Here is a 60,948-nt window from a genome sequence, read left to right on the forward strand (position 1 = left end):
GTCCCGGCTCAAGGTGGACATCGGCGACATCGTGCTGCAGGGCGGCGATTCTGGCCTCCTCCAGGCCTCCAGGCAGCGCTGCTGCTTCGAGGACATCAACGAGTGCATCCACGCCTCGGCGGAGAAGAGGAAACGCGTGCTGGTCCACTGTCGCGACGGCTTCTCGCTGGCGCCCACCTGCATCATCCAGTACCTGATGGTCAAGCAGAACATGAGGCTGCTGGCCGCCTACGAGCTGCTGAGGGCCAAGTACCCGGTGAACATCCGGGAGTGTCACCAGAACCTCCTGGTGGGCCTGGAGAGGGCGCTGCGGCCGGGGGGCGCCGTGGACCCCGAGTGCTTCAAACAGGCCATCTCGCGCAAAGTGGCCTGGACCTGAGGCTAGGGGCTCTGCGACACAACCAGTCAGTCCGACTAGTTGATTTAACCCATTAAGACTGGGAAGGGAACGCATCGAAGTCATTTTAAGATTTCTTTGGCTATTCAAAAATAGCGGAAAAAATAAATAATCGTGGAGACTTTGTGCAAATCTTTGAATATACGTTTTAAAACAATAATTTTTAACTCCGATCTGTGCTTCTTGGGGGTCCCTGGAACAACATATTTTGAGATGGGGGTCCGTGGCCAAATACTTAATTTTGGGTGGTCCTTGACATGGAAAAGTTTGATAACCACTCAACCACTCAACCAATGTTTGCTTTGAAAATATAGTTTGCACAAATGTTCACGATTTTTCAAAAAAAGTGCCGCGCTAAGAGCTTGTATATCTGCTATTATTGAATCGCCAAAGAAATCTAAAAATGTCACAGATTCTTTCCCGGTCTAAATGGGTTAAATAATCGATCTTTGATGTTCAAAAATACAGCAAAATATCCAATCTACAAGCTCACAGCACATCGCAATGCGCTCTGAGCTTATAGATCTGACATTTTTGCGCAATACCGATAATGTATGAAATGCAGCTTAAATGGTCAGACGATTCAATTCAGTCAATTATAAAAAGAAAAACGATCAGAATTTCATTGTGTCGATTCATAGATTATATAAAAAAGAACGTGCTTCAAGATTATTCGATTAATCAAAATGGTAATCTGCAGAATAATTGCCAAGTAAATAATGGATAGATGCAGCCCTGCCCTAGACTTGAATCTTTTTGCCCGTCTACCTTGGATGTCATTCGTGGCACTCTTTATTTTTGTACCCTATCACGGCAGTGGATATTTTTCTATGGACAAAATGAGGGGATCGTGTTTTGTTCCCCCTGATAGATTAGCCAACTGGATGTCGTACCGTCTCCATTTTGGGCCAATGATGCTTGTGAATGTTATTTACAAAAGTGATGTATTTTCCTACTTATAACCTGTGGATTTGGCCAGTGCTGTAACCCCTAATAATAGACCCTGCCCAGTAACCCCACATAAAAGGCCATGCGATGAATTGTGTTGCGGCTGTACTGGTATGCTTACGTCCCGTGCCATCATAGTGTATAGATAATTTTTTTTGTGTGGCAAATTTCTGCTTTATTAATTAGATAGATAGTGTAGAGAGAGAGAGAGAGAAGGGATACATGCGAGACACGACGGGAGTCGGATTCAAACTCGGGTTCCTCGCGACTTTACAAGGAGCATGTTTTCCATGCACTACCTGGCTGAGCCACCAGACACCCTGCTGTGTCATGGCAGCGTCTAGTTGTAGTTTTATTTTATTTCAGGGGGGGAAAGGACATTTGGGAGATCTCAGGAGACATTTAATGATGTCATTTTACAATATAGGCTTAAGCTGCAAAATGCTGCCGCTGATCTGGAGCATTAACAGTAAACAGGACATAATGTGACTTCTCATCATCGTTGGAGCTACGCTACCGTCGATCGGACTGCATTATAAGCTATACTGCACAGGAAGGGGTCTTTGCACAAAGTATAGCCGTTGATAAATTCCACATACTTCTGATCTATGTGATGATCCGTACCCTGACAATCTGTTCTCAAAAGGTTTTCCACGGTCACATTATGTGATGGAAGACGCATACGCCTGGAGCATGATCTGTGCTTAGTCGTATGGCGGTGTCGCTCACTGAAAATAGCTGATCTATAAGCTTGCTTGCGTTGTGAACTTAACTCATTCACTGGCAAGAAGGTAAAAAACGTATTTTTTTCCAATTACCAATTCTGCCACGGACGTAGTAAACGTATTTTTTTTAATAAAATATCTCACTGCTCTTCATCACTCGCAGTGATGGAAATAACGTCAATCCAAGATTTCCGTTTCCGCCCGCTTCCTGTTTAACAACAACATTGAAACGGCTCTTTCTCCACTTGCCTTTTTTTTTCGCCGTGCTCCGCCAGACGCACTGTTTTGAAACTGCTGTGAGGGGAGAAGGAAATGTGGCGGATGGAATATTTCTTCTCTGGGCGACACACACGTACACTGTGTTACCAACACAGTCGGACACGCGATCATAAGGGATGTACATTTTCTGTCATTCTGTGGCGAGCTGAAAAAGTAAGCGTGCATCTTTGACGAGGAATGGCGCGTGGAGCTGCATGAGAGGGGGCCGACCCGGTTGAAATGTTTGTTGGCTGGGCGACTCAGACACGTACCCCTTGTGTTTACAAACGATTGGACATGCGTTCATAATGAATATAATTTTTTTTGTGACCTTTTGAAAGTAATACAAAAAAACGAAAATTGCTGGCAGTGGGCAAACAGCCAGAAATAAATCTGGGCAGTGAATGAGTTAACGATCGGCTATTTTCAGCGAGCGACACCGTTGTACGTTGGAGGATAAATTGGCCACATGCTGCTGCCCTCTGAGGGAAACCAGATTTTCAAGTGACTCTCTCTCACGTTTCCTATATGACTCCCTATACCTACATTTTCGCCACAGTTTTCTTGGTCAAATCTGTTGTGACGGTGCTGGAGCTGTGGCGTTGTGTGATTTCAGTAGTGTTGTTGTGTATGTATGTATGTATGCAGTGACACTGGATGGTCTCTTAACCTGTGGATTATCAGTGTTGGTGTGTTGATCCCACTGGAGTCTTAAAATAGGTGTCAACATAGCAAGAGATCATTTGCACTATTTACAGGGTTTGTTTCAAATGCACAGTATTACTGGTTAACTTTAGTAAGTTGTAAGTTGATTAGAATTTTCTTTGTGTAAAAAAAAAAAGAAGAAACCTGTCAAATTATTTGATCTCGCCAGTTATGTTTACTTGATTATGGCCTCTTCATACTGTACATCCCAGCCTCTTCATTATTATATTAGAGCCCGGCCGAGTCTTTTGGTCCGATCCTGATTTTGGAGAGTCCTAGACCACCGATTACCGATGTTTTGACCTTTTTTTTTTTTAAAGGATCCCTGGCTAATAAGCCAAATATGCCTTAATGCATTATAATTGCCCTCTATAACTAAAATGTAAAATTAAAAACTCCCAAGTGTGGTCCAGCCCTATGGAATGTTATTAGCATGTCCTAATAAAAAAATAACGTAATACTTCCTACAGTTAATATGAACATCAAAACACTATTTTAAATATGTTTTATTAGCATATGCATTCCATACATTCTATTGGTCTGGAGCACAACTTTTAAATTACAAGCAAACAAATAAATACAAATAAACACAAATAACTGATAAAACACAACTTCGCATCACAAGCTTGTAGATGCAGATGGGGAAGGCGCATGTCTTTAAAAAAAAAAACTCAAATAATGGCCGATATATCGGCCAGGCTCTACTGTATACACAGTCAACCTACCGGTATATGATATTGCTGGCTCATCAACTCACAATTCACTCCGTGTTTAAAGCACCAAGTTGGTGGTGACAAAGTTGTCATGTCTTTTCAATATTTGAGATGTAGGATGGCGTCACTGTGTGGTATAGAAGGCGATTTAATGAAAGATATGCAAGTTCCAAGGGGTTCAAAGGAAGAAAGTCTAACATGGTCCATGACATGTCAGTCGCTCCCATCCAATTCCATCACTGACTTTACTCATAACAAAAGAAACTCAAGCTGCACCTCTTTATTATGTTCATGATGTTTGAAATGGTCTTAAATGCTACTCTTAGTCTTAAGTGAGCCACTTTATTTGACTCCTACACTTTAACCACTTAAACACTCTAATCTTAGTAAATGGACATGAGTTGCAACTGTGCTTGGTCCAACGCGTGAGCTTGTAGATCTGCCTTTGGTGAACGTTCCTCTGAGAATAGGGAAGCTGGGGTTCAAGTGGTTTTATTTCTGATGTGTTGAAAGCAGTGGTGGAAAAAGTACTCAATTTGTTTACTTCAAGTAAAAGTATCAATACTGCAATGTAGAAAACTCTGTTACTAGTAAAAGTCCGGAATTCAAAATGTACTTGAGTAAAAGTACAAAAGTATTGGCATCAAAATGTACTTAAAGTATCAAAAGTAAAAGTACTCATTATGCAGAATGTCCCATTTCAAGTTTTCACATGTATAAAAATCTTTTGAAAATAGCAGATCTACAAGCTCTCAATGTGTCGCATCGCGACGCATTGTGAGCTTGTAGATCTGCTATTTTCAAATGGCCGAAATGTATTTGGGTTGAAGTGGTTAATGTATGTTTTGTAATAATCTAAATCTACAAAGTAACTAGTAACTAAAGGTACAATATTTGCCTCTGAGATGTAGTTGAGTAAGTAAAAGTACTGAAAATTGGAAGTACTCCTGTAAAGTAAAAGTACCTAAAAACTGTACAGTACTTGAGTAAATGTTCTTGGTTACTTTACACCACTGGTGGACAAATTGGAACAATATCGACCTGAACCTGAATAGCGTGAAAGCATACAGTGTGAAATGTTAACTACAAATTCTACTATATGACTATTTTAAAGACTTGACACTGGCATGAATGTATGTATGGTGGCAGACACAGACCCAGAGTGTGAGTGTCAGATAGACCATCGTGTCATTTTTGAGCAACTTCGACACAACCGTGAAATGACATCAAATAGAATATGTGACGATCACAAACAGCATGAAACTTTGAAGGAGGCAAAGGACAACATGTCTGTTACTTAAGAAACTGGACTCGGTTTAGCCCAGTATGTATTCAATTAAAAGGTACAATTAGTGATATTATATAACATAATAAAATAAAGAAAAAATGTTCAGCGGGATGATGATTCTGATAGCAATCATTGTTATAGAGTGTTTGTTCAGTAACAGGGTCTGTCCGTCTGTCTGTCCAGCTCTTTAGTAAACAAAAATATATTTTCAGGTCAGGATACCAATTTTATCCAAACAGGAGAGAGAACTCACACAGGATATTATTTAAGCTGATGAATGGGTACTCTCTCGTGATTTGATGAAACTGAAAACCCACCTGAAAATGTATTTGTTTACTTTAGAGCCGGAGAGACAGGGAGACCCCTGTTTCTGAACGAACACTATAGAATATTATTACTATCAGAATATAGATAATTAAACTTTTTAACTAAAGTGTTTTTTTGTTTTAACCAGAAAATATCACTTGTACTACCTTTAAAATATGAAACAAGATTGCACCCTGGATAAAATCTCTGACTTGGTTTGAACTGAAATATCAATCTATTGTCATTTTCAAATGGCTAAGCAGTAACCACTCCAAAACAACAACCTGCAACCATATAGTAAATAGTATAAGCATTTTAGTTCTAATGTGACTGGTACGTTTGGAATGGAAAATAAAAGTATGGTGCCTTCGTTTTAAAATGGTTTCATGTGATTGTACAGTGACACTTTAACACTTTGTATGCAGTCTTTTTTTATGCTGTAAAATATTACCTGTTGATGGCATCAATATTTTATTTGGGGGTGGCAAAATACGGCAGAATATGTTGGAAGAATGCATTTGTGTAAAGTGGTTATTGCTGTGAACGTTCTTGTTGATCAGTTGGTGTGATGATATTCCAGTGTTCCAATGCAAACGCTGACCAATTGTGGTGATTATCAGACAATTCTGTGCAACATGCGCTCTATAAAGAAAAGACCATTCTATTTCTTGACAGATATTTCAATATTCTGAAGTCACTGCAGTAAACAACGTCATATATTTTCATTGAATCACATATTGTTGTAGATGGATTATTTTGCAATCGAAGCAAGTAATGTTGTTGGGTTTTATAACTTGTTCTCTCAGGTGATTTCTTAAATGGCCCAGAATGTTCTCAATGAGTATTGACATCAAAATATGTGAAGCAATGTATTTCTTGTCATGTTTTTGAGTCAAATATACATTTGTACTGTGTAAATATTAAAGAAAATGATACACCGAACATTGATGTCATGTATCCCATGGTATAATGCCTTTTTAAGGCGTGGCTTGGCAGGAATCTAGCTGTCTAGAAGAGTATCTGTGTGTCTGACTGTCTGTGTCATGTGTCCAGGGCTAATCTTGCAAACTGCTGGACTGATCATCGCCATATTTCTTGTGCACATTACTTTACTTTACTGTACTTCATACTCAGAGATGTCAGACCGCTGCCTCGACGGACAAGAGACACCTTCATCCTCGGCCTCCCCGACACCTCCCCCCGCCAAGAGGAAGGCCCGGCCACCAAAGCCACCTCCGTCCTGCGTCTCCTCGACGTCTTCATCCTCCTCAGCCCCCACCAGATGCACCATCCACCGGAGGAAAACGACCGAGGTGAAGGACAGGAAGGTCCTTCGGCAGGTCGCCCCGTACAACCCTAGCGGCCAAATGAAGCCTGGTGACCCCTGCAACGAGTGCGGCCTTGCCAGGAGGGCTGAGCAGGGCCATGCCTACTACAAGGGCCGGTTCTTCTGCGCCAATACAGACGGCCCATGTGGTTGGCCGCGGCAGCGGTGGCTGGAGGAACAGGAGGCACCGGCGGGGGACGATGCTACGTCGGTACCCAGGACCAACGCCTGGGAGAAGGAAAAGAAGCGGCGAGAGAGCAGCGGCAGAAAAATAAAACCTAGAAAAGCGGTAATATGCCAGCTGTGCGGCCAGCCGAAGCTGAAGGACTTTGGACACAGCCAATACAGCTCAGAGCACTTCTGTGCGATGTACTCGAACAAGTCAGTGGAGCGGTGGCTGGCTGAAAAAAAAGAGCCTCTTTCCCACCCCTCTTTTGTGGGCTTGATTTGCACATTAGAGTAGTTCACCCACAAAAAAAACATCTTATTTTCTATCAATTACACACCCCATGAAGCCTTGAATTCATGGAGATTTTTAAGTTTTTGTCCCATTCTAAGCCAACAATTTGATGACCAGTGGAGACTCAATTAACAGTAGGAGACTCACTTTGTCATTGGCATTTTCTGCTTCAAGGATTGCCATTTCGAGTTCACTTTTCCCATACCTCGACCACAGGTTTTTTTGAACAATGTCTTTTATCACTGCTCTCTTTGCCTCAGCTTCTATTGCAGATCTTTCAATGTCGGCCTCTTGCTGTCCATCAAGAACTCCTGCCGCATCCTCCTCCATAATTTCAGCCTCCAATCCAATCCTATAGTCATCATTGGCATCGAGCATCTTTCTTAAATGGTTTGAAAATGTAGTGAACTCCTCCTTCAACTCCACTTGAAGCATGCTGCTTGCTCCTCTTAAAATCAAGTTGGCTTGTCTGGTGAAGCTGCATTTTGCAGTGGTCCTCTCCTTCTTGAGCTCCTTGACCGTCTTCCCCAATCCCCAGGACTTATTCCGCCATCTTGATTCCCTCCGCGTCAACAGCTTATCTCTGGAACTGAAGCCGTTATCTTCAGGTCCAGGCTGCTCTCATTGGTTTTCAACTGTCAAGTCCCTTCTTAGTTTTGCTCCAAAGGACACAAGGACGTTCCAAACTCAATCAACTTTTTATTTTTCCAACTCTGTTTTTCACATTGGTTGGCTTCTTTTGTTGAATTGGTCTGGTCAGTTAGTAGTTAGGTTGAAAACCTTTAACACAGAGAAACAATAAAGGTTAGCAACATTGCCATTTTACAACAAATCATAGCATTTCTTTAAACAACTCATTTTTAAACAACTTCGTGTTTACAAACAATAAAGTTTCAAACCAATTAAAGTTTTAAAACAATAAAGTTTTAAACAACTAAAGTTTTAAATAATTAAAGTTTTAAACAATTAAAGTTTCAAACAATTAAAGTTTTAAAACTATAAATGTTTTAAACCAATAAATGTCCAAAACAATAAACGTTCCAAACAATAAATGTTTTAACAATAAATGTTTTAAAACAATAAATGTTTTAAAACAATAAATGTCTAAAAACAATAAATGTTCCAAACAATTAAAGCCCTTAGACCAAACAATAAGTGTCTTTAAACAAGTATATAAATAACAATAAAGACACATCTTCAGAAAAATAGCTGATCCACAAGCTTGTAGATCGGCTCTTTTTCACTTGGCATTTTAAACCTTTTTTAACATGGCAAATCCATGAGTTCTACATTTTAGTAGTTTTAAATAAAATAAACTGCATTTTAGCTTTGTAACTTTGTATTCTTTTGCATTTTATACTTTTGACTTTTCAAACAAAACGAGGTCAATGCTGCAATGCTCAACCATTTCTGTAATGCGTTCCTTAATTTAGCAGTTAAACATGTCACATTAAGCCACATTACAAACATATTAAACAGCAACTCAAAACCAAAGTAAAATAAAACATTCTACCGACCATTGGCGTCTTTGGGCTTAACTCTCTGGTTGGAAACTTGAAGTGTCTTCTCTCCTTTCTGGAGTCTCCTTCTCCCTGGAGTTGGTATGTTTGAGTGAGCACCCCTGTTCCTTTTCAGGTGCTCCCAATCTGTTGACGAGCAGCCATTTTGCTACTGCCCTCTGGGAATTGTAGTGCTGTTTGACAAGAGGTGTAGTTTTTTGACCATATAAGGAAGAGGGTTGGCAATGAAGCTCCACTCCTGAGTCAAAACTCCAGTTTTGACTTAACACCTCCCACTTGAGCTCCTGGTTTTCCAAAACCCAGAGAGGTCACACAAGTCCTCACACCCCTCTGGTCGTTCTTCAGATACTTTGCGTCTTTTTCTTCTCTTGAGTCTGATTCTTTTCTTGACCCTGGTTCTTTTCTTGACCTCAAGCTTCACTTCATAAGGGCCAAGCATATCCATGGTGGTGACTGGTGAAGTGGTGAAGGGTGCAGCTGGGCCTGTTTGCTGTAGAGGCAGGTCAGCCTTGATTTGTTGACACCGCTTTTCTTCGTTCCTGCAAACCACACAGCCGTCAACCAGTTATTTGCCAGTCAGTACAGCTCGCTTGGGTGCTGTTGCCTCCCACTTTGATTGTTTTGGGGTCTGGCACTTACTCATCCTCCCACTTTGATTGTTTTGGGGTCTGGCACTTACGTGCTTGGCAGCTCGATAAACCCAGGTGATGACTCTGACCAGTTTGGACAGGCTCCTGAACCTTCTTACTTCCATAACATCTTTAACCCAGCCAGTGGGCTTCCTTCTTGGAAGAAGAATTGGGTTTAACTGCGGACTCAGTCTCGCTGGAGCTCTTGTTGCAGCTGAGAATGCCTTCCTTTGGAGTTTGTTTACTCTCTCCCTGGCATGGGCTGCAACCTCTCCAGCTGAGTTTATAGGCCACTCCTCCACTGGCAACTTCAGGAACTGTGGTCCATTTTTCCATGTGGAATTCTCCTTCAAACCTTCAGGATAACTTTTTTTTATGGTGTCAGCTAGGTTATTGGTCTGAGCCACATCCTCCTTCTGAAGCCGGGCTGCTTCGCTTGGACTCGTGAATTCTTGATAGATTATAGATGAGGTCCTCATGGAGCGAGCAAAGTGTGTTCTGGACTTGTATGCTGCCACCTCCACTTCTTCTAGCAAGTCGGGATGTGCTCCTCCCACTGTCTTCCCCAATGGACTTTCCCACAAAACGAGATCTCCAATGACCTTTACCCTCTGAGGAGCGAGTCTTCCCTCTCGGTGGCTAATGAGAAGCTCAACCTCTTCTGGCCTTTCCAATTCTTCAAGCTTGACCTCTGGGAAGAATGTTTGCAACTTCTCAGGTCCAATAACTTGATGAACTTTGGCCATTTCATCCAAGCCATAGCAGACCAGTTCATGGGCTCTCTCTGTTCCTTTAGGAGTCTTGACTCTGACTTTGAGGAGATATCTTTGGGTTTTTACTTAATGTGCAATAACAAAGATGCAGAACGCTCTGCGTTGCCACTTACTTGGCTGCGTTCAGTTGTGATTCTGTCGTCGCACATTTCTCACCCACTTCAGTAGGTTTCATGGAGCTTGTCTATTTTGGTCCTGTCCTCCCACCACTGTGACTGGAGGCAGTGTTGCCAGATTGTGCGAGAGAAATAAGGAACTAGGTCAATGAAAACAAGCCCAAAAGAAGCGACTGTTAGGCCACACAAGCATTGGATATTTATAAATAGCCGATCTACAAGCTCACAACACGTCACAATGCGACGTGTTGATATTTAAAAATAGCCGATCTACAAGCTCGTAGCTTGAAGATATGCTATATTTTTAAAAAATCTTGAAAAAAATCACTGGTAGGCTATGGGGGTCCCTGGCACAAAATATTTTCAGATGGGGTCCTCGGTCAATTACATATTCATCTAGTGGGGGTCCTTGACATGAAAATGTTTGCGAACCACTGGTTTAAACGACATTTAGGAAGGAAGAAAAAAAAAACGCAACCAGCAACTACCAATATTTACAAGGAACTTTACAGAAAAACTTGTAATAAGCAGACGTGGCAACCCTAATCTGGACATAATAGAGTCAAGGCCTCTGTGTGAAATAACTTAAATAACCACAGTAGTCATGTAATACGAGTAAACAGGTTAGGTTTAGGCATAGTTTCTGTGAGGTTAAGGTTAGTGTTAGGCATAGTGTTTCTGAGGTTAGGGTTAGGGTTTAGGCACCACCTTGGAGACACACCAAAGAAAGAGGGAGTCCCATCATGGTTTGAGGTTTTTAGGTGTATTCTGTGTGCCTTGCATGTGTTTTGCTTTCCTCACCCTCTTGTTACCTACCATACCACACCCCCTTGTTAAACAGCACACCACACCCCCTTGTTAACCAGCACACCACACAACCTTGTTAACCAGCACACCACACCCCCTCGTTAACCAGCACACCTGAGTGTTGTTTCAGTGTCATTGCTTTGATTGGGTGTTTTTGTGCACTCAGTTGATGCTGAATCCTGATGGCACAACAGAGGTAGCCTACAGTTGAAGTACAACTTGTCTTTTATGGTTCATGGCGTTTTTGAAGGTACTTAGTAACTGTAAACTTTAGCCCACTTGTGAGAAAGTAGGCTTTGTTTATTTGTTGTTGTTTGTTTTGCCTTTTGGGAGATCTTCTGGGCTTTTAACTTTTTTATTTTTATTTTTTGTGTGTGTGTGTTTCAATAAACTCCTCTGTACCTGAGCTTCCAGCCTTTTGTGTTTTGAGGGTTCCCAACCCCTGGCATGCAGATTTCCAGTGTGTTAAGTCCTTTATACAGTCCTTTGTACTTTGTCGTGCATCAAATAGCAAAAATAGAATCTACATGCTCACAACGATTCGCATTGCATGACGTGTATTTTTTTAAGTTTATGAAAGTCTTATAATAAAATGTGCATGTGTGTGAAATTGTTGATTGTGTGTGCACATTTAGTTGCTAGAAGTGTATCTTCTAATGACATTAAAATGATCTCCACACAGCTGTTCAGTCACCTTCCTTCCTTCTCCTCCTCCTCCTCACCACCTCCTGTGGCCGAGAAGATGGCTGGCCTGCTGGAGGCATCGTCCTCCACCATGTCGTCATCACCTCCTGCAATCAGGGAAAACAATCCCAAGGAGGTTCCAAGAGAAGGTGTGTACAGTATCTTGATATGGTTGTGAATTAAGTTCAATTCAAGGTATGTTCACACTGGGTGGCTTTCATGGGGTTCCTCCTGGCTGGGTACCACCTCTCTCTCAGCATGCACTGCTGCTGGCTTTTTGATTTCTCAAAACTGAAAAATGAAACTATTCACTCGATCTGCTCAGCCAGAGAAAGCACTCTGATCAGCGCCTTCTAAAAGTGGCCGTTATGCATTCAACTTTACGTCATTTCTCATATTGCTTCATGTAATAAATATGAACATGAATCCAAAATACACTGATAGAGCTGTCAAACAATACAACTGTATGGACTCTATGAAAGTTTAATCTGCAACATCATTTTATACAATATTTAGTGGGGGTCCCTGCTTCATCTCTCTCTCAGCTAGGGGGAAAAAGTGTAAAACGTTGAAGACCCCTGCTTTAGTGTCTGTCTTATAATGACATTAAATTGATCTCCTCACAGCTGCTCAGTCACCTTCCTCCTTCATCTCCTCACCACCTCCTTCCTCCCCCTCCTCACCACCTCCTTCCCCCTCCTCCTCACCACCTCCTTCCCCCTCCTCCTTCTCCTCACCACCTCCTTCCCCCTCTTCCTCCCCACCTCCTTCCTCCTCCTCACCACCTCCTTCTCTCTCCTTCTCCTCCTCACCACCTCCTTCTCTCTCCTCCTCCTCACCACCTCCTCCCCCCCCCTTCTACTCCTCCTCCTCCTCTTCACCACCTCCTGTGGGCGAAAAGATGGCTGGCTGGCTGGAATCATCGTCCTCCACCATGTCATCATCACCACCTGCAGTCGGGGAAAACAACCCCAAGGAGGTTCCAAGAGAAGGTGTGTACAGTATCTTGATATGGTTGTTAATTAAGTTTAATTCAGGGTAGGGCTTTCACGACAAGAGATCTTTACTGGTCGACTAATTTGACCCAGTGGTAGTCGTAGTTTTTTTTTTTTGCCATTGTTTTAATGCCATTACTATTATTATTATTATTATTATCCTTCTGCCTTTTATTTTTATGCCGTTTTAAGGGAAGCGCTTCTGGCACAGCGGTACAGCAGCACAGCAGCGTCTCCAAGGATCCTCAAAAGGGGGTTATTGCCCAATAATAGGCTATTATCCTTTTGATTAAAATAAAGGCAGGAGGATAATAATAGTAATGGGCCATTACTATGGCATTAAAACAATGGAAAAAATAAATAAATACTTTTTAAAATCTTTTTTCAACTATTCGACTAGTACCAACAAGGTCGACTAGTGGTTATACTAGTTGACTAGTCGATTTGTTGTTTTACCCCTGCTGGTGTCAGAAAGATTTTTTCTCCATTCAAGTGGGTGGGTTTTTGACGAACTTTAGAGTGGATGATTTGATTGACAAGCTACCCAACCAATAGCATTCATTCCCCGCCCCCGCTCTTGATTGACAAGCTACCCAACCAATAGCATTAATTTCCGGTTGCCCAGGATATGACGCGATACAGAAAGATGGCGGATTTGAAATAGTTGAAAAATAGGCTTCATTTAGGGTCTGTAGAAACCAATGGCGTCACTCTGTCCATTCTTTTTTACGGTCTATGGTCTAGATATATAACTCTTTTTCTGCTGAAAATGAACCCTGTCTGTGTTTCTCCTCGCTGGGTGCCACCTCTTTCCCAGCATGCACTGCTTGCAGCTGGCTTTTTGATTTCTCAAAACTGAAACTATTCACTCTGCTCAACCAGAGAAAGCACTCGCGCTATGAGAAATGACTTTTCGTCATTTCTCATATTGCTTAATGTAAAAAGGCAGTGCCTGTTAATTTTTCCATTTCTTTTGTGGTGCAAATGTGAACCCTATACCCTTAAATGACAAAACGGAATCCATATATTCACTGGTGATTGTGCATTTATACTAGTCCGCACTCGCATCGCATTGATAGCGTAGACATTATGTTAACTCAGTAACTCAGATGTAACTGTCCAGTGTTTCTCCAGTGTTTCTAAGTGTTTATTTTAGCGTTATTATTCTTATCTTTCTATTCTTGTACTTCATACTCAGAGATGTCAGACCGCTGCCTCGACGGACAAGAGACACCTTCATCCTCGGCCTCCCCGACACCTCCCCCTGCCAAGAGGAAGGCCCGGCCACCAAAGCCACCTCCGTCCTGCGTCTCGTCGACGTCTTCATCCTCCTCAGCCCCCAGCAGATGCACCATCCACCGGAGGAAAACGACCGAGGTGAAGGACAGGGAGGTCCTTCGGCAGGTCGCCCCGTACAACCCTAGCGGCCAAATGAAGCCCGGTGACCCCTGCAACGAGTGCGGCCTTGCCAGGAGGGCTGAGCAGGGCCATGCCTACTACAAGGGCCGGTTCTTCTGCGCCAATACAGACGGCCCGCGTGGTTGGACGCGTCAGCGGTGGCTGGAGGAACAGGAGGCACCGGCGGGGGACGATACTACGTCGGTACACAGAACCACCGCCTGGGAGAAGGAAAAGAAGCGAAAAGAGGGAGAGAGCAGCTGCAGAAAAATAAAACCTAGAAAAGCGGTAATATGCCAGCTGTGCGGCCAGCCGAAGCTGAAGGACTTTGGACACAGCCAATACAGCTCGGAGCACTTCTGTGCGATGTACTCGAACAAGTCAGTGGAGCGGTGGCTGGCTGAAAAAAGAGTAATTAAGAGCCTCTTTCCCACCCCTCTTTTGTGGGCTTGATTTGCACGTTAGAGTAGTTCACCCACAAAAAAACATCTTATTTTCAATCAATTACACCCCATGAAGCCTTGAATTCATGGAGATTTTTTAGTTTTTGTCCCATTCTAAGCCAATAATTTGATGACCAGCGGAGACTCAATTAAGTCTAACAGTAGGAGACTCAATTGAGTCTCCTACTGACCAGCCACCGGTCATCAAATTATTGGCTTAGGAATGCTACAAAAACTGAAAACTGAAACTATTCACTCTGCTCAGCGCCTTCTAAAAGTGGCCGCTATGCATTAAACTTTTTGTCATTTCTCATATTGCTTAATGTAAAAAAGCAGTGCCTATGTATTTCTTTTGTGGTGCAAATGTGAACATATACCCTTAAATGACTAAACAAAATCCATATATTCACTGGTGATAGATTGTGCATTTATACTTGCTAGTCCGCATTGATAGCGTATACATCATGCTAACCCAGTCAGAACAAAGTGAAGATGTCCAGTGTTTCGAAGTATTTATTTTAGCGTTATTATTCTTATCTTTCTATTCTTGTACTTCATACTCAGAGATGTCAGACCGCTGCCTCGACGGACAAGAGACGCCTTCATCCTCGGTCTCCCCGACCCCTCCCCCTGGTGAAAGCCCTAATTCAGGGTATATGTTCACACTGGGTGCCTCTATGAAAAAAAAGGTTCTGTCTACTCTAGATCAAGGGCCCAGCATCCGGCTTTGAAATTGAGTCTATATAGGAAGTGACAGTTCATAGGAATGGCCTGTAGTTTCGCTGTTTTACCCCTGCTGGTGTCAGAAAGATTTTTTCTCCATTGAAGTGGGTGGGTTTTTGACGAACTTTAGACTTGATTTTATTTCCTTAATAAACATTGTCATAAATACTATATGCTTCCAGTCGCTAGTTTAAAGTATTCTTTCAAATCACCATGATATGCGTTTTGGAAAATTATGGTCCCATTTATTTTAAAATTGATGATAAAGTAGGGTATTCTCTAGGAGGAGCAGGATGATTTGATTGACAAGCTACCCAACCAATAGCATTCATTCCCCGCCCCCGCTCTTGATTGACAAGCTACCCAACCAATAGCATGAATTTCCGGTTGCCCAGGATATGACGCGATATAGAAAGATGGCGGATTTGAAATAGTGGAAAAATAGGCTTCATTTACGGTCTGTAGAAACCAATGGCGTCACTCTGTCCATTCTTTTTTATGGTCTAGATATATAACACTTTTTCTGCTGAAAATGAATCCTGTCTGTGTTTCTCCTCGCTGGCTGCCACCTCTCTCCCAGCATGCACTGCTTGCTGCTGGCTTTTTGATTTCTGAAAACTGAAACTATTCACTCTGCTCAACCAGAGAAAGCACTCTGATCAGCGCCTTCTAAAAGTGGCCGCTATGCACTCAACTTTTCGTAATTTCTCATATTGCTTAATGTAAAAAGGCATTGCCTGTTTATTTCTCTATTTCTTTTGTGGTGCAAATGTGAACCCTATACCCTTAAATGACAAAACGGAATCCATATATTCACTGGGGATTGTGCATTTATACTTACTAGTCCGCACTCGCATCACATTGATAGCGTAGACATTATGTTAACTCAGTAACTCAGATGTAACTCAGATGTCCAGTGTTTCTCCAGTGTTTCTAAGTGTTTATTTTAGCGTTATTATTCTTATCTTTCTATTCTTGTACTTCATACTCATGTCAGACCGCTGCCTCGACGGACAAGAGACACCTTCATCCTCGGCCTCCCCGACACCTCCCCCCGCCAAGAGGAAGGCCCGGCCACCAAAGCCACCACCGCCCTGCGTCTCGTCGACGTCTTCATCCTCCTCAGCCCCCACCAGATGCACCATCCACCGGAGGAAAACGACCGAGGTGAAGGACAGGGAGGTCCTTCGGCAGGTCGACCCGTACAACCCTAGCGGCCAAATGAAGCCTGGTGACCCCTGCAACGAGTGCGGCCTTGCCAGGAGGGCTGAGCAGGGCCACGCCTACTACAAGGGCCGGTTCTTCTGCGCCAATACAGACGGCCCACGTGGTTGGACGCGGCAGCGGTGGCCGGAGGAACAGGAGGCACCGGCGGGGGACAATGCTACGGTACCCAGGACCACCGCCTGGGAGAAGGAAAAGAAGCGAAAAGAGGGAGAGAGCAGCTGCAGAAAAATAAAACCTAGAAAAGCGGTAATATGCCAGCTGTGCGGCCAGCCGAAGCTGAAGGACTTTGGACACAGCCAATACAGCTCAGAGCACTTCTGTGCGATGTACTCGAACAAGTCAGTGGAGCGGTGGCTGGCTGAAAAAAAAGTAATTAAGAGCCTCTTTCCCACCCCTCTTTTGTGGGCTTGATTTGCACGTTAGAGTAGTTCACCCACAAAAAAACATCTTATTTTCTATCAATTACACACCCCATGAAGCCTTGAATTCATGGAGATTTTTAAGTTTTTGTCCCATTCTAAGCCAACAATTTGATGACTCAATTAACAGTAGGAGACTCACTTTGTCATTGGCATTTTCTGCTTCAAGGATTGCCATTTCGAGTTCACTTTTCCCATACCTCGACCACAGGTTTGTTTGAACAATGGCTTTTATCACTGCTCTCTTTGCCTCAGCTTCTATTGCAGATCTTTCAATGTCGGCCTCTTGCTGTCCATCAAGAACTCCTGCCGCATCCTCCACCTTAATTTCAGCCTCCAATCCAATCCTATAATCATCATTGGCATCGAGCATCTTTCTTAAATGGTTTGAAAATGTAGTGAACTCCTCCTTCAACTCCACTTGAAGCATGCTGCTTGCTCCTCTTAAAATCAAGTTGGCTTGTCTGGTGAAGCTGCATTTTGCAGTGGTCCTCTCCTTCTTGAGCTCCTTGACCGTCTTCCCCAGGACTTCTTCCGCCATCTTGATTCCCTCGGCGTCAACAGCTTATCTCTGGAACTGAAGCCGTTTATCTTCAGGTCTCTCGCATTGGTTTTCAACTGTCAAGTCCCTTCTTAGTTTTGCTCCAAAGGACACAAGGACGCAACTCAGTGTTCCAAACTCAATCAACTTTTTATTTTTCCGCTGTCTTTCACATTGGTTGGCTTCTTTTGTTGAATTGGTCCGGTCAGTTAGTAGTTAGGTTGAAAACCTTTAACACAGAGAAGGTAAAGGTTAGCAACATTGCCATTTTACAACATATCATAGCATTTCTTTAAACAACTTCGTGTTTACAAACAATAAAGTTTCAAACCAATTAAAGTTTTAAAACAAAGTTTTAAACAACTAAAGTTTTAAATAATTAAAGTTTTAAACAATTAAAGTTTCAAACAATTAAAGTTTTAAAACAATAAATGTTTTAAACCAATAAATGTCCAAAACAATAAATGTTTTAAAACAATAAATGTTTTAAAACAATAAATGTCTAAAAACAATAAATGTTCCAAACAATTAAAGCCCTTAGACCAAACAATAAGTGTCTTTAAACAATTATATAAATAACAATAAAGACACAAAAATAGCTGATCCACAAGCTTGTAGATCGGCTCTTTTTCACTTGGCATTTTAAACCTTTTTTAACATAGCAAATCCATGAGTTCTACATTTTAGTAGTTTTAAATAAAATAAACTGCATTTTAGCTTTGTAACTTTGTATTCTTTTGCATTTTATACTTTTTACTTTTCAAACAAAACGAGGTCAATGCTGCAATGCTCAACCATTTCTGTAATGCGTTCCTTAATTTAGCAGTTAAACATGTCACATTAAGCCACATTACAAACATATTAAACAGCAACTCAAAACCAAAGTAAAATAAAACATTCTACCGACCATTGGCGTCTTTGGGCTTAACTCTCTGGTTGGAAACTTGAAGTGTCTTCTCTCCTTTCTGGAGTCTCCTTCTCCCTGGAATTGGGTTTGTTTGAGTGAGCACCCCTGTTCCTTTTCAGGTGGTCCCAATCTGTTGACGAGCAGCCATTTTGCTACTGCCCTCTGGGAATTGTAGTGCTGTTTGACAAGAGGTGTAGTTTTTTGACCATATAAGGAAGAGGGTTGGCAATGAAGCTCCACTCCTGAGTCAAAACTCCAGTTTTGACTTAACACCTCCCACTTGAGCTCCTGGTTTTCCAAAACCCAGAGAGGTCACACAAGTCCTCACACCCCTCTGGTCGTTCTTCAGATACTTTGCGTCTTTTTCTTCTCTTGAGTCTGATTCTTTTCTTGACCCTGGTTCTTTTCTTGACCTCAAGCTTCACTTCATAAGGGCCAAGCATATCCATGGTGGTGACTGGTGAAGTGGTGAAGGGTGCAGCTGGGCCTGTTTGCTGTAGAGGCAGGTCAGCCTTGATTTTTGACACCGCTTTTCTTCGTTCCTGCAAACCACACAGCCGTCAACCAGTTATTTGCCAGTCAGTACAGCTCGCTTGGGTGCTGTTGCCTCCCACTTTGATTGTTTTGGGGGCTGGTACTTACTCATCCTCCCACTTTGATTGTTTTGGGGTCTGGCACTTACGTGCTTGGCAGCTCGATAAACCCAGGTGATGACTCTGACCAGTTTGGACAGGCTCCTGAACCTTCTTACTTCCATAACATCTTTAACCCAGCAAGTGGGCTTCCTTCTTGGAAGAAGAATTGGGTTTAACTGCGGACTCAGTCTCGCTGGAGCTCTTGTTGCAGCTGAGAATGCCTTCCTTTGGAGTTTGTTTACTCTCTCCCTGGCATGGGCTGCAACCTCTCCAGCTGAGTTTATAGGCCACTCCTCCACTGGCAACTTCAGGAACTGTGGTCCATTTTTCCATGTGGAATTCTCCTTCAAACCTTCAGGATAACATTTTTTTATGGTGTCAGCTAGGTTATTGGTCTGAGCCACATCCTCCTTCTGAAGCCGGGCTGCTTCGCTTGGACTCGTGAATTCTTGATAGATTATAGATGAGGTCCTCATGGAGCGAGCAAAGTGTGTTCTGGACTTGTATGCTGCCACCTCCACTTCTTCTAGCAAGTCGGGATGTGCTCCTCCCACTGTCTTCCCCAATGGACTTTCCCACAAAACGAGATATCCAATGACCTTTACCCTCTGAGGAGCGAGTCTTCCCTCTCGGTGGCTAATGAGAAGCTCAACCTCTTCTGGCCTTTCCAATTCTTCAAGCTTGACCTCTGGGAAGAATGTTTGCAACTTCTCAGGTCCAATAACTTGATGAACTTTGGCCATTTCATCCACGCCATAGCAGACCAGTTCATGGGCTCTCTCTGTTCCTTTAGGAGTCTTGACTCTGACTTTGAGGAGATATCTTTGGGTTTTTACTTAATGTGCAATAACAAAGATGCAGAACGCTCTGCGTTGCCACTTACTTGGCTGCGTTCAGTTGTGATTCTGTCGTCGCACATTTCTCACCCACTTCAGTAGGTTTCATGGAGCTTGTCTATTTTGGTCCTGTCCTCCCACCACTGTGACTGGAGGCAGTGTTGCCAGATTGTGCGAGAGAAATAAGGAACTAGGTCAATGAAAACAAGCCCAAAAGAAGCGACTGTTAGGCCACACAAGCATTGGATATTTATAAATAGCCGATCTACAAGCTCACAACACGTCACAATGCGACGTGTTGATATTTAAAAATAGCCGATCTACAAGCTCGTAGCTTGAAGATCTGCTATATTTTTTTAAAATCACACCCTGTGTGAAGTGGGCGGTGTCTTGCTAGCTAATCACAATACTGAACGGAGTCAACCAATCATGTACAAAAAATAAATACATTTATTGAAACACTCTTTATGATGGACGAAACCATAACTTTAAAAAAAACCATTTATGTTTTTTTTTAAAGTTATGGTTTCTTATATAGGGCTATGCACATGTGTCATGTGACACTGGCCAATCACAGTCCTGAATAGACTGTGATTGGCCAATCACGGTGCAGGGTTAGGCGGGGTACTTTTTGGCCAATCACAGCGCAGGATAATTGTACAAATATCCAAACCTCACTTATAGGGGCGGTTTCACCGCCCAAAAATCTTGAAAAAAATCACTGGTAGGCTATGGGGGTCCCTGGCACAAAATATTTTCAGATGGGGTCCTCGGTCAATTACATATTCATCTAGTGGGGGTCCTTGACATGAAAATGTTTGCGAACCACTGGTTTAAACGACATTTAGTAAGGAAGAAAAAAAAAACGCAACCAGCAACTACCAATATTTACAAGCAACTTTACAGAAAAACTTGTAATAAGCAGACGTGGCAACCCTTATCTGGATATAATAGAGTCAAGGCCTCTGTGTGAAATTATTTAATAACCACAGTAGTCATGTAATACGAGTAAACAGGTTAGGTTTAGGCATATAGTTTCTGTGAGGTTAAGGTTAGTGTTAGGCATAGTGTTTTTGAGGTTAGGGTTTAGGCACCACCTTGGAGACACACCAAAGAAAGAGGGAGTCCCATCATGGTTTGAGGTTTTTAGGTGTATTCTGTGTGCCTTGCATGTGTTTGGCTTTCCTCACCCTCTTGTTACCTACCATACCACACCCCCTTGTTAAACAGCACACCACACCCCCTTGTTAAACAGCACACCACACCCCCTTGTTAACCAGCACACCACACAACCTTGTTAACCAGCACACCACACCCCCTCGTTAACCAGCACACCTGAGTGTTGTTTCAGTGTCATTGCTTTGATTGGGTGTTTTTGTACACTCAGTTGGTGCTGAATCCTGATGGTACAACAGAGGTAGCCTACAGTACAACTTGTCTTTTATGGTTCATGGCGTTTTTGAAGGTACTTTGTAACTGTAAACTTTAGCCCACTTGTGAGAAAGTAGGCTTTGTTTATTTGTTGTTGTTTATTTTGCCTTTTGGGAGATCTTCTGGGCTTTTAACTTTTTTATTTTTTGTGTGTGTGTGTTTCAATAAACTCCTCTGTACCTGAGCTTCCACCCTTTTGTGTTTTGAGGGTTCCCAACCCCTGACATGCAGATTTCCAGTGTGTTAAGTCCTTCATACAGTCCTTTGTACTTTGTCGTGCATCAAATAGCAAAAATAGAAGATCTACATGCTCACAACGATTCGCATTGCATGACGTGTATTTTTTTAAGTTTATGAAAGTCTTATGATAAAATGTGCATGTGTGTGAAATTGTTGATTGTGTGTGCACATTTAGTTGCTAGTAGTGTATCTTCTAATGACATTAAAATGATCTCCACACAGCTGTTCAGTCACCTTCCTTCCCCTCCTCCTCACCACCTCCTTCCCCCTTCTTCCTTCTCCTCCTCCTCACCACCTCCTGTGGCCGAGAAGATGGCTGGCCTGCTGGAGGCATCGTCCTCCACCATGTCGTCATCACCTCCTGCAATCAGGGAAAACAATCCCAAGGAGGTTCCAAGAGAAGGTGTGTACAGTATCTTGATATGGTTGTGAATTAAGTTCAATTCAAGGTATGTTCACACTGGGTGGCTTTCATGTAAAAAAAAAGGCTCTGTCTAGATAGATGTATAACGCTTTTTCTGTCTGTGTTCCTCCTGGCTGGGTACCACCTCTCTCTCAGCATGCACTGCTGCTGGCTTTTTGATTTCTCAAAACTGAAAAATGAAACTATTCACTCGATCTGCTCAGCCAGAGAAAGCACTCTGATCAGCGCCTTCTAAAAGTGGCCGTTATGCATTCAACTTTACGTCATTTCTCATATTGCTTCATGTAATAAATATGAACATGAATCCAAAATCACTGATAGAGCTGTCAAACAATACAACTGTATGGACTCTATGAAAGTTTAATCTGCAACATCATTTTATACAATATTTAGTGGGGGTCCCTGCTTCATCTCTCTCAGCTAGGGGGAAAAAGTGTAAAACGTTGAAGACCCCTGCTTTAGTGTCTGTCTTCTAATGACATTAAAATGATCTCCTCACAGCTGCTCAGTCACCTTCCTCCTTCATCTCCTCACCACCTCCCTCCTCCCCCTCCTCACCACCTCCTTCCCCCTCCTCCTCACCGCCTCCCCCCTCCTCCTCACCGCCTCCTTCCCCCTCCTCCTTCTCCTCACCACCTCCTTCCCCCTCTTCCTCCCCACCTCCTTCCTCCTCCTCACCACCTCCTTATCTCTCCTTCTCCTCCTCCTCACCACCTCCTTCCCCCTCACCACCTCCTTCTCTCTCCTCCTCCTCCTCCTCACCACCTCCTTCTCTCTCCTCCTCCTCCTCCTCACCACCTCCTTCTCTCTCCTTCTCCTCCTCCTCACCACCTCCTTCCCCCCCCTTCTACTCCTCCTCCTCCTCTTCACCACCTCCTGTGGGCGAAAAGATGGCTGGCTGGCTGGAATCATCGTCCTCCACCATGTCATCATCACCACCTGCAGTCGGGGAAAACAACCCCAAGGAGGTTCCAAGAGAAGGTGTGTACAGTATCTTGATATGGTTGTTAATTAAGTTTAATTCAGGGTAGGGCTTTCACGACAAGAGATCTTTACTGGTCGACTAATTTGACCCAGTGGTAGTCGTAGTTATTTTTTTTTGCCAGTTGTTTTAATGCCATTACTATTATTATTATTATTATTATCCTTCTGCCTTTTTATTTTTATGCCGTTTTAAGGGAAGCGCTTCTGGCACAGCGGTACAGCAGCACAGCAGCGTTTCCAAGGATCCTCAAAAGGGGGTTATTGCCCAATAATAGGCTATTATCCTCTTGATAAAAATAAAGGCAGGAGGATAATAATAATAGTAATGGGCCATTACTATGGCATTAAAACAATGGAAAAAACAAAAATACTTTTTAAAATCTTTTTTCAACTATTCGACTAGTACCAACAAGGTCGACTAGTGGTTATACTAGTTGACTAGTCGATTTGTTGTTTTACCCCTGCTGGTGTCAGAAAGATTTTTTCTCCATTCAAGTGGGTGGGTTTTTGACGAACTTTAGACTGGATGATTTGATTGACAAGCTACCCAACCAATAGCATTCATTCCCAGCCCCCGCTCTTGATTGACAAGCTACCCAACCAATAGCATTCATTTCCAGTTGCCCAGGATATGACGCGATACAGAAAGATGGCGGATTTGAAATAGTTGAAAAATAGGCTTCATTTAGGGTCTGTAGAAACCAATGGCGTCACTCTGTCCATTCTTTTTTACGGTCTATGGTCTAGATATATAACTCTTTTTCTGCTGAAAATGAACCCTGTCTGTGTTTCTCCTCGCTGGCTGCCACCTCTTTCCCAGCATGCACTGCTTGCAGCTGGCTTTTTGATTTCTCAAAACTGAAACTATTCACTCTGCTCAACCAGAGAAAGCACTCGCGCTATGAGAAATGACTTTTCGTCATTTCTCATATTGCTTAATGTAAAAAGGCAGTGCCTGTTAATTTTTCCATTTCTTTTGTGGTGCAAATGTGAACCCTATACCCTTAAATGACAAAACGGAATCCATATATTCACTGGTGATTGTGCATTTATACTAGTCCGCACTCGCATCGCATTGATAGCGTAGACATTATGTTAACTCAGTAACTCAGATGTAACTGTCCAGTGTTTCTCCAGTGTTTCTAAGTGTTTATTTTAGCGTTATTATTCTTATCTTTCTATTCTTGTACTTCATACTCAGAGATGTCAGACCGCTGCCTCGACGGACAAGAGACAGCTTCATCCTCGGCCTCCCCGACACCTCCCCCCGCCAAGAGGAAGGCCCGGCCACCAAAGCCACCACCGCCCTGCGTCTCGTCGACGTCTTCATCCTCCTCAGCCCCCATCAGATGCACCATCCACCGGAGGAAAACGACCGAGGAGAAGGACAGGGAGGTCCTTCGGCAGGTCGCCCCGTACAACCCTAGCGGCCAAATGAAGCCCGGTGACCCCTGCAACGAGTGCGGCCTTGCCAGGAGGGCTGAGCAGGGCCACGCCTACTACAAGGGCCGGTTCTTCTGCGCCAATACAGACGGCCCACGTGGTTGGACGCGGCAGCGGTGGCTGGAGGAACAGGAGGCACCGGCGGGGGACGATGCTACGGTACCCAGGACCACCGCCTGGGAGAAGGAAAAGAAGCGAAAAGAGAGAGAGAGCAGCGGCAGAAAAATAAAACCTAGAAAAGCGGTAATATGCCAGCTGTGCGGCCAGCCGAAGCTGAAGGACTTTGGACACAGCCAATACAGCTCGGAGCACTTCTGTGCGATGTACTCGAACAAGTCAGTGGAGCGGTGGCTGGCTGAAAAAAGAGTAATTAAGAGCCTCTTTCCCACCCCTCTTTTGTGGGCTTGATTTGCACGTTAGAGTAGTTCACCCACAAAAAAACATCATATTTTCAATCAATTACACCCCATGAAGCCTTGAATTCACGGAGATTTTTTAGTTTTTGTCCCATTCTAAGCCAATAATTTGATGACCAGCGGAGACTCAATTAAGTCTAACAGTAGGAGACTCAATTGAGTCTCCTACTGACCAGCCACCGGTCATCAAATTATTGGCTTAGGAATGCTACAAAAACTGAAAACTGAAACTATTCACTCTGCTCAGCGCCTTCTAAAAGTGGCCGCTATGCATTCAACTTTTCGTCATTTCTCATATTGCTTAATGTAAAAAAGCAGTGCCTATGTATTTCTTTTGTGGTGCAAATGTGAACATATACCCTTAAATGACTAAACAAAATCCATATATTCACTGGTGATAGATTGTGCATTTATACTTGCTAGTCCGCATTGATAGCATATACATCATGCTAACTCAGTCAGAACAAAGTGCAGATGTCCAGTGTTTCGAAGTATTTATTTTAGCGTTATTATTCTTATCTTTCTATTCTTGTACTTCATACTCAGAGATGTCAGACCGATGCCTCGACGGACAAGAGACTCCTTCATCCTCGGTCTCCCCGACCCCTCCCCCTGGTGAAAGCCCTAATTCAGGGTATATGTTCACACTGGGTGCCTCTATGAAAAAAAAGGTTCTGTCTACTCTAGATCAAGGGCCCAGCATCCGGCTTTGAAATTGAGTCTATATAGGAAGTGACAGTTCATAGGAATGGCCTGTAGTTTCGCTGTTTTACCCCTGCTGGTGTCAGAAAGATTTTTTCTCCATTGAAGTGGGTGGGTTTTTGACGAACTTTAGACTTGATTTTATTTCCTTAATAAACATTGTCATAAATACTATATGCTTCCAGTCGCTAGTTTAAAGTATTCTTTCAAATCACCATGATATGCGTTTTGGAAAATTATGGTCCCATTTATTTTTAAATTGATGATAAAGTAGGGTATTCTCTAGGAGGAGCAGGATGATTTGATTGACAAGCTACCCAACCAATAGCATTCATTCCCCGCCCCCGCTCTTGATTGACAAGCTACCCAACCAATAGCATGAATTTCCGGTTGCCCAGGATATGACGCGATATAGAAAGATGGCGGATTTGAAATAGTGGAAAAATAGGCTTCATTTACGGTCTGTAGAAACCAATGGCGTCACTCTGTCCATTCTTTTTTATGGTCTAGATATATAACACTTTTTCTGCTGAAAATGAATCCTGTCTGTGTTTCTCCTCGCTGGCTGCCACCTCTCTCCCAGCATGCACTGCTTGCTGCTGGCTTTTTGATTTCTCAAAACTGAAACTATTCACTCTGCTCAACCAGAGAAAGCACTCTGATCAGCGCCTTCTAAAAGTGGCCGCTATGCACTCAACTTTTCGTCATTTCTCATATTGCTTAATGTAAAAAGGCATTGCCTGTTTATTTCTCTATTTCTTTTGTGGTGCAAATGTGAACCCTATACCCTTAAATGACAAAACGGAATCCATATATTCACTGGGGATTGTGCATTTATACTTACTAGTCCGCACTCGCATCACATTGATAGCGTAGACATTATGTTAACTCAGTAACTCAGATGTAACTCAGATGTCCAGTGTTTCTCCAGTGTTTCTAAGTGTTTATTTTAGCGTTATTATTCTTATCTTTCTATTCTTGTACTTCATACTCATGTCAGACCGCTGCCTCGACGGACAAGAGACACCTTCATCCTCGGCCTCCCCGATACCTCCCCCCGCCAAGAGGAAGGCCCGGCCACCAAAGCCACCACCGCCCTGCGTCTCGTCGACGTCTTCATCCTCCTCAGCCCCCACCAGATGCACCATCCACCGGAGGAAAACGACCGAGGTGAAGGACAGGGAGGTCCTTCGGCAGGTCGACCCGTACAACCCTAGCGGCCAAATGAAGCCCGGTGACCCCTGCAACGAGTGCGGCCTTGCCAGGAGGGCTGAGCAGGGCCATGCCTACTACAAGGGCCGGTTCTTCTGCGCCAATACAGACGGCCCACGTGGTTGGACGCGGCAGCGGTGGCTGGAGGAACAGGAGGCACCGGCGGGGGACGATGCTACGGTACCCAGGACCACCGCCTGGGAGAAGGAAAAGAAGCGAAAAGAGGGAGAGAGCAGCGACAGAAAAATAAAACGTAGAAAAGCGGTAATATGCCAGCTGTGCGGCCAGCCGAAGCTGAAGGACTTTGGACACAGCCAATACAGCTCAGAGCACTTCTGTGCGATGTACTCGAACAAGTCAGTGGAGCGGTGGCTGGCTGAAAAAAAAGTAATTAAGAGCCTCTTTCCCACCCCTCTTTTGTGGGCTTGATTTGCACGTTAGAGTAGTTCACCCACAAAAAAACATCTTATTTTCTATCAATTACACACCCCATGAAGCCTTGAATTCATGGAGATTTTTAAGTTTTTGTCCCATTCTAAGCCAACAATTTGATGACTCAATTAACAGTAGGAGACTCACTTTGTCATTGGCATTTTCTGCTTCAAGGATTGCCATTTCGAGTTCACTTTTCCCATACCTCGACCACAGGTTTGTTTGAACAATGTCTTTTATCACTGCTCTCTTTGCCTCAGCTTCTATTGCAGATCTTTCAATGTCGGCCTCTTGCTGTCCATCAAGAACTCCTGCCGCATCCTCCACCTTAATTTCAGCCTCCAATCCAATCCTATAATCATCATTGGCATCGAGCATCTTTCTTAAATGGTTTGAAAATGTAGTGAACTCCTCCTTCAACTCCACTTGAAGCATGCTGCTTGCTCCTCTTAAAATCAAGTTGGCTTGTCTGGTGAAGCTGCATTTTGCAGTGGTCCTCTCCTTCTTGAGCTCCTTGACCGTCTTCCCCAGGACTTCTTCCGCCATCTTGATTCCCTCCGCGTCAACAGCTTATCTCTGGAACTGAAGCCGTTTATCTTCAGGTCTCTCGCATTGGTTTTCAACTGTCAAGTCCCTTCTTAGTTTTGCTCCAAAGGACACAAGGACGCAACTCAGTGTTCCAAACTCAATCAACTTTTTATTTTTCCGCTGTCTTTCACATTGGTTGGCTTCTTTTGTTGAATTGGTCCGGTCAGTTAGTAGTTAGGTTGAAAACCTTTAACACAGAGAAACAATAAAGGTTAGCAACATTGCCATTTTACAACATAGCATTTCTTTAAACAACTTCGTGTTTACAAACAATAAAGTTTCAAACCAATTAAAGTTTTAAAACAAAGTTTTAAACAACTAAAGTTTTAAATAATTAAAGTTTTAAACAATTAAAGTTTCAAACAATTAAAGTTTTAAAACAATAAATGTTTTAAACCAATAAATGTCCAAAACAATAAACGTTCCAAACAATAAATGTTTTAAAACAATAAATGTTTTAAAACAATAAATGTCTAAAAACAATAAATGTTCCAAACAATTAAAGCCCTTAGAGTAGACCAAACAATAAGTGTCTTTAAACAATTATATAAATAACAATAAAGACACAAAAATAGCTGATCCACAAGCTTGTAGATCGGCTCTTTTTCACTTGGCATTTTAAACCTTTTTTAACATGGCAAATCCATGAGTTCTACATTTTAGTAGTTTTAAATAAAATAAACTGCATTTTAGCTTTGTAACTTTGTATTCTTTTGCATTTTATACTTTTTACTTTTCAAACAAAACGAGGTCAATGCTGCAATGCTCAACCATTTCTGTAATGCGTTCCTTAATTTAGCAGTTAAACATGTCACATTAAGCCACATTACAAACATATTAAACAGCAACTCAAAACCAAAGTAAAATAAAACATTCTACCGACCATTGGCGTCTTTGGGCTTAACTCTCTGGTTGGAAACTTGAAGTGTCTTCTCTCCTTTCTGGAGTCTCCTTCTCCCTGGAATTGGTTTGTTTGAGTGAGCACCCCTGTTCCTTTTCAGGTGGTCCCAATCTGTTGACGAGCAGCCATTTTGCTACTGCCCTCTGGGAATTGTAGTGCTGTTTGACAAGAGGTGTAGTTTTTTGACCATATAAGGAAGAGGGTTGGCAATGAAGCTCCACTCCTGAGTCAAAACTCCAGTTTTGACTTAACACCTCCCACTTGAGCTCCTGGTTTTCCAAAACCCAGAGAGGTCACACAAGTCCTCACACCCCTCTGGTCGTTCTTCAGATACTTTGCGTCTTTTTCTTCTCTTGAGTCTGATTCTTTTCTTGACCCTGGTTCTTTTCTTGACCTCAAGCTTCACTTCATAAGGGCCAAGCATATCCATGGTGGTGACTGGTGAAGTGGTGAAGGGTGCAGCTGGGCCTGTTTGCTGTAGAGGCAGGTCAGCCTTGATTTTTGACACCGCTTTTCTTCGTTCCTGCAAACCACACAGCCGTCAACCAGTTATTTGCCAGTCAGTACAGCTCGCTTGGGTGCTGTTGCCTCCCACTTTGATTGTTTTGGGGGCTGGTACTTACTCATCCTCCCACTTTGATTGTTTTGGGGTCTGGCACTTACGTGCTTGGCAGCTCGATAAACCCAGGTGATGACTCTGACCAGTTTGGACAGGCTCCTGAACCTTCTTACTTCCATAACATCTTTAACCCAGCAAGTGGGCTTCCTTCTTGGAAGAAGAATTGGGTTTAACTGCGGACTCAGTCTCGCTGGAGCTCTTGTTGCAGCTGAGAATGCCTTCCTTTGGAGTTTGTTTACTCTCTCCCTGGCATGGGCTGCAACCTCTCCAGCTGAGTTTATAGGCCACTCCTCCACTGGCAACTTCAGGAACTGTGGTCCATTTTTCCATGTGGAATTCTCCTTCAAACCTTCAGGATAATATTTTTTTATGGTGTCAGCTAGGTTATTGGTCTGAGCCACATCCTCCTTCTGAAGCCGGGCTGCTTCGCTTGGACTCGTGAATTCTTGATAGATTATAGATGAGGTCCTCATGGAGCGAGCAAAGTGTGTTCTGGACTTGTATGCTGCCACCTCCACTTCTTCTAGCAAGTCGGGATGTGCTCCTCCCACTGTCTTCCCCAATGGACTTTCCCACAAAACGAGATATCCAATGACCTTTACCCTCTGAGGAGCGAGTCTTCCCTCTCGGTGGCTAATGAGAAGCTCAACCTCTTCTGGCCTTTCCAATTCTTCAAGCTTGACCTCTGGGAAGAATGTTTGCAACTTCTCAGGTCCAATAACTTGATGAACTTTGGCCATTTCATCCACGCCATAGCAGACCAGTTCATGGGCTCTCTCTGTTCCTTTAGGAGTCTTGACTCTGACTTTGAGGAGATATCTTTGGGTTTTTACTTAATGTGCAATAACAAAGATGCAGAACGCTCTGCGTTGCCACTTACTTGGCTGCGTTCAGTTGTGATTCTGTCGTCGCACATTTCTCACCCACTTCAGTAGGTTTCATGGAGCTTGTCTATTTTGGTCCTGTCCTCCCACCACTGTGACTGGAGGCAGTGTTGCCAGATTGTGCGAGAGAAATAAGGAACTAGGTCAATGAAAACAAGCCCAAAAGAAGCGACTGTTAGGCCACACAAGCATTGGATATTTATAAATAGCCGATCTACAAGCTCACAACACGTCACAATGCGACGTGTTGATATTTAAAAATAGCCGATCTACAAGCTCGTAGCTTGAAGATCTGCTATATTTTTTTAAAATCACACCCTGTGTGAAGTGGGCGGTGTCTTGCTAGCTAATCACAATACTGAACGGAGTCAACCAATCATGTACAAAAAATAAATACATTTATTGAAACACTCTTTATGATGGACGAAACCATAACTTAAAAAAAAACCATTAATGGTTTTTTTTAAAGTTATGGTTTCTTATATAGGGCTATGCACATGTGTCATGTGACACTGGCCAATCACAGTCCTGAATAGACTGTGATTGGCCAATCACGGTGCAGGGTTAGGCGGGGTACTTTTTGGCCAATCACAGCGCAGGATAATTGTACAAATATCCAAACCCCACTTATAGGGGCGGTTTCACCGCCCAAAAATCTTGAAAAAAATCACTGGTAGGCTATGGGGGTCCCTGGCACAAAATATTTTCAGATGGGGTCCTCGGTCAATTACATATTCATCTAGTGGGGGTCCTTGACATGAAAATGTTTGCGAACCACTGGTTTAAACGACATTTAGTAAGGAAGAAAAAAAAACCGCAACCAGCAACTACCAATATTTACAAGCAACTTTACAGAAAAACTTGTAATAAGCAGACGTGGCAACCCTTATCTGGATATAATAGAGTCAAGGCCTCTGTGTGAAATTATTTAATAACCACAGTAGTCATGTAATACGAGTAAACAGGTTAGGTTTAGGCATATAGTTTCTGTGAGGTTAAGGTTAGTGTTAGGCATAGTGTTTTTGAGGTTAGGGTTTAGGCACCACCTTGGAGACACACCAAAGAAAGAGGGAGTCCCATCATGGTTTGAGGTTTTTAGGTGTATTCTGTGTGCCTTGCATGTGTTTGGCTTTCCTCACCCTCTTGTTACCTACCATACCACACCCCCTTGTTAAACAGCACACCACACCCCCTTGTTAAACAGCACACCACACCCCCTTGTTAACCAGCACACCACACAACCTTGTTAACCAGCACACCACACCCCCTCGTTAACCAGCACACCTGAGTGTTGTTTCAGTGTCATTGCTTTGATTGGGTGTTTTTGTACACTCAGTTGGTGCTGAATCCTGATGGTACAACAGAGGTAGCCTACAGTACAACTTGTCTTTTATGGTTCATGGCGTTTTTGAAGGTACTTTGTAACTGTAAACTTTAGCCCACTTGTGAGAAAGTAGGCTTTGTTTATTTGTTGTTGTTTTTTTTGCCTTTTGGGAGATCTTCTGGGCTTTTAACTTTTTTATTTTTTGTGTGTGTGTGTTTCAATAAACTCCTCTGTACCTGAGCTTCCACCCTTTTGTGTTTTGAGGGTTCCCAACCCCTGACATGCAGATTTCCAGTGTGTTAAGTCCTTCATACAGTCCTTTGTACTTTGTCGTGCATCAAATAGCAAAAATAGAAGATCTACATGCTCACAACGATTCGCATTGCATGACGTGTATTTTTTTAAGTTTATGAAAGTCTTATGATAAAATGTGCATGTGTGTGAAATTGTTGATTGTGTGTGCACATTTAGTTGCTAGTAGTGTATCTTCTAATGACATTAAAATGATCTCCACACAGCTGTTCAGTCACCTTCCTTCCCCTCCTCCTCACCACCTCCTTCCCCCTTCTTCCTTCTCCTCCTCCTCACCACCTCCTGTGGCCGAGAAGATGGCTGGCCTGCTGGAGGCATCGTCCTCCACCATGTCGTCATCACCTCCTGCAATCAGGGAAAACAATCCCAAGGAGGTTCCAAGAGAAGGTGTGTACAGTATCTTGATATGGTTGTGAATTAAGTTCAATTCAAGGTATGTTCACACTGGGTGGCTTTCATGTAAAAAAAAAGGCTCTGTCTAGATAGATGTATAACGCTTTTTCTGTCTGTGTTCCTCCTGGCTGGGTACCACCTCTCTCTCAGCATGCACTGCTGCTGGCTTTTTGATTTCTCAAAACTGAAAAATGAAACTATTCACTCGATCTGCTCAGCCAGAGAAAGCACTCTGATCAGCGCCTTCTAAAAGTGGCCGTTATGCATTCAACTTTACGTCATTTCTCATATTGCTTCATGTAATAAATATGAACATGAATCCAAAATCACTGATAGAACTGTCAAACAATACAACTGTATGGACTCTATGAAAGTTTAATCTGCAACATCATTTTATACAATATTTAGTGGGGGTCCCTGCTTCATCTCTCTCAGCTAGGGGGAAAAAGTGTAAAACGTTGAAGACCCCTGCTTTAGTGTCTGTCTTCTAATGACATTAAAATGATCTCCTCACAGCTGCTCAGTCACCTTCCTCCTTCATCTCCTCACCACCTCCCTCCTCCCCCTCCTCACCACCTCCCTCCTCCCCCTCCTCACCACCTCCTTCCCCCTCCTCCTCACCGCCTCCCCCCTCCTCCTCACCGCCTCCTTCCCCCTCCTCCTTCTCCTCACCACCTCCTTCCCCCTCTTCCTCCCCACCTCCTTCCTCCTCCTCCTCCTCACCACCTCCTTATCTCTCCTTCTCCTCCTCCTCACCACCTCCTCCCCCCTCACCACCTCCTTCTCTCTCCTCCTCCTCCTCCTCACCACCTCCTTCTCTCTCCTTCTCCTCCTCCTCACCACCTCCTTCCCCCCCCTTCTACTCCTCCTCCTCCTCTTCACCACCTCCTGTGGGCGAAAAGATGGCTGGCTGGCTGGAATCATCGTCCTCCACCATGTCATCATCACCACCTGCAGTCGGGGAAAACAACCCCAAGGAGGTTCCAAGAGAAGGTGTGTACAGTATCTTGATATGGTTGTTAATTAAGTTTAATTCAGGGTAGGGCTTTCACGACAAGAGATCTTTACTGGTCGACTAATTTGACCCAGTGGTAGTCGTAGTTATTTTTTTTTGCCAGTTGTTTTAATGCCATTACTATTATTATTATTATTATCCTCCTGCCTTTTTATTTTTATGCCGTTTTAAGGGAAGCGCTTCTGGCACAGCGGTACAGCAGCACAGCAGCGTTTCCAAGGATCCTCAAAAGGGGGTTATTGCCCAATAATAGGCTATTATCCTCTTGATAAAAATAAAGGCAGGAGGATAATAATAATAGTAATGGGCCATTACTATGGCATTAAAACAATGGAAAAAACAAAAATACTTTTTAAAATCTTTTTTCAACTATTCGACTAGTACCAACAAGGTCGACTAGTGGTTATACTAGTTGACTAGTCGATTTGTTGTTTTACCCCTGCTGGTGTCAGAAAGATTTTTTCTCCATTCAAGTGGGTGGGTTTTTGACGAACTTTAGACTGGATGATTTGATTGACAAGCTACCCAACCAATAGCATTCATTCCCAGCCCCCGCTCTTGATTGACAAGCTACCCAACCAATAGCATTCATTTCCAGTTGCCCAGGATATGACGCGATACAGAAAGATGGCGGATTTGAAATAGTTGAAAAATAGGCTTCATTTAGGGTCTGTAGAAACCAATGGCGTCACTCTGTCCATTCTTTTTTACGGTCTATGGTCTAGATATATAACTCTTTTTCTGCTGAAAATGAACCCTGTCTGTGTTTCTCCTCGCTGGCTGCCACCTCTTTCCCAGCATGCACTGCTTGCAGCTGGCTTTTTGATTTCTCAAAACTGAAACTATTCACTCTGCTCAACCAGAGAAAGCACTCGCGCTATGAGAAATGACTTTTCGTCATTTCTCATATTGCTTAATGTAAAAAGGCAGTGCCTGTTAATTTTTCCATTTCTTTTGTGGTGCAAATGTGAACCCTATACCCTTAAATGACAAAACGGAATCCATATATTCACTGGTGATTGTGCATTTATACTAGTCCGCACTCGCATCGCATTGATAGCGTAGACATTATGTTAACTCAGTAACTCAGATGTAACTGTCCAGTGTTTCTCCAGTGTTTCTAAGTGTTTATTTTAGCGTTATTATTCTTATCTTTCTATTCTTGTACTTCATACTCAGAGATGTCAGACCGCTGCCTCGACGGACAAGAGACACCTTCATCCTCGGCCTCCCCGACACCTCCCCCTGCCAAGAGGAAGGCCCGGCCACCAAAGCCACCTCCGTCCTGCGTCTCGTCGACGTCTTCATCCTCCTCAGCCCCCAGCAGATGCACCATCCACCGGAGGAAAACGACCGAGGTGAAGGACAGGGAGGTCCTTCGGCAGGTCGCCCCGTACAACCCTAGCGGCCAAATGAAGCCCGGTGACCCCTGCAACGAGTGCGGCCTTGCCAGGAGGGCTGAGCAGGGCCACGCCTACTACAAGGGCCGGTTCTTCTGCGCCAATACAGACGGCCCGCGTGGTTGGACGCGTCAGCGGTGGCTGGAGGAACAGGAGGCACCGGCGGGGGACGATGCTACGTCGGTACACAGAACCACCGCCTGGGAGAAGGAAAAGAAGCGAAAAGAGGGAGAGAGCAGCGGCAGAAAAATAAAACCTAGAAAAGCGGTAATATGCCAGCTGTGCGGCCAGCCGAAGCTGAAGGACTTTGGACACAGCCAATACAGCTCGGAGCACTTCTGTGCGATGTACTCGAACAAGTCAGTGGAGCGGTGGCTGGCTGAAAAAAGAGTAATTAAGAGCCTCTTTCCCACCCCTCTTTTGTGGGCTTGATTTGCACGTTAGAGTAGTTCACCCACAAAAAAACATCATATTTTCAATCAATTACACCCCATGAAGCCTTGAATTCATGGAGATTTTTTAGTTTTTGTCCCATTCTAAGCCAATAATTTGATGACCAGCGGAGACTCAATTAAGTCTAACAGTAGGAGACTCAATTGAGTCTCCTACTGACCAGCCACCGGTCATCAAATTATTGGCTTAGGAATGCGACAAAAACTGAAAACTGAAACTATTCACTCTGCTCAGCGCCTTCTAAAAGTGGCCGCTATGCATTCAACTTTTCGTCATTTCTCATATTGCTTAATGTAAAAAAGCAGTGCCTATGTATTTCTTTTGTGGTGCAAATGTGAACATATACCCTTAAATGACTAAACAAAATCCATATATTCACTGGTGATAGATTGTGCATTTATACTTGCTAGTCCGCATTGATAGCGTATACATCATGCTAACCCAGTCAGAACAAAGTGAAGATGTCCAGTGTTTCGAAGTATTTATTTTAGCGTTATTATTCTTATCTTTCTATTCTTGTACTTCATACTCAGAGATGTCAGACCGCTGCCTCGACGGACAAGAGACGCCTTCATCCTCGGTCTCCCCGACCCCTCCCCCTGGTGAAAGCCCTAATTCAGGGTATATGTTCACACTGGGTGCCTTTATGAAAAAAAAAGGTTCTGTCTAGATCAAGGGCCCAGCATCCGGCTTTGAAATTGAGTCTATATAGGAAGTGACAGTTCATAGGAATGGCCTGTAGTTTCGCTGTTTTACCCCTGCTGGTGTCAGAAAGATTTTTTCTCCATTGAAGTGGGTGGGTTTTTGACGAACTTTAGACTTGATTTTATTTCCTTAATAAACATTGTCATAAATACTATATGCTTCCAGTCGCTAGTTTAAAGTATTCTTTCAAATCACCATGATATGCGTTTTGGAAAATTATGGTCCCATTTATTTTAAAATTGATGATAAAGTAGGGTATTCTCTAGGAGGAGCAGGATGATTTGATTGACAAGCTACCCAACCAATAGCATTCATTCCCCGCCCCCGCTCTTGATTGACAAGCTACCCAACCAATAGCATGAATTTCCGGTTGCCCAGGATATGACGCGATATAGAAAGATGGCGGATTTGAAATAGTGGAAAAATAGGCTTCATTTACGGTCTGTAGAAACCAATGGCGTCACTCTGTCCATTCTTTTTTATGGTCTAGATATATAACACTTTTTCTGCTGAAAATGAATCCTGTCTGTGTTTCTCCTCGCTGGCTGCCACCTCTCTCCCAGCATGCACTGCTTGCTGCTGGCTTTTTGATTTCTGAAAACTGAAACTATTCACTCTGCTCAACCAGATAAAGCACTCTGATCAGCGCCTTCTAAAAGTGGCCGCTATGCACTCAACTTTTCGTAATTTCTCATATTGCTTAATGTAAAAAGGCATTGCCTGTTTATTTCTCTATTTCTTTTGTGGTGCAAATGTGAACCCTATACCCTTAAATGACAAAACGGAATCCATATATTCACTGGGGATTGTGCATTTATACTTACTAGTCCGCACTCGCATCACATTGATAGCGTAGACATTATGTTAACTCAGTAACTCAGATGTAACTCAGATGTCCAGTGTTTCTCCAGTGTTTCTAAGTGTTTATTTTAGCGTTATTATTCTTATCTTTCTATTCTTGTACTTCATACTCATGTCAGACCGCTGCCTCGACGGACAAGAGACACCTTCATCCTCGGCCTCCCCGACACCTCCCCCCGCCAAGAGGAAGGCCCGGCCACCAAAGCCACCACCGCCCTGCGTCTCGTCGACGTCTTCATCCTCCTCAGCCCCCACCAGATGCACCATCCACCGGAGGAAAACGACCGAGGTGAAGGACAGGGAGGTCCTTCGGCAGGTCGACCCGTACAACCCTAGCGGCCAGATGAAGCCTGGTGACCCCTGCAACGAGTGCGGCCTTGCCAGGAGGGCTGAGCAGGGCCACGCCTACTACAAGGGCCGGTTCTTCTGCGCCAATACAGACGGCCCACGTGGTTGGACGCGGCAGCGGTGGCTGGAGGAACAGGAGGCACCGGCGGGGGACAATGCTACGGTACCCAGGACCACCGCCTGGGAGAAGGAAAAGAAGCGAAAAGAGGGAGAGAGCAGCGACAGAAAAATAAAACGTAGAAAAGCGGTAATATGCCAGCTGTGCGGCCAGCCGAAGCTGAAGGACTTTGGACACAGCCAATACAGCTCAGAGCACTTCTGTGCGATGTACTCGAACAAGTCAGTGGAGCGGTGGCTGGCTGAAAAAAAAGTAATTAAGAGCCTCTTTCCCACCCCTCTTTTGTGGGCTTGCTTTGCACGTTAGAGTAGTTCACCCACAAAAAAACATATTTTTTCAATCAATTACACACCCCATGAAGCCTTGAATTCATGGAGATTTTTAAATTTTTGTCCCATTCTAAGCCAATAATTTGATGACCAGCGGAGACTCAATTGAGTCTAACAGTTGGAGACTCAATTGAGTCTCCTACTGACCAGCCACCTCGTCATCAAATTATTGGCTTAGGAGTGCTACAAAAACTGAAAACTGAAACTATTCACTCTGCTCAGCCAGAGAAAGCACTCTGATCAGCGCCTTCTAAAAGTGGCCGCTATGCACTCAACTTTTCGTCATTTCTCATATTGCTTAATGTAAAAAGGCAGTGCCTATGTATTTCTTTTGTGGCGCAAATGTGAACACCCTTAAATGACTAAACGAAATCCATGTATTCACTGGTGATAGGTTGTGCATTTATACTTGCTAGTCCGCATTGATAGCGTATACATCATGCTAACTCAGTCAGAACAAAGTGCAGATGTCCAGTGTTTCTAAGTATTTATTTAGCATTATTATTCTTATCTTTCTATCTTGTACTTCATACTCAGAGATGTCAGACCGCTGCCTCGACGGACAAGAGACGCCTTCATCCTCGGCCTCCCCGACACCTCCCACCGCCAAGAGGTGAAGAAGACCCCTGCAACGAGTGCGGCCTTGCCAAGAGGGCCGAGCAGGGCCACGCCTACTACAAGGGCCGGTTCTTCTGCGCCAATACAGACGGCCCGCGTGGTTGGACCCGGCAGCGGTGGCTGGAGGAACAGGAGGCACCAGCAGGGGACGATGCTACGGTACCCAGTACCACCGCCTGGAAGAGGAAAGAGGAAGAGAGCAGAGGCAGAACAATAAAACCTAGAAAAGCGTTTATGTGCCAGCTGTGCGGCCAGCCGAAGCAGAAGGACTTTGGACACAGCCAATACGGCTCAGAGCACTTCTGTGCGATGTACTCAAACAAGTCAGTGGAGCGGTGGCTGGCTGAAAAAAGAGTAATTAAGAACCTATTTTCCACTCCTCTTTTGTGGGCTTGATTTGTGCGTTGTAGTTCACCCAAAAAATATATCTTATTTTCAATCAATTACACACCCCATGAAGCTTTGAATTCATGGAGATTCTTTTGTTTTTGTCCCATTCTAAGCCAATAATTTGATGACTGGCGGTCGGTCACCGTGTCATCAAATTATTGGCTTAGGAATGCAACCAAAACTGAAACCATTCACTCTGCTCAGCCAGAGAAAGCACTCTGATCAGCGCCTTCTAAAAGTGGCCGCTATGCACTCAACTTTTCGTCATTTCTCATATTGCTTAATGTAAAAAGGCAGTGCCTATGTATTTCTTTTGTGGTGCAAATGTGAACATATACCCTTAAATGACAAAACGGAATCCATATATTCACTGGTGATAGATTGTGCATTTATACTTGCTAGTCCGCATTGATAGCTTATACATCATGCTAACTCAGTCAGAACAAAGTGCAGATGTCCAGTGTTTCTATTTATTTTAGCGTCATTATTCTCATCTTTCTATTCTTGTACTTCATACTCACAGACCGCTGCCTCGACGGACAAGAGACACCTTCATCCTTTCATTTCAACGATCGAGGAGAAGGACAGGGAGGTCCTTCGGCAGGTCGACCCGTCCAACCCTAGCGGCCGGATGAAGCCCGGTGACCCCAGCAACGAGTGCGGCCTTAAGAGCCTTTTTTCCACCCCTCTTTTGTGGGCTTGATTTGTGAGTTAAAGGTGTAGTTCACCAAAAAAAACCATCTTATTTTCAATCAATTACACACCCCATGAAGCCTTGAATTTATGGAGATTCTTTTGTTTTTGTCCCATTCTAAGCCAATAATTTGATGACCGGCGGAGACTCAATTGAGTCTAACAGTAGGAGACTCGATTGAGTCTCCTACTGACCAGCCACCGCAAAATCAAATCGTTAGGAATGCAACACAAACAAAAAGATCTCCATGAAATGAAGGCTTCATGGGGTGTGAAATTGTTGGAAAATGTGTCATTTTCTTGGGTGAACTACTCCTTTAATGAACGATAATACCTTTTAAAAAATCATTAAACTTTCAGTCATGACTCATGAGATTTTATTTTGCTTTATTCCATATGAAGGAGGTTGCCAACACAAGTGTATGGTAATAATACGTTATATTGTTTTCTGTTTGGGCCAGTGACTCACAGGTAACTTCATCCACTCCTATTCAAACTGTTGTGATGTAATGTAAATGAATAAGAATGAGCAAGAATTAATTGAGTGCAAATAACACAAGCTTCCCAAACAGCAGGTCACTGCAGGTAATCAAACCCTGTCTTGGTTTACCAGTGCCTTATACAGCACCTTTTCCACACATATGGAAGGCATACCTGCTCACATTAGACTGGGGGGGAAAAAGGAGATTTTCTGGGATATCAGCAAATGGCCTACCCTCAACCCCCCCCCACCTAATATAACCCTAGTTAACACGTTCAACCCTAGTTAACCCAATCCAGCATGCTCATTACACAGTAGCCCTCGTGTAGGCTACTGTGTAATGAGCATGCTGGATTTTAAAATAACGATGATTTGATCGGGACATCCCTACTAAAATTTGACACCTCCCTTTCCCTGAAAGGGAGGTGCAGTTGGCTGAACATTCTGGGTACGCAATGTTTCTGCCAGTCAGGACAGGACAGCGGCCCAGTGCTGAGGGAGGGGATTGGGGAGGTGTGTGTGTATGGGACAATGATTTTTATTTTAGGTATGGCAACAACATCGCTTCAGAGTCCGTTGCTCTAGTTGGCGGGTGGTATGTTTCGGCAGGCGTTTGATTCTCCCCACCCTACGTCTGGCATTGGAGGGTATACATACCCCCATTGTTGCTGCAGCTGCTGCAACACCTGACATTCCGCACAGAGTCAAACTAATTAAACTCAGCCGGGTTTGAATGTTGTTAATCACGATAAATCAGTGCATGGCGTGTGCCTATCTCTGAATAAAGCACTTTGAATTATATATATATTTTTAAAGGTGCTAATTTATATACAAAGGTCATGCATATATTCACACTTCTGTGCTGAAACATTCATTAATGCTCTCACTCAAGTTATATCATCTATTCTATGCCCTTTCAACATTATTAGCATAATGGCTTCTTGGGGTCAAAGTCAACGGCTTCTGTTATGGTTTGTCTTTCACCAGCGTTAATGGCTGCTGTGAACCCCCCCCCGACCCCCAGACCTCCCTGATCAGTGTGCTCACAACGGTAACCGGAACGCTCGCCCCAAAACACACTCTTCCCCATTTTTTTCCTCTCTAACGCTCTGTTAGGAGCAGTGCTATTCCCATGGACTGAAAATTCCACTACTGTGCGACGTCTCCAACTTTAGTAAAAATAAAGGAAACAATTTCGCTACTCATCCAAAGAAAGGCTGTTTTGTGTTGTTGAAAGACTATTCTCCACAGTGGGAAACGTCTCAGGACCTTCTCTGTATAATACACTTTTTGGGCAGAAGATAAAATTTGTCCACCAGACGTAAATTATTGTAATCACTCACCTGCCAGATCTACAGATCTGCTCAATATAAATTAACATTGCCCAGAACTGTAGAGGGTGCAGGTGAGTAAATAAAATAATGTCCCGTATGACGAACATTTATCGTCATAGTTTTATTCGACAAAATAAAAAACAGTAGGGAAGGTACAGTAGGTCTGCGGTACTGCAATCACAAAAATGCCAAATAAACAGTATAGTCATTGTCATTGATGGATTGGTAAAAAATATTCTGGGAGTGTCTGCCTGGTTCTACTGGCAGTATGAACAAAACGTTTGGTGCCGATAGGTCCAGCGCTTAACGAGATTAGCTAAGGAATCACGCGCACAGACAGGGATGAAAACATAATCTCTCACCCTGCCTCACGGTGCGTTTTAACAGTGGGCGATTCAGGATAGTATTCTCCGGAAGTGCATTATATGTCCATGTCTATGAGAGCCGGCAACTACTGGCGATAGCTGGGCGAAGAGGCGAAGTGGGCGGGGGGACGATGTTGATCTGAAAAGATGGATTTTATTTATCTTTTGGACAATGTCGTCCGGCGATCGTCCGGAGAGTCGCCCGCTGTTAAAATGTACTGTTAGGCTGGCATAGATTTTAAAATGAATACACGCGTGCATTAAAGCAGCTCTTAAATGACTCGCCTAACGTAAAAACTTACTGTATCTGTGTGTGCTTCCCCAGACAGACAGACCCCCTCCTCACTAATGTCTTTCCCCCTCCTTCCACACACCTGTTGTCTAATCAGTTTTCATCACCATGAGGGTTCCCTGGTTACCTCAGCCCACTCAAACCTTCCTTGGATTACCTTCATAATGCACAAGTACACCCCCCCCCCCCAAAAAAAAAGAAGCGCTTTGCCAAGTGAACATTCTTTATGATGTGATCTCTTCGTCATCAGATCAACGTCAGTTTGATGCATCTGAGCCAATCTGTAGCCTCTTTTTATACACAGTCTGTTCAAAGCTGAAAGTAAAACAGAATAAAAAAGTAGTACAAAAGAAGTATTGTCTAAAATTATTGGAATAAATACTATAATCTGAAAGGGAATGTTATTTATAAAGGGCAGCGTCACAGGGGGGGATATACTATTTCAGGTGCTGGGGTTGGGGTAGCCCATTGGTCTAAGATTGTATTTACTTCCTTAAAGAGAGAAAGGGGTTTCCTCCTTGGCCATTAGGGAATGCAATGTATACCTTCTTATAATGCCATGTGGGAGCCAGTACAGCCCCAGTCCCATTTATTTATCCCCTCTGCAAAAATCTCTTCATTTTCTTTCTCTCTCTCTCCTCGGCTGACAGGTGAGAACTCTGCTCTTATTCCATTCTCCTCCTTGGCTTGGCTTCTAACTTAAGAAAAGAGAATTTTTACTTCCTTCCGAATGTGTTGTTATTTAGCTGGTCTTCTTATATGCCTGTGTTCTGGCTGGTTAGTGGTTGTACAGGAATATTTAAAGGAGTAGTTCACCCCAAAAATTACTTATTATCTATCAATTACACACCCCATGAAGCCTTGAATTCATGGAGATTTTTTTGTTTTTAAGCCAATAATTTGATGACCGGGTCATCAGTCAATGAGACTCAGACTCATATAGGAGACTCTGTGAGTCCTCCGACTCCGCCGGTCATCAAATTATTGGCTTAGGAATGCGACAAAAAATAAAACATCTCCATGAATTCACGGCTTCATGTAATTGATAGAAAATAAGTAATTTTTGGGGCGAACTACTCCTTCAAGTTGGTTGTAAGTTATTATTTAGTTGATATTAGATTGTTTTAGTCTTACCGCCTTTGTGTGGTTGTGGATCAGTGAGAGGTCATTTTGGGAATGCGAAAGTGGTTGTATTTGTACCAAGATCTATCTCATTATATCAGGTGTTTTTGAATCAAAGCTGATGTTGGCTATACATCAATATTGTTAGGGGTGTGTGAGGTTGATATTTTGGTGCACAGGTGTAAACAAGTAGATTGCTTATGGAAAGTACATGTTATTTCAAGCCAGTGCCATGATTATTTATCCACCAGCCTTTGATGTGCATTCTGAAGAGAATCAAGAGGGGTTTATTTGTCACTCGCAGTGAAATGGTGGGCCGTGTTCCGCAAAGACTGTGCTAACACATAATACTTGATATACTTGTGCAGCAGCGCAGGAAACCGGGTTCAAATCCGGGGTAGAAGAGTAAAGTAAATAGACATCCACATGCAAGCCCTAGTGTTTGGTTTGTTGGTCATTCAACCCGTTTTGTTGTATTGTTCCGCATGTTTTTTCACCATACTGTCCATGCCAAACAGAAACAAACTTTACAGTATCACCCGTATTGCCTCCAAAATCATCGGACTTCCCATACCCACACTTGCTGATATGAACAATAAGGCCATCACACGCTTAGCACTTTCAATAACAAATGACACTGATCATCCCCTGTATCGCTACTTTGACCTCATGCCATCTGGTACAGAACCACCAGATACAGAACCTTAAAGTGGAAAAAGGTTCTTTTTAGCAGGAGTTTTGTCCCCTCAGCCATCGCGGCATTAAACCAACTGCCCCGTCCATAGGAGGGTTTTCTGTGTACAGTGGGGGCCTCATGTCTTTGTCTTTGTGATGTTGTTTTTGTTGTTATGATGTTTTGTTGTTTTTGTTGTAACGAACAGACCTTGTGAAGACAATTTTCCCCTTGGGGACAAAACATTATTATTATTATTATTATTATAGGCTATTTTGATATTGATAATAACTCATGATACAGAGCTATGTCATCCTAGATTAAAAAATAAAATAACCAGGGGCATAATTTATGTATAAGCAATCTTTGAGCAAATCTTTAATTCCCTTGTATGATCAGAAAGGGGTAATACGACTACTACTGATGATGATGATGATAATAATAAAAACATCTGAAATGTTATCAATAACATTCACAGTTTGGTTTCTATACTTTAGGTTTATCTGTTGATACATCACAAAGCAAATTGTGAATATTTTACTCACATTTGCTACTAAGAGCAGAACTAGTATGTAAGAACATGTTGCTGTTGGGAGAGGGTACGCTTCACAGATAATAGTCACCAAAGAAAAGAGCTTATCAAGAATAATAGGACTCATGAATAACAGTGTAATGAAAAGGTTTCATACCATTGTCCACATTGTTGAATAACAAACTTTTTTCACTGTTTTTGTGGTACACCCAAATGGGATACTTGTCATTAATTCCATTGGCTCCATAAAAGTGTTTCTCCAATTTTGTCATGCCTATAGAGTTTGGTAACACAACTGTAACAATGTTGTCCACTAATAATTTCCTCTTCAGAACTGTCTTTCTGGTGCCACTACGATTTTCATGACATATTTGCTTTTCAAAGCTCCCCCTCCTCACTATGTCTCGACGTCTCCATCATTTATTAACGGACATTTCATCCTGTGCTGAAGGATTCTTCAGCTGTGCCTGCATGTGGTTACATTAGCTATTTTCGCTATTCGTCGAACGATGGAGTAGGCCATGGGGCTTAAGTGGTTAAAACTTTATTTAGACTTTGTGGTTTCATTAGCAGATATAGGTCCCATGACCTTCATCTTAATCTTCAAGCCGCTGCAGTGTACTTAGATGGTGTTCTGGATTGTACATAACGGTTCTAACTTGGTGTAATGTCTTGGTCAGGGATGTCTCAGGGGGGTAAAGTGGGGTTCTGATCGTCTTCCAGTAGACCACCATCCTGCCACAACCACCCAAGGCGAACAAATGGCCTCCGTATGCGGTTCCTTGTTCTAATTTAGCCGTTGCTTGACAACATTGACAATGACAAAACGTTCCCACTTGTGTTGGTGTATGGTTTCCCTGTCAGGGGTTCTATTATTCATTAATGTACCCTCCTGGAACATTCCATGCTAACTGCATCCGGCCTCACATGTGCTTGACCCTCTGAAGTCTTGAAAGACATAGTGGTCCATCTGTTGATGGCAGCATTCATAGTTAAAGTAATGTAATGTAATGTAATGTTAAAGGAATAAGGCAAGGATAAGAGACAAATACAATGTCAGATATTTACTGTATATACTAGTCTGTATCTAGAATATCAGTTGCTTTTTTCTATATAATTATATGAAAATGACTTAACCGGGGTCCCCCAGAGGCATAGGCGCCAGAAGGGGGGTTTCCTCGAGATATTCGGTCATGCAATTGAGGTCTGGGCCGTTTTCATTGTGCACAATGGTTGTGTACCGGCTGCCTGCTCTCACAGGCTATCCTATACTAGTACACAAATATTTGATCAGATGCCCTCGTGGCTCGGGCTGCAAGAATTAACATGAGGTACAGCAGGATACAGCCATTTACAGGGAAAATGCATTTTGTGTATTTGTATGACACAATGCTGAGTTGAAACACGTCCGTTGCTCTGTCCGTGGAGAGGTATATAAAACTATGTGAAAAGGACATTAATTGAGTGCTGGCTGTTTTCTCAGTTTCATGATATTGTTGAGCCACCACTGCTTGAGACTTGTGTTTAAACTGGAGTGTTGCGGGCGTTCCGCTTTGTAGTGCTTTCTCTCGGTTGCATTTGTATGTCTGGCATGGCCTCAGAGCCCTGATGTTGTGTGATGAGTTCATGATGATAAATGTATTAAATAATTAAGCGTTAATAACATGCAAGTGTAGGAAATGTGTGGGCGGGGCAGATTTCTCTGTTCAAACACAGATTTCCAAAATGTATATTACATAATATTTATTGCTTATGAGAATGGCAAATTATAACCTAAGTACTGCTTATTCACATTATCTGAATTCCCAGCATTTAAAATTATATGGTGCCCTTTATTTAATAATGTACTGAATGTTTTGACCATCCATCCATCCATCCATCAATTCTCTACAGGGTGTGAAACCTTACGAACGCCAAGATGTCTGAGTGAGTAACCTTTACTCTTCTTAGGCTATGTTTTCTCATGGAATGCAGAAATGACCTAACACTAGGACTAAATGTGCAACTGATAGACGTTTTAAAAAGCTGTATTGTTTTACTTGGTAGATGAGTGCAAATGAGCATGTCACAACAATAAGATAACCCCGTCAAATTAACATAAATGTAATATGTTAAATATTTCTCATTAGCAAAACAACAACAACAATACTAATAATTAAAAACATTTCTCTTTAGGAAGAAGATATCATCGAGTCGAAAGCACGCCCTGAAGGTAAAAACGACGTTTTTTGTCTTTAGTTTTATAAAGTACTGCATGTATACATGAACTAATCTGCTAGCTAAGTGTTTACATCTGAAAAGAAATGCTTCAGTAATATACTGCTAGAAAGTTAGACAATATTTGACAAGGTTGGGGATAAATTATGTCAGCAATGGAAAACAAGACAAAAATATTGTATTATATAACCTGTTAATGTTAACTTCAGTAGATGGTGACTGACTCATCATCGTGGGACACTGCTAATGTCCCCAAATATACTGTCCCATGTGAATGACTCCTTTCATTTGTGTGTGTTCATTGTCTTCCAGAGCTTGATGCTCTCCATCGCTAAGGGTTTACTAGAAGAAGAAGAAAGGGAACGTGAGGAGGAGAGGGAAAGATACATGGCAGAGAACTGCCCCCCTCCGCAAATTCATGGGTCCATGCAAGCGCTACAGGTATCCAATAATAACCCAATAATAAATAACCCAATAATAACCCCTTTACCCTCCCCACCTACCATCGTCTGATAATCAGCAGTGGTGGAAAAGGTACTCAAATGGCATACTTAAGTAAAAGTATCAATACTGCAACATAGAAATACTCTGTTACAATTAAGTCCGGAATTCAAAATGTACTTGTGTAAAAGTACAAAAGTATTGGCATCAAAATGTGCTTAAAGTGCCAAAAGTAAAAGTACTCATTATGCAGAATGTCCCATTTCAAGTTTTTGAACATCTTTTGAAAATAGCCGATCTTCAAGCTCACAATGCGTCGCATCTCGAAGCATTGTGAGCTTGTAGATTGGCTATTTTCAAATGGCCAAAATGTATATAGGGTTGAAGTGGTTAATGTATGTTTTGTAATGATAATCAAAATCTACAAAGTAACTAAAGTTTTCAAATAAATGTAGTGGAGTAAAAGTACAATATTTGGATCCGAGATGTAGTGGAGTAGTAAAAAGTAAAAGTATTGGAATTGGAAATACTCAAGTAAAGTACAAATACCACAAATAAGTACAGTACCTAAGTAAATGTACTTACAGTAGTTACTTCCCACCACTGATAATCGGTAGAGGAAGTACTCAGATCTTTACATAAAAACTATGTACACATACTATGTTACAAGTAAAAGTCCTGTATTCAAAATTGTACAAAAGTACTGGCATCAACATATTCACTGTACTTACAGTACCAAACTAAGTAAAAGTACTCATACAGAATGGCCCATCTCACTTTAATGTTGTAGCTGGTAAAGGTGGGGCTGATTTGAATTACTTTATGTGCTGCTGAGTAGCTTAACCTATGATAATCATCACCATTGAATGAATGTATATTTTGTAATAATAATCTAAATCTGCAAAATAACTAGTAACTATAAAGTTGTCAAATAATTGCAGTGGAGTAAAAGTATTGAAAAATGGAAATTGTCAACTAAAGTAAAAGTACCTGAAAATGAAGTTAAGTATTTGAGTAAATGTGTTTAGTTACTTTCCACCACTGCTGATGATAATGATAATGGCCTGGTGGTTTATAGGAGCTGGCCAGAGAGATCCACAAGAAGATTGAAGTGATGGACGAAGAGCGATACGACCTGGAGAATAAAGTCAACAAAACCAACAAGGAGGTGAGTTTACATTCACACCAGTGTTTGGGACGATGATGTCTGACATGTTTAACCCATTAAGACCTGAGGCTGATTTAAAAAATGTCTTCTAGATCCGAACAGTTTTCTGAAAAAAAAGTTCTGATTTCTATAACAGTGGTACCCCCTAAAATTATATATTTGGTTTGCGGACCCATATCTCAAAATAGCTTGTTCCAGGGACCCCAAGAAACAAAGATTTGAGTTAAAAAATGTTCGCTTAAAAAACAATTAAAAAAATAGCAGATCTACAAGCTCGTAGTGCGGCACGAAGTGACATGCTATGAGCTTGTAGATCTGCTATTTTTGAATAGCTAAAGTATAAAATAATGGTTAAAGTGGTTAACATCTAAAATGACACAGATGCCTTCCTGGTCTTAATGGGTTTTATGTGGGATTATGTCTTAAATGAATCATTTCAAATAGGGATTGATGAAGAATTTCCAGTAGGAATTACAAACTAAACACATGCATCTGCATCTATACCACAGCAACCAATGCAGATTGGTTGGTGATGTCTGAATACACAAACCCTATCTGATCACTTGCCAACAACAGTGTTGACAGTCAGAGCTAAAGATCAGATTGATCAGATCAGGAGACCACAAGGGGAATTAAATGTAAATTCTCATCGAAAGAAAGTGTGATTTACTGCCGCCGTTTTTCCTTTTTCTCCTTTGTACATATCGTACAAACCTTTTAGGTATTTTTTACTATTTTGAAAAACATTTTAAAATAGTTCATATAGCTGATCTACAAGCTCGCAACGTGTCGATATTTTCACTGTTTTAAAATGTTTTTCAAAATAGTAAAACAAATCGAAAAAAGTTTAGGCATATAACTTTTTGGGCATTTTTTACTATTTTGAAAAACATTTTAAAACAGTAAAAATGATAATTATGCTATGTTCATGAATTGATTACATAGGACCACAATGGAAACAAGTCCCCAGGACTTTTTTTGTGTTATCCTTTTAGCCTTAATGTCTTACTGTACCTTGTGATGTTTACATTTCTGTCTAATAAAGTATTCAACCAAATCAATCAAAATGAGGGACAAATAGGATTTGCCTGCAGTAGTGTGATCATGACCTCTGGTTCTGTTCTGTGCTGGTCCAGATTGAAGACTTGCAGATCAAAGTGCAGGACCTGAAGGGCAAGTTCAAGAAGCCGACCTTGAGAAAAGTACGCATGTCTGCCGACGCCATGCTGAAGGCTCTGCTGGGCTCCAAGCACACGGTCAACCTGGACCTGAGGGCCAACCTGAAGCAAGTCAAGAAAGAGAATAAGGAGGAGGTGAGTACTTTAGCACTTTCAACCTGGTGTCTGGCATGTCAATTGTATAGGCAAAGATGTTCAAAAATGTCAACATAAATAGCCGATCTTTAACCCATTCAATCCGGGAACGCATCTGTGTCATTTTAGATTCTTAGCTATAACCATTATTTTATACTTTGGCTATTCAAAAATATCAGATATACAAGCTCATAGCGTGGCAACAAAGTGCCGCGCTACGGGCTTGTAGATCTGCTAATTTTTGTTTTGTACTCAAATCTTTGCTTCTGGGGTCCCTGGAACAAAACTTCAAGGAGTTTTGTTGGTGCAGCAGCCTGTGCAGATGTCCTCTTTACCATTGCCTGTGTTGCTGTTGCAGGATAAGGATTTGCGCGACGTCGGGGATTGGCGTAAGAACATCGAGGACAAAGCCGGCATGGACGGCAGGAAGAAAATGTTTGAGACTGAGGCTTAAATTGAATACACTATATATTCATATGACTGTATTTCCTGTTAGCAGACTGTACAACTTTCATTTCTGACCTTCTCTTTTCTTTATTGACCTGATGTAAACACTTTCATCCTTGGATCCACCTTTTTTGCAACAGAACCATTCATGTAATAAACTATTAACATATATGCTGATGTAGTCCATTTGTCCTGTCTCATCTGCTCATTTTTACTTTATAATTGGAAATACCCGGTTCATGCAAAACCACACTGCCCAAGTCAAGAGAGGGGGTAGGCCTACACTTTGCCAGAGGGATTGTATTTTCAACACACATCTAGTTTAGAACAATTCACGACATGACATTGTCCCAGATTAGTTGCAAAGATATATGTTGAATTAGCACATTCTAGTCAGTGTGCATTTATACTGTATTTTGAGAAAAGCAAAGGGAATTCTAATGGATCTACTAAGACACACATCCAACTGAGCACAGTCATAAAACAGATAATGAGGCCATAGATTTAGATTCACTGCATATTATGAAATATTGACATTAGGCTAATGTACAAATCTTTGTCAGTACAACGATTAATACATTTTCCCCCCTAACTTTGTATTAGGATGTATTTAAAGTACCTTTCTAGACTTGTAAACAGGTTAATATATGATTGTAAAGTGTTGTCAATCATTGTTTAGTGTTACAAACATTACATGTTTGTAATTGTCATCTGAACATCCTCTTATCTATTGTATTGTCAAAAATGTTTGGTTACCCCCATAACTCTGAGAGTGTACAAATGGAACCAAATGCTCCATTTGTACACTCTCAGAGTTACTGACCTGTAAGGGTCAATTTGATTTGATTTAATTTATTTACAAAGATTTTTAGTAGAAAAATGAATTATGTTCTGATGAAGGAGAATTTTAACATGAATTGAAATTGGATAACGTTAGCTGTATTTTTGGAGCACCTTTTCGTGATAAAAGTATCCAGCGATTAAGTGTAGATGCCTCTTGTCAGTTGTTTCAGTTGAAAATGTGTCATTTTTGTCAAGCAGAGGGTCTGGCATATAACGTTAAAAAGTAGGGATGTACCGATCAAATCACAACCAAAAAATATTTTAAAATCAAAACATGCTTGTTCGGCATTCTACATTGATTTCCGGACAGTGCTTCTGCACGACCACATCTGTTCAGAGTTTGGCCAAAACATGCAATGAGGTCCAGGTCAACATTTTGCTAATTATGGAGGTGCTTAAGCAAGGAACTCAATACTCCGCTGACTACATCCCATAGCCTGGTGGAGGGGCGATTGCTCTGCAATTGGCTAGTCTGTCATTAAGCCAACCGGCCTGACCAATGCTGTAACTTCATCACTCAGTGACTGCAGTCAGTCAAAGTCCCTCTCCAGCCAAAGACGTTGGGTAAGTAAAGACTATTTGTGTAATATATGCATCTTACTCACACGATATAGGCCTTGTCTAGAGTCCCCCTGGACTCTGTTGGCCTACCTAGGTCCTCTCCTTAAATCCCTCTACACCAAATCTCTTCACAGAAAATGGCCGATCTGCAAGCTCACAACATGTCGTGTTGCAACACGTTTTTAGATTGTAGATCTGTAATTTTTTTGCCAAATGCTCAGCCCAGAATAGGGAGACTATAGGGTAGGGTTAAGGGTCTTTCTGGAATCCATGTATTGAATTCTGTAAAGCCACTCAGTTGACAGAACTGCATTCCGTAGATGTTCCACTGGCCACGTCAGCCATTGATGTAGTTCCAAGGGCAATTCATAGGCCTACAGTATTTATTTGTTTTACTTGTTTACAAGAGACTTTGGGCCTTAAATGCTTGTTAGCGTATTTTTAGACAGCCTTACAGGTACAGATTTAATCTCTTAGCGTCTCACAGTATTCCTTTGGGACATAAGCTGTGAATGTTTTCTTCTCTAATTACTCTAGTTCAGCATGGAGTGCATGGGCAGATACTACATACCTGCGTGTTAACGAGTTCCTGGAGTACAACACCTCAAACCACCCAACGTCTTCATAACATCATTTTGTAAATGTCTTCATCAGTGGTGTAAAGTACATTTACTCAAGTACTGTACTTAAGTACAATTTTGAGGTATTTTTTACTTTACTGAGTATTTCCAATTTTCTATACTTTTACTTCTACTCCACTACATCTCCGAGGCAAATATTGTACTTTTACTCCATTACAATTATTTGAAAACTTTAGTTACTAGTTTTGATTTTGATTACAAAACATACATTAACTACTTCAGCCCTATATACATTTCAGCCATTTGAAAATAGCCAATCTACAAACTGTGAGCTTGTAGATCTGCTATTTTCAAAATATTTGTATTGATTTGAAAACTTGAAATGGGACATTCTGCATAATGAGGATGCCAATACTTTTGTACTTTTACTCAAGTACATTTTGAATTCCGGACGTTTACTTGTAACACTATATTGCAGTATTGATACTTTTACTTAAGTAAAACATGTGAGTACTTTTTCCACCACTGGTTTTTCATTACATACAATATATTATATCCTTTATAACATTTTGGCAACTTCTTCAGAATTTAAAACGAACATCTACGCCCAAAACTAGCAGAGTTTGAGACCACAGCGTCTTATGCAGAGGTTTTTGGAGAACTCAGATGGACTGCATCAGTTGTTGTTGTAAGAAACAATTCAAATAAATTGTTGCATCTCACTTATTGACAGTTGCCAGAAAACCTTTTTTTTAAAGCAAAGAAATAGTAAAAACATAACTGGAAAAAAAAGAGAATCAGATCAACAGATCAATTCAACTTTATTTTTGAGCTGTGACAGTTTTGTTAATGTTTTTGCATTTTCCCCCCTTATCTTTTCCCCCTATAGATACTAACAGAACGTGATGGAGGTTCTCCCTGAGCTCATTGGGTACCGGGGCGGTACATAAGACAGTAATGACGCGCCAGACATCAATCAACGACATGACACCTCAACGGCATGGTCACTCTAACCACTGGAATCTGCTATCACAATAAACAGCGTGAGTTGTTGTGCCACACAAAATACACGTACGCTTCCCGTATATAAATAGATCCTTTCTCTATTCCCGTCGGTTAGTAGAAAGCAGCCGCTTGGGTTGACGACTTTTTGTGTTGCGTTTTCCATCTTTGAGGTATGATGGCACAAGATAATAAGGGGTTCTTGAAGGGGTGAGGGTTATTTATAATGAGGGGGTGCTGAGGATGGGGCCATATGACACTGTACTGTATTTCATGACCTTGCCAGCTCATTGGTGTTGGCGTAATCCACTTCCATAAACAGAAAGTTGGAGGATTTGGAGGGCTATCAGAGAATGCAATATATACTACCTTCTTAACTCTACGTCTGCCTGCCGGGGGTCAGTCTGTCTCTTCTTGTCTCCTAACAGGTTACTTGTAGAGTAGCTCAACTCTCTCAGTTGCAAGGTAAGGAAAATACTCTTAACGTTTGTTTGGTTTTGTTCTTGTTTTATGAGTGTTTTCCATTTCTGTCGTCCACGTCTTGGTCTGGATCTTTACAACAATGGTGTCGGATGAGGTTGTTTGGATAGAACTGGCGGATTTGTGACTTTATAGCATCTCCCTCACTAAAATATTATACTACTGTGTATGACAGGTTTCGTTATTTTTTTTAAAGTTTCGCTAGTGTGTTTGGTCGGGTTTTTTTTAGGTTTTGATTTGAGTTTTTGTCGAATATTTGGTGCATGTGTCACATAGCTACTTACTGTGGTGATTGAGCACTGGCCTTGGGCCAGGCTTTTAGAGGTGTTGAAGAGAGATGGTGTTGGGTCCTGTGCTCATAAACAATGAAATGTTTCATGTGGTTATTAAAGGCATTGTTTGATTTGGATTCAGTATTTCTGAGCCATAATATATATATTTTTTAAAACATTTGTACAAAAATTGTTTCTTGATTCTGATTCTGATAGTGAAGTGAGTGTGTTGCTATCGGTTAACTTGAATCATATTTCAGGATTACATTTTAATTAGTCATTCTAGTCGTGTTAAATAATGTGGTCAGTCGGACGCACTGCTTCTTTTTTTTTTACTTATCGTGGCTCGCTACTATTACTCTGAATACAATTATTTTCTTATTTTTCACATTTCTAAAAGTATGTTATATAGTTTTATATCTTTAGTAGAGGTTAATACATATTTCCCAAGTGGTTGCGTTTGTGTGTAATATGCTAGTATAAGCTCTGTTGCTAGTAACCCAGTGATTTATGGACTGCTGATATGTCATGGTGAAAGGCTACACCACTTGAAGCTATGAATATGAAACCCATGCTGGAATGTTTTTTCCCCCTGTCAACACCATGGTTTGGATGTAAAGGTGGCTCTATATTTTTCTTGTTACCTTGTTCCTCTCACACCACAACACAAACTTTTGTTCATTCTCAACTACATACAACATTTGGTTTCCCCTTTTTAATTACTGACAGTGTTTAAAACAGTGCCTGTTCTTGTAAACAATTGAATACACATAGTTCGTTATTCAAGGAGTTTGGGTTACTAGAAACAACAGAAAAGGATTGCTATCAAAAATTCTTAATTTCCAACTTGACTTTATTGTCATGTTCAGTTACAGAAATTATTACAAAGTTTGTAATAAAGACAGAAAATACATCATCTTTTGAACAGACATTCAATAGATTCTATCCTGTAAGTTTTGACATTAAGTTACAGATTTTCAGAAGTTAGTTCCGTACCGTGTTCTTCAGAAGTCTTCAGCTTTGTTTCTTGAACATAGCAAGTTTTTTGGGCATTTTATTTGTGCACTGCATTCTATTTTACTTTATAGGTCTCTTTACACTTTACACTTTATAGGTCTCAGTTGCTTTGAGCTAAAGGACAAAACCACCATCACGCGGACAAAGTACACGTGCACTTACTTGTGCAGTGTGTAGCAGACAGAGCTTTAGTTATTTTTACGATATGCCTAATGTCTTGCTCATCCAAGGGATGTTCTAGAAAGCAAGGCTGGCACCGTCAGCTGTGGTGTTGGGTTACGGTCAACCTTCCACAGAGACGAGCTTAACACAACAGAGACACTTAAGACAAAAACTGGGCCCCACATTTAGACAAGAGATAGTGTTCTATCTCTGGGGAAATGGCTTGTCAAGGCTGGTAAAGAAGAGGCCCCCCCAACTCTGGAAATACATTGTCATCCCTAGAGATCTGCAGTTCACCTGTCTACTTTTATTTTACAATGCTCAGTTCTTCTTCAAGTATTGTCTTTGTGCCTGTTATGATGTATTCCCTAGTTGTTTGAAGCCTTTTTCTGTATAAGAGAAGAGGAGATAATCCATTTTCCACGATAGCCTTTTTAGCATTATGAAGACATTAAGGACGAATCAGCTTCTCTGAGGGCAGGAGACAGCTGTGGGTTACAGAAATAGAGTTCTAATCTGCTACGCTATCTCAGGCCATATACATATTACAGTGCACAGCACAATGCTCAGTGTTAATTTAACTCTTGACAGTGTAAAGTGGGACCCAAATGGAACCCATAGGATCAAAGTTAGAGTTTAATGAACCCTGAGGATTTTACTGTGTAGTCTATCCCAGACATTTGGCGCTCCATACAGGCTGTGAGAGGCTGACAACAGCCAGCTATGGAGTGTAAAGATAGACACGGGTCACTTTAGATGTGGTTTCTCTTGACTCGATCCCCCATGGAGTACAATAGGCCTCTTTTGTGAGGTGGAATCTCCCACAGAGTCTCTCTGTGTACTACAACTGCACATAAAAGTTACTGTAGTCATTTTTGGCAAGCCATGTGCAGTATCTGTTCACACTGGTATTTAGTAGTATCTCCCAGCACCGGGTCACTCAGATCTGACAGTAAGTTGTGTATGACGACTCCACGGTTTAGCACAGTAAGGACGGGTGGACCGTGCCTTTGCTGTGTTGGCACCGAAGTTGTGGAACAAACTCCCTTTGAGGATCAAAGCGGCCTGCACCCTAGGGACTTTTATGTGTTTTGTTGGTTGTGGTGGCACCCATTTCGGATGCCTTCAATGCTCTGAATGGGACACTTATCACATTTAATCAGAGTATTGATTGGTCTAAGTAGGTGAGATACTGACCTACCGATGGGGCTCAGTAGGTGTTACTGTTTTGTATAAACTTTATACAAAACAGTAACACCTACTGAGCTACTATACTTTATACTATAATAAAGTATAGTTTTGGACTGCGACGGAGGCGCACCGTCTCAAGCGAACTTGAGCCACAAGAGGCACCACCGAGCGAGCTTAAAGCGAGTGAGTTGCCGTGCCCAACGTTGCGAAGTTCGCTTTAGCCAACTCAGCGCCGTCAGTTATGTACGGATAGGCACAGAATCATACATCATGTTTTGGGGTGAGCGTTTGCCCCAACTATAACGACAAAACACCTACTGTACTGAGCCCCGTGGGTAGGTCAGTATCTCACCTCTATACTTAGACCAATTAATAGTGTGATTAAACATGATAATGTCCCATTCAGTGCATTGACAGCATCAGAAGCCGGTGGTTGTGTGCGTGTGTTTAGTTACTCCCTCCTGTTGTGACTGACAGACAGTGTGTGACTAAGTTCTTGTTGTGTTCTAGTCTAGTCTTCTTTGTCTTGTCCTATGTTTTCCTCTTGTCTCTTTCTTTTCTCTTTCTGCGGACTGCGCCCCGGGCCAGAGTAACAAATAGCTATATTTACAGAGAAGAAAAGAAAAAACAGCGGCAGTTTATTCAAGCCAGTTTTGAAAGAAGCCAGAGATTCACATGATGTCAGGGCATTCCACATTATGGTGGCAGAGTAGTAGAATGAATATTTTCTCATGTTTGCACTACATTTGGGGGGTATAAAGATCATAGGTGCTCCCTCTGATGTTGTGACTGTGGGTGTCATTCACTTTGGGGAAGTATAGTTAGACAGGTATGTGCGTGCTTGCGTGCGTATGTGTGTGTGTGTGTGTGTGTGTGTGTGTGCATCATATTAAAGGGTACCACTACCATCACAACATGTCATGCTTATTAATTATACTGTATCTCCCATAACTAGGAAACCGAGGGAGGGAACCAGCTGCCAAAATGGCTGAGTAAGAACACTATTTTGTTTGTTTGTTTGTGTGAAAACAAAATACTAAGTCAATATGTAAATCTAAATGTGATAGTCATTGTTTTTGATTTGTTTCCTCCAGCCCGAGAATGTCCGCGCGTCGCAAGCACCAAATTAAAGTAAGGACTACTGTTATATCCTTTTGAAAGTCTTCTCAGTGTTTAATGATAAACGTCAATGCCTGATAGGGCTGGGCACTATATTGATATCATATCGATATTATATGAGACTAGATATCGTTAGGGATTTTGGATATGCTCTATTTTATACTTTCAGAAATGTTCCAAAATGTTTCTAAATAGGGAAAAACTACCGATCTACAAGCTCTCAACGCGTCACAGATGCGACACGTTGTGAGCTTGTAGATCTGCAATTTCCGCTATATTGGAAAATGCTTAAGAAAAGGATTTTTTTCACACTATAATATTATGGTCACAATATCAATTTCGAGGTATTTGGTCAAAAATAATGCCCTAATGCCTTATGATACCAGCCTGTTAATGTTGTCCACAGAGTTAATTAGTGTTAATTAATGTTCTCCACAGAGTTAATTAGTGTTAATTAATGTTCTCTACAGGGCTGTATGCTGACTGTGGCGATGGACATGCTCAGTGAAGAAGCAATCAAGAAAACTGAGGAGAGGGAGACCTTCCTGACAGAGGCTTTGCCTCCGATACAGTTGCCACACTCTAGAGAGGAACTATTGGTATGTTTAATGAACTATTGGTATACGATACTCTTCTGTTTGTCGTCTGTCTTCTGTGTGTCCTTAGACCCACTGTTGATTTCGTCGACTAAAACTGTGACGAAAAATGTTCGGGAGGGACTAGTGGAGAAGAGATCCAGTAGAACTAAAAGACAAGTCATTTTATGTCTGCTCGAGTGTTGCATGCTGAAAATAGCAGATCTACAAGCACACAAGTTGTGAGCTTATAGATCGGCTATTTTCAGCATGCTATCAAGTGTAAAATCAGCCATTACGACGCCATCAAGGCACCGCCAAAATACATTTTAGTCGACTAAATCAACTGTAGATTTAGTCGACTAAAATCTTATGATATTTAGTCGATTAGAACTAGACTAAAACTAAAACATTTCAGATGACTAAAATATGACTAAAATTAAATGGAATTTTATTAGACTATGATCAAACTAAATACAAATTTGCTGTCAAAATCAACACTACTTAGACCTTCAGCTCCATTGCGGCAAGCCAGTCCAGTGTGTCATCGTCTATGTCAATTAAGCCACGATCACCATGCGGTGGCCGGTATGTGGGGCAGCTGGTCATCACATGTTCCACAGTCTGTAGTGGATCCCCGCATTCAAAGTGGGCACTGCCTGTGAGACCCCACTTCTTCTGCATTGCTGCATCCCACACACACCTGTCCTCAGGCGATTGAGGGTTGTCCACTTGTCCTTGCGGGGAAAGTCCTGGCCACGAACGTCTGTGGGATCCTCGATGTAGTGGTGAAGCCTGGATGGTTCTGCTGCCGTCCACTGGTCTTGCCTTTTACCCAGGAAGCCATAGAGGTGTCAGACTCTGGCATTGTGCGGAGAAGTTCTTGGGCCTGTGTGGCAAAGGGCGCCAGGACACGTGACACGATGTGTGACACGATACTACTTTGTCAGCTTTCATGAGATCTGTCTTGCGACACAGCAGCCTTGTATGCAACACATAATACACACATTTGACATAACACAAACAAAAAATTAATTACATACATTAAATGAAGATAAGAGCAATGATGTCCACTCTTCCCCTTACCCCCGGCCAGATTCTAAATTTAGCCTCACAATCGACTGACGAATTGATGAAAGGACTTCTGTAGTCTGACCTTATTGCATTTTGGAACTTTGTGTATCCTTTTTGAAGGTAGAAACTTATATTCCTCATCAGCATATCAAACTGTATAATGACTCATAGAAAAGGGGGGTTAGCTTGCCGCAAGCTGGTATAATATGACTGTGTCATTTCTTGTTTCCTTCCAGGCAATGGTCAAACAATTGAATGAACAAGTTAATGCAGGCGAGGAAGAGAAGTACGGCATCGAGTTCAAACTCAACTTGGTTATTAATGAGGTTAGTACTTTTACCTTCCATTCATCACCTAAAGGGTGATCACACCAAGACGCATCACTAGAAACACGGCACCAACAAAACCATTGTTTTCCTACAGTAGGGCGCTCCTCTCCTGCAACACACGTTTTTCTAGCGCACAAAAGTTTAACTAAAACAACATTGCTTTTAGGAAGCATTTTGGTCATTGAACAGTTTCGCCCCAGTTGCAGGCAGCCTAAAAGATGTAGTCTACTGTATGTGTATCTTACAAATCTGAGAACCACACACAGAACAAGCCTAAATGGGAGGACGTCACTAACACACGCCTTGACTAAGTTGTCTTTGTCTCATGAATGAACCAAACAGGTGAAGGACTTGAACATCAAGATTGTTGACCTCAGGGGCAAGTTCAAGAAACCCAAACTGAAGAAAGTGCGTATGTCTGCTGACGCCATGCTGAAGGCCCTGCTGGGCTCCAAGCACACGGTGAACATGGACCTGAGGGCCGGCCTGAAGCAGGTCAAGAAGGAGGTCAAAGAGGAGGTGAGGCTCAATTGTCAACTCACCCCATTTTCTTTTGCTTTCTTTTTTTTTCTCTCGATAATATTATGTCTTTTATGACAAAGACAAAACAAAACAAACACAAACAGCTCAGCTCAAACACGTTACAAAACAAAGGACACAGATACAAATATAGACTCCACATACCTACATCGGACCATTAAATACACCATTATATACCCACATTGTTTGGTGCTTGACAGTCTGTAGACGGGTGAATAACTACACCAAGAATAAAACATTAACAGTGTTAATATCCACAACAACAAGAATGGAAAATACAAAAAAAATAAAAAAAATAAACAAGGATTAATAATCTTATCAAGGTTAGCAGTATCGCTTCTGTTAAGGAACCCTATTGTTAAAGTGTCAGCTAATTGAGGGCTTCTTTTGCTTTCTTAAAAACATATATACTTACTCCACTGAGTAATAGGCACTGTTCTGTTTTATGAGCTAAAGGCGGAAAGCCCATCTCGTCATTCAGTTGTGGTCATGCCTGACCATAAGGATCACATTTCTCAATGGAATAGCAGGGAGACCAAATACAACCACCGTAGTTGTGTTAAGTTATATTCTATTACCATACTCTGCCATACATTATTGGTTAAAATATGGGTGGCAGAGGCACAGGAGGTAGAGCGGCCGCTTGCGATTCGGAAGGCGCCTGATGGAGGGGAAAGGAACTGGTCGTCCTACCGGGGACCGTCAGGTGATAAGAAGCGGCCTGCTCACTCCTCATGCATTGAAGGAAGCATGAGCTCAGTTCGGGGCTCTCCCCAGGTTGGCAGAGGGAGAGTAGCGACCAGGATTACAGCTTAGGCATTTAGCTCTGGGTGAAAAAATGGGTCACAAAAATCGTGGGATAAAAAAAGAAAAGAATGCCATAGTGCCAAACCTCAAATAAAAATATGGATGTGCCTGTTATGTGTTATTGATTGCAGCTTTACCTACCCTATCTAATCTGTAGTTTTTTTTTCCAATACTTTTTTCTTTATACGTGCAACAAAAGAAACCAAATCAAACATTTGCGTCTGTGTTTGCAGGACCAGAAGCTGCGTGACGTCGGCGACTGGCGTAAGAACATTGAAGACAAGTCTGATAGAAAGGCGATGTTTAATAGTTAAAGAAAGAGGATGCATTGATGAATGTGGGCCCACCGGCATTGACCTTTTGACAAGACATGGAATCTGCTCGGAGTCTCTTCTAAATGATCCTAAAGCTGTAACTCTGCTTCAGCAGCAAGTATCACACTGTACTGTATTGTAGGGTTAACGAGAGTGTGTGGCGGATGTGTGTATCTTAGTCGACCACAGCCATGTAGTGTATTGCCATCATCCACCATGCAGTACATGCACTGTAAATGGAAGTCTCCCCAATAGTAAAGATTAAGCAAGTATTTAAAAAAAATGTTTCCAAAAGGGAAATATCATTGACATATTTTTTTTTGTTCTTCTTATGCTCTCACATTAAATATGAATGCTTCACTTTCATCCTGTTTCATCTTTGTATTTCATGTATTATGTTTGTAACCCTTGTCTCACATAATGCACATCACTGACTCTTGCAGAGGAAGCCAGTTTCATATCTCCATGGCTAAACTAGGGGGGCCTGTCCACTGGCCCAATATTCTGAAACCCCAATAGTCCGACAAATGTTATGTTTGTAAGACTTTATATTAAAGGGATAATTCACAAAAAAAAAACACGTTTTTATATCGATTAGTCACCCCATGGAAATTTGAATTCATGGATATCCTTTTGTATATGTCACATTCCTAAGCCAATAATTTCATGACCAGCGGACCG

The 60,948-nt window shown here is 42.2% G+C and overlaps 3 protein-coding genes across 5 annotated transcripts in view; all 3 read left to right on the top strand.

The window, feature by feature from the left end:
* The window catches only part of LOC308092499 (uncharacterized protein), a 6,799-nt gene extending 4,863 nt beyond the window's left edge, over positions 1–1,936 (top strand). For both annotated transcript variants that reach the window (XM_080438423.1, XM_080438424.1), the window contains one exon: positions 1–1,936. This exon is cut by the window's left edge and continues 167 nt beyond it. In XM_080438423.1, coding sequence (XP_080294549.1) covers positions 1–379 — 379 coding nt within the window. In that variant the 3' untranslated portion in view covers positions 380–1,936.
* A 40,106-nt stretch (positions 1,937–42,042) lies between these two features.
* On the top strand, positions 42,043–49,571 carry LOC308092505 (troponin I, fast skeletal muscle-like). The gene is made up of 7 exons (XM_080438431.1): positions 42,043–42,137; positions 45,708–45,740; positions 45,990–46,026; positions 46,344–46,472; positions 47,551–47,640; positions 48,777–48,953; positions 49,312–49,571. The coding sequence occupies exons 2-7, from the start codon at positions 45,733–45,735 to the stop codon at positions 49,405–49,407; spliced, it is 537 nt and encodes a 178-aa protein (XP_080294557.1). The 5' UTR covers positions 42,043–42,137; positions 45,708–45,732; the 3' UTR covers positions 49,408–49,571.
* Positions 49,572–52,741: 3,170 nt separating this feature from the next.
* Positions 52,742–60,633, top strand: LOC308092506 (troponin I, fast skeletal muscle-like). 2 transcript variants are annotated; one of them, XM_080438432.1, is made up of 7 exons: positions 52,742–52,852; positions 56,465–56,501; positions 56,604–56,640; positions 57,099–57,227; positions 58,514–58,603; positions 58,949–59,125; positions 60,187–60,633. In XM_080438432.1, the coding sequence occupies exons 2-7, from the start codon at positions 56,494–56,496 to the stop codon at positions 60,265–60,267; spliced, it is 522 nt and encodes a 173-aa protein (XP_080294558.1). In that variant the 5' UTR covers positions 52,742–52,852; positions 56,465–56,493; the 3' UTR covers positions 60,268–60,633. The 2 variants fall into 2 exon arrangements, with proteins under 2 accessions (XP_080294558.1, XP_080294559.1); XM_080438433.1 differs by lacking the exon at positions 52,742–52,852 and having other exon boundaries at positions 56,446–56,501.
* Positions 60,634–60,948: the final 315 nt, after the last annotated feature.

The sequence above is a fragment of the Gymnoscopelus braueri genome, assembly GCF_963280865.1.
Source record: "Gymnoscopelus braueri genome assembly, chromosome: 9".
Classification (NCBI taxonomy): Eukaryota; Metazoa; Chordata; class Actinopteri; order Myctophiformes; family Myctophidae; genus Gymnoscopelus; species Gymnoscopelus braueri.

Coding starts and splice junctions, on each gene's coding strand:
- LOC308092506 (XM_080438432.1), top strand. Junction 56,641..57,098: donor GTCGCAAGCACCAAATTAAA/GTAAGGACTACT, acceptor TGTTCTCTACAG/GGCTGTATGCTGACTGTGGC. Junction 59,126..60,186: donor AGAAGGAGGTCAAAGAGGAG/GTGAGGCTCAAT, acceptor CTGTGTTTGCAG/GACCAGAAGCTGCGTGACGT.
- LOC308092505 (XM_080438431.1), top strand. Junction 46,027..46,343: donor GTCGAAAGCACGCCCTGAAG/GTAAAAACGACG, acceptor ATTGTCTTCCAG/AGCTTGATGCTCTCCATCGC. Junction 48,954..49,311: donor AGAAAGAGAATAAGGAGGAG/GTGAGTACTTTA, acceptor TTGCTGTTGCAG/GATAAGGATTTGCGCGACGT.